General features: G+C 41.8%; 1 long non-coding RNA gene across 1 annotated transcript; it reads right to left on the bottom strand.

Annotated features, from left to right (window-relative positions):
* Positions 1-21,445: 21,445 nt before the first annotated feature.
* LOC116282618 (uncharacterized) lies at positions 21,446-63,828 on the bottom strand. Its single transcript, XR_012078816.1, has 3 exons — positions 63,406-63,828; positions 22,827-22,934; positions 21,446-21,719 (listed from the first exon to the last, which is right to left on the bottom strand). It is a non-coding gene; the product is annotated as an uncharacterized lncRNA (long non-coding RNA).
* Between the last annotated feature and the right edge of the window lie 8,261 nt (positions 63,829-72,089).

Raw genomic sequence — 72,089 nt, 5'->3', positions numbered from 1 at the left:
AAGATTTAGCATGTGATTAAGTGGCCCCAAAGATCAGTTTTTATAAATAGTGCTGGAACAACTTCCTAGACATTTGGAAAAAAATAAGTTGGGATCTTCCCTTATAGAGACAAAAGTTACGAACGAATAAAAGACTTAAATGTTGAAAAACATACCTTAAACTGCTAGATGAATATTTAAGCAAATATTTTAAAAACATTTTTATCTGTTAAAACATGATTTAAAAAAGGCAGAAAACAAAATAGAAGATCCAGAGAGCTGACTGTACAGAAGCTTAATGTGTCAAAACAAAACAAACAAAAAAATCAAAATCCCCACCCAGAAAAGTGACCTTATTTTTTTTTTTTGCAAAACAACACACATCACAGAAACACGGAACTTCCTCATTCTATTTTTTTTCACCCTTCCTGAAGTTAGTGTAAATATTTAATGTGATAATGTTTTTTCCCCTTACTCTTAAGAGCTGTTAAATTGATAATTCATATTCTAATAAACTGCCTATTAGAAAGCAGAAATAAGGTATATAAAGTGTTTTAGAAAGCAAATATATTTTTGCACACTCCAACAGCAAAAGTAAAAAGAATATAAACACTATTCACAAAGAAAGAGAAACATTAAAAAAAAAGTGAAAAGGTATTTAACCTCTTGAGTGATCAAAGAAAGCTAAGCTGAAACATACTGAGATGCAATTTATTACCTGTTGGATTGGTAAGCTTGAAGAGGAGAAATTATGAGAGACGAAGGGGAAACAGCATTCTCATTTACTGCTAATGGGACAGTAAATTTGTTTAGTCTTTCATCAGAACTAAATATGTTCATGCCTTATAAATTTTCTCAGAGTTTTCCCCCAGATGTAACTGAACAAGTGATCAAAGATGTCTGTATGAGAATGTTTATCATGGCATCATTTGCAATCGTAAAACACTGGAAATGACCATGGATGCTTATTAATAGGCAAGTGGTTAAATAAGCTACAGTACATACAGAGTATGGAATACTACGCAGTTATTATTTATATGGAAAGATATCTATAATCAATTGTTAATTAAAAAGACCACAACAGTCATTTTGGAAGGCAATTTGGCAGTCTTACAAAGCCAAACATGGTCTTGCCATATGACCCGGCAATCACACGTCTAAGTATCTATCCAAAGGGGTTGAAACTTATGTCCATATGAAAAACCTACGCATGCCTATTTATAGCTGCTTTATTCCTAGTTGCCAAAAAAATGGAAGCAGCCAAGATGTCCTTCAGTAGATGAACAGATACATTAACTGTACTACATCGAGACAATGGAATACTATTCAGCAACTTAAAAAAAAAAGAGCTATCACATCATAAAAAGACAGAAAAAACACAGACGAAACTTTAACGTGTATAGCTAAGTGAAAGAAGCTAATCTGAAAGGCTACATGCTGTATGATTCCAACTATATGATGTTCTGAAAAAGGCAAAACCGCACAGACAGTAAAAACATCAGTGGTTGCTTGCAGGGGGTTGGTGGGGGGAGGAACGAATAGGTGGAGCATGAGGGACCCTTAGGACAGGGAAGCTATTCTGTATGATACTCTGATGGTGGATGCGTGACATTACGCATTTGGTAAAAACCATAGAAGAGTGAATCCTAATGTGAACTTTAGTTACTAATAATATATCAATACTGTTTCATCAGTCATAACAAATATACAACATCAATGCAAGATGTTAATTGCAGGCGGGATGGGTGTGCGTGGCAAGGAGGAATGAGGATAATGAACGCTCCGTACTTTCCATTCATTGTTTCCATAAGCCTAAAGTTGCTTGAAGAAATAGTCTATTCGTTTAAAAGAAAACAGACTATGAAGAACATGTATGCTTGATTCTCTTTTTGTGGTGTTGTGTGTGTGTCTGTGTATTTGTGCATAACTGTGTGTGTAGAGGGATGTGTGTAGAAATAAATTCGGAGGATTTATATCAGATTTATTACAGTGGTGTCTGCCAGTGGTGAATCTGTGAGTGATTTTTGCTTTTTGATTGGTGTCTTTCTATACTATCTAAATATGTTATTCAAATAAATGACAAACAAGGTGACTAAGTTTTTAAGATGGGAAGGGATATAAAGAAACCACTTCATCTCATCTCTGTTTGGGCCAAGTTTTAGGGCCAAGTTTTCCTTCTAACCTTAAGTTTTTCCAAACATGCATGATGCCTTTATGAAAAAAGCCCCCCAAAGTGGAAATCTGAACTTATAAACATATACATTAGATGTGGATATTTGATTTACAAAAAATGTGATCACAGTTCAATCAAGATGCCAAATTATTTTATAATGATGATATTTAACTTTTTAAGAGGGTGTGGAAGAAGAGAGGAACCAAAGATCCTTTGGAGAATCTCCTGAAAACTATGGCCCCTCCACTCAAAAAATTTTTCATGTGCAGATATAGTCATAATCTTGCATACTGCATACAGTGTTGGCAGTGATGACAGTCCTTCAGTAAATCTTAGGTTAAGACCCTCACTGTGTTAGTGCAGCCAGTATGAGAACACTATAGAAGTTCCTTAAAAAACTAAAAATAATTACCATATGATCCAGCAATACCACTCTTGGGCATGTATCCAGAAAAGACAAAAACTCTAATTCGAAAAGATACATGCACCACAATATTCATAGCAGCACTACTCACAATAGCCAAGACATGGAAGCAACCTAAATGTCCATCAAAAGATGAAAGGATAAAAACTGACAACATAACGCCATTTGCAGCAACATGGATGCTCCTGGAGAATGTCATTCTAAGTGAAGTAAGCCAGAAAAGAGAAAGAAAAATACCATATGAGATCACTCATATGTGGAATCTAAAGACTCATGGACAGAGAATACAGACTTGTGGTTACCAGGGGGGTAGAGGGTGGGAAGGGATAGACTGGGATTTCAAAATTGTAGAATAGATAAACAAGATTACACTGTATAGCACAGGGAAACATACACAAAATGTTATGATAAATCACAGAGAAAAAAATGTGACAATGAGTGTGCATATGTCCATGAATGACTGAAAAATTGTGCTGAACACTGGAATTTGACACAACATTGTAAAATGATTATAAATCAATAAAAAATGTTCGAAAAAAAAGCTGAAAGGATAAAGAAATTGTGAGACGTGCGCGCGCGCGCGCGCGCACACACACACACACACACACACACACACACACACGGAATACTACTCACTCAGCCATGAAAAAGAAATGAAACGATGCCATTTGCAGCAACATGAATGAACCAGAGATTATCATGTTAAGTGAAGTAAGTCAGACAGAGAAGACAGATATCATATGATATCACTTACATGTGGAATCTAAACAAATAATACAAATGAATTTATTTACAAAATAGAAATAGACTCACAGACATAGCAAACAAACTTATGGTTACCAAAGGAGAAAAGAAGGGGAGGGATAAGTTAGGAGTTTGGGATTAACATATACATAGTACTATATATAAAATAGACAAACAACAAGGACCTACTGTATAGCACAGGGAATTATATTCAATATCTTGTAATAACCTATAATGAACAAAGTCTGAAAAAAATACATATATGTGCATAACTGAATCACTGCAGTACACCTGAAACATTGTAAATCAACTATAATGAAAAAATAAGACCCTGTTCTGTAGCATTTGAACATGACTCGGGATTTCAGTTCACTCAAGCGTCACTTGTGTTTTATATAATATTTTACAGAATCCTCTCCCATTTGAGGTTTCATTCAAGCATCTCAACTGTCTGAAATAAATAAGGAATATAATGTTTATTCTAATGGTAATAGCTGAGAAGTTTAAGGGCTCAGTGCGAGGATAATGATTTGTTGGAGTCTTTCCTGTCACAGAGGGTTTGCACCAGGACTCAGTTCTGTTCTTTTGACGTTAAATCTGATTCTCTTTTTACCCCATTCCAATGGAGCGCTCTACTCTACAGGCTTGGGACTCTCTTGAGTTTAGTAAAATAGTATTTAGTTGGGTCGTGGTAGTGTTCGATTTGCTACTCTGTAGCACAATATTTTCATCTGCACAGAATAGGTACTTGCTCACTAGTTGTTGATAATATTTAAGGTTCATTTAGCAGCAAATTCTGGTGCTGCTGAATACCGTCATTATTTACCTACCCAACTCTATGCAGAGTCAAGATTTTGGTAACAATCCAGTTCTTTTGATCAAGACCTGGTAATTCGTGATTGATGCTTTCAATCATCACTTTTTCTCCCTGAATTATTCAACAGTGAAATCGTGGGAAATTTAACAACAGCAAACATACGATGTATATATTTGAAGATAGTTAGATTTTTAAAAATAGTTTTACCATTGAGGTTCTTTTATTTCCTTGTCAAATATTATTTATGAAGAACCATAAGGGTAACTGGAAAGACAAATATCACAGAGAACAATTCCCTTGGGGTGAGTCTAGGAGGTTCATGGTGTGTATATAAGGTACCTCTTATCAGAAGGCCATCAGTGACGCCATTTCTTCTTTCAGTAAAGCAAAGCAAGATTTCTTTTTATACATTTGCCCTATTTGAGTTACTTAGTCATTGATATCAGAGAAGGCATCCCTCATGTATGTTTGTACACGCCTTTTCAAAGTACACAATACAAAGTTCGAAGCACAACGTTCTTTTGTTGCTGAAGGAATTGTCCAAGGCTTGAGGGTAGTTCTCTCTAAAGATGTTTTGTTGACCATGGTGGATTGGGGGATTAACTGAGTCCATGCCTGGAGACTAACTTCGAGGGGAGCACCAAGGGAGCAGAGTGTAGTGTGAATGGGGCAGAGGTGGAGGAGGGAGTGCTGGGCTGGGGGAATCGGGGCATGAGTGCCTCTGGCAGGTGTGACCACTGCTCCGGGGGTCTCCCGTGCTCTCTGGCTCTCTGCTAAGTGCTCTGCAGGGATCTTCTCATTATTCTCTTTAATGAGACTAGGAGGGGGCAGATATTATCATCTGTACCTAAAAAATGAGGAAACTAGCTCAGAGAGATTCAAGTAAATAACCCAAGTTGTCACAGCAGGTCACCAGCCGAGCGGGGATTCCGGCTCAGGAATGTTTGGACGCCAAGCCCACGTGCCTTACCGTGATGCATATGCCCATCTCAGCAACGCTGACATTACAATAATTTCTCCCAGTTTGGTTAACGGCCCAGGATTTTTTTTTTTCAACACAAGTAGCACATGCTCCAGTTTATTTTTATTCAGAGATAAGAGTCTATAAGAGATGTAGGTCTTTTGTGGCTTGTTGAAATGTATTGTCATTAGTCCTTGTTTGTGCATCAGAACGAACTTGTTAGTTGAAAACAGACTCCTTCACTCCTGTGTAGGACTGGGATAATGTACTCTGTAAATCTGCAATTTCTCTTTCTCCTGGAGTGTGGAAATTCGCATTTGTCTCTATCCCTGTGTTTCTGGCAATAGCCAGAGACTTCAAGTATTAAACATCAGTGAACTACATACGGCGTACAGTTTTCTGTATTGTATGGGAGGAAAACTGTGATCTGGGGGAACGATTCCAGCTGGAGTCTCGTGTCCCTCTGGGGAAAGTTGCAGCCGTCTGAAGGTGTGTAAGACGGAGCTCTGCTGTACCAGTTTACTTGGCAAACACTATAGCAGGAGTGAGTGATTTCTTTCTGTGGGAGGAAAATTTTTCATAAAGTTGGAAACTTTATGAGACTAACCCATGTCTGATATTCATTTATATATCAAATATTTGTTGAGTAGTAGATGCTGGAAGTACCATGATGAACTAATCATTGTTCCTGCTTTCAAGGAACCCACAGACCAGAAGAGGTAGACAATATATTATTAAATTCCAGGACAAGGTATCAAGGGTCCTAACCACAGGGCCTTAGGGAAGCACCCGGGAAAGGCGCTGGCCTTACTAGGGGGCGAGGTCGGAGAAATTGTGCCAGGGGAGGGAACATCGATTCTGAGCAGGACTGGCTACATAATTTGTGGAGTTTAGTGCAAAATGAGAACATTGACCGCTTATTCAAAACTATTAAGAATTTCAACATGGCGACGGTGGAGCGTTAAATCAGGCACAGGCACTTCTAATCGAATTTCCTTCCACTTAGACTGTAACAACCACAGCGGGAAAATTCCAAGCCAATATTTAACAAAAGGAACCCAGTCTGGGCACTTATGCCATTTGTTTGTTTTGAAATATTATTTTACAACTGACATCTGTGGACCTAAGAGAATATATTTAAATCAATTTGGTGTGGGTCTTAACAGTTTTTGGAAGAACCAGAGGATATTAGAATGGGTCATGAATATTATTTAATGTATTCCCACCTTCCCGAAAGGGCAGGGAAGTGGCTGCGAACTTCAGGGACTATTTAAGTACATTTACCAACAGCCTAAAAGCCTCTGAAAGAAATAATTTGGGTAAATGTTAAAAAGCAAGTGTTATTATGTTTGTTGGATACCAGTATAGAAACCCTACCTCCCTACCTGTTGATTACAAAAAGCAGAAAACATGATGTCTGTGAAATATTGTATTATTGGTCTCGACCATTTTCTGCACCCTTTAATAGTTTGATACCTGCCTATTGGTCTGCCTGTCAGTGGCCAGATGATTTACCATGCCTCTCGGTGGGAGGAGTCAGCCTCCTGGTCCCACTGGGATCAGGCTCGGCCATGTGATTTGCTTTGGCCAACCCAGTGAGAGGAAGCAATGTGTGCACGTCTGAACAGAAGTGTCAGGCAAACACTAAGGGCCGTTGCAGTTTGCCGCTTCCCTGCCTTGCAGCCCATGTGGCCACTGGAGAAACTGTCCCTTCGACTTGGATCCTGAATGGAGGAACCACATGGAGCAGAGCCACAGACCACCTCTGAAATGTGAATGCGAAATAAACCTTTGTTGTTGGAAAATTGCTGACATTTGGGAGGTAATTAATGACCATAATCTAGTGAAAGCTAACACAGCATCTTATTTATAATAGGGCAACGAGTCACACATGCGGTGTTTGTCTGAAGGCCATTCGGTGATACCACTCCTCTGGGGAGTGACATTGCTCTGATAACGATGATCATATAGGTTCGTCCAGGAGCAGGTACACTGGGAATTCTGCTGATGGTGATCTGATCCGCTGGAAAATCAAGCTGCATCCATGTGGAGGAGGGGGAGGAGGGGGAGGAGGAGGATAAATTCTAATAAATTCTGGCCTCACTGCCTCACCTGGCCCGGCTGCTTGCTGCCAGCTTGTCCTTGAATAAACTGCTGGGCCTCAGTTCCCCATCTGTAAACTTGAAATAGAACTGTTCACGTCACAAGGTTGTTAGGGCAGAGTCAGTTTCTGCCTGTTTGTTTCACGTCAGTGTCTCTTTCTCATGCAGTTTTACCCTCTATAATACAATCAACTTTTGACTTTGTCTATCATTTTAATTTTTGAACTTTTTGAATTTTGAGTTTTTATTTTTTTTTAGGTGTACAACAAAGTGATTCAGTTACATATACATATATACGTTTATACCCCTTTTCAGATTCTTGTCCATTACAGGTTATTACAAGATGTTGAATGTAGTTCCCTGTGCTATCCAGCAGGTCCTTGTTGTTTGTCAGTTTTATATATAGTGTATATATTTTTTTCCCCTTTGGTAACGATAAATTTGTTTTCTATGTCAGTGGGTCTACTTTGTTTTGTAAGTAAGTTCATTTGTATCATTTGTTTAGATTCCACATCTAAGTGATATCATATGGTATTTGTCTTTCTCTGTCTGACTTACTTTACTTAGCGTGATAATCTCTAGGTCCATCCATGTCACTGCAAATGGCATCATTTCATTCTTTTTTATGGCTGAATAGTGTCCCATCATATATCTACCCCACATCTTTATCCATCCATTTGTCAATGGACACTTAGGTTGCTTCCATGCCTTGTCTATTGTAAACAGTGCTATGAACATTGAATTGCATGTATGTCTATCATTTTTAATATAAAAGAAATAAGACATTTGCAGATTAATGTTGAACTTCTCTTTGTTTTTCTCCAAGTGCCTATTCCTTTACCTCACCCTCCAAAGGCAACCATCATTTTATATTTGGCATATCCTTTATTCTGATATCTAAATATAGTTTATTACATATATAACATGTCTACATGAATATTATATTACTATATAATATATAATAATTATACCATTATGATATATAACTTAGTATACTATATTATAGCTATATTAGTCTACACTGTATTGGATATATATGTATATATAATTGAAATATACATATAATGATATTCTTTACATAGGACAAAATTAGGATAAAAGAGTTAGTAAAAATATTACCTTTTCTTTAAAAAAATGGCGAGGAAAAGCAGTTTCACTTCCCCCTATGACATTTTTAATTCTTTTCTGTCACTTGCTAATTCTTTCTAACTGTTACAATGAGTCAGGCGCCTGTACCAGGAACTTGGAACAAAAAGGGGAACAGGACAGAGGTGGACTTGTCCTCTTTGAGCTGACCTCCTGGGGGGAGGAGGCAAAAAATAAATAGTTAAGCAAATAAATAAACATAATAACAGGCCAAAAACCCATTATGTAAAGGTCCTTGGGAGGCTCTTTTTTTCACCTTCTCCCCAAGAAGGGCTTTTTAATGAATGGGTAAGAATGATGGTCAACTTTTATCTGTTTCAAGAAAGGGAAGTAACATTTATTGAGCACCTAAGTTTCAGCTAGTTTATCTGCATTATTTCATTTAAGTCTTATAATAACCCTGGGAGTAGGTTCATTTTATAGATGAAAAAATCTGAAGCTCATGGCAGTCAACTAACTTTCCCAAGATTATCCAGCTGGTAAATTGAAGAGTGGACTTTTAATTCTACAGCAGGTTTCTACAATTCCTATTTCTTCTTCATTCCTAATGATCTCTTTTTAAGTGGAAAAAAACGTGTATCTTTCTGTCTACCCTTATCTCTACACATCTTCTGTTACGTAATTTTTTAGATGATAAATTATTTTATCTTAGAATAAAGTTAAGTTTCAGCTTTTCCTTCCCCTTAAAGGCAGTACTTTTTAAATAAACAGAACACTGAACTTAAATTCTGGAGAATGACCTTCAAACCACAGTTCTGCTGCTTGATGGCTGTGTCATTTCTGGCAAGTCTCTTAACCTTGCTGAGCCTCTATTTCCTCATCTGTCAATGGAGAGCATGATGTTGTATGAGCTCAAAGTTTGAATGAGTTGGGTCTGGCTGAATGAACTTCGCCACACTTTGCACACTGATATTGCACACTGATATGGATTCTCTTCCTGGTGGTGTGCACAAGAGTTTGTATTACTCGGTCACTCCCTCGGGGTGGTGGCTCAGAGCCCTTGGAGAACTAAATACTTGAATCCCTGGGTCTGTGGAAGGATCTCCCTATTCTCTGATTCTTACCCTCGATACGTTTTCCAGGCTGGGGAAAAGTTTGCCTGTGGTTCACTCTGCCCTTGAAGGTAAAGGGGGCTCAGAGAGACTTCAAAGGCTTCTCAGTGAAGATGGGGGCACCAGGAGTGACCATTTTCCTTTCCTTTAGCTGCCTGGATGAGTGTAGCTGTAAGAGAGTAGAGTTCAGGAGGGCAAGCACTTTGGAAGAAGCCTGGAAAGTGATTTAACTTCAAGTCACAGGATCAATTACGCAACGTTCTAGAACGATACTGAGTGTTGCAGCAGATTCATGGCACAGGCACAGAAGGTGATTCAGGATGTCTCTTTCCTTGGACATTAAAGCTCATTACCTGAAAATTACTCAGCCTTGGCCCTTAGGGAGATCTTGAGTGCCCAGCCCAAATGGCATGATCCTATTTGAAATACCAAGATCTCACGATAATAAACAATGTTGAAAGGGAAAGGGCACCTCTCTGCGTTAGAGCTTGGCAGTTCAATCTTTTCCAGCTGAGAGCACCCATCTCCAGATAACTATGTGTCTGTCGTGTAAGGGAATCTGCGGACTTTTAGTTCCGTGCTTGGAGTAAATTATCTCAGGAAAACTAGACAGCAGTTTTAAAAAAAGGGAGTAAATTCTCACTTCTTAATGTTCTTGCCTATAAATAGCCTCTGACAGAATGGACTCCATTTAATGATGATTTCTCTTCTTGCCTGCAAATTGGGAATCTTAAATCCTACCTGACAGAGGGGTGAGACAGGTAGCGTGAGATAATGTAATGACCTCACATGGGCACAGAGCAGGTGTGGAGCGGGTGTCACGTCTCACCTCATGCTCTGTTCATCACACATTTATCTGTAAGGCTCCAGGCTCTGTGCCTTACAAACCCCACGGGAGATGTGCCAGGTCGCCCTCAACAAGCATGCGGTCTAAGAAGGAAGATAAGATCCATAGACAACAACTTGTGGGGTTTAAGGAAACCCAAGAAATAGCACCCCTTTTCCAGGCCGTGTTGGGAACTAGCAGACTGAGAGAGTGACCCAGGTGGGTCCTGGAGAATGTGGCGTGGATCTGTTAGCCCAGGGCATCTGCTGGTCCTTCAGTCTGGCTCGGGGCAACCCAAAGAACCACAGCCTCCTGTGGGAGAGCGGGGTGTACAGGAGGCTGTTTCTCAGAGGACGGGCAGAGGGGCTGCATGAAGCTGGTTCAGAGAGAGGGGTGTGTATTCCTGCCATGGAGCCTTCTTCACATGGAACCATGAAGGGAAAAGGTTTAAGAAAAAAACCCGAATGAAGTTTGTTCTCAATTTACATGGAAGGGTGAAGAGTAACTTGGCACTAATATTAATACTTCCTTACTGGCTGATTAATTTGGTTTCCAAACCCTGGCTCTGTGTTAGACTCACCTAGAGAGATCTAAAAAGTTACAGATACTGGGCTCCATCTATGGGGATTCTAAATGGGAGGACTGGGGGTGGGACCCAGACATCTGCATTTATAAAACCTTCCACAGGTCATTCTGACAAGCATCCAGGGGTCTGACTCACAATGTTGAGCAATGGTCAGCTTGGTTAATCTCTTAAAAAAAAAAATACTCTTAGAAAAGGACCAACCCTAATGGGGTTACACTTCTGTGAGAATAACCCCTTCAGATTTATTTGATTTTTGGCCACAACAGATCAGAGAAGCTTAAGGGAGTCAGCAAGTAAAAAAAGGTAAGTCCTCCTTTTCCTGTATAGTTTTGTGTAGAAAGGACCCCACGGATATATTTTTGCTTATCTTTGTTCTGTACTTGGTGTGATCAAAGCCCACATTTCAAAAGGTGGTCTTCCCTAGAGACATACATGGGAACACGGCAGATTCCATTGCAGACTGACCTACCTTCCGGAGCCTATTCCGTGTTATGTACTGTGCTGGGTAATCTCTTAGGTGTTTCCACCGGCGAGAGTCAGGCTATAAATGTAGTAGGATTAATGAAGACGTTGTGAACTGATGAGAATGTTCAGGCACCATGACTTAATGGAATTTTATCTGCCCATGAAACTCAGCATCACATGGCGATGCTGTGGCGTGTGTACCCTGCTGCTGGAGACACTGAAAATTGTTTCGGCTTTTTGAATATACATCTGGTTATGTATCTTCAGAACTAGATCTGTGTAAATGTTCTTACCATTTTCATTCATTAACACAATTTCTGGGAATTATCTTAAGTCTTTTTTTTTTTAAGTGAATATGCTATAAGTAAGAAGAGAATAATGACTGTATTTTCAAATTACAGCAACAGCTGGAAATTTCAGAAATATTAGTCATCAAGGAAATGATAAGGAAATTATTGCATCATCACGAATGATTTCATTAAATGTTCTATAGACCCTTAAAGCTGATCATTATAAAGTCTATGTAGCATCAGGTAAAATGCTCATGACAAAACATCAAATGAAAAAATAGATGCCAGGATACTAGGTCAAAGTTATCCACGAGCACTGCCAGGGAGTGTGAAGATGGTGAGTGGCTGGTGTGCTGGAGCGGGAGAATTTGGAGTGGCTTTTCCTTTGCGGATGTGGTGGTTGGATGTTGTTCGAGTTACTCAGCATCCCTTCCCTCCCTACACGGACCCAGGAGGAAAATGGAACTTCCCACCTCTGGCTAATGAACTGGGGTGATGTATGCCTGGGACTGTTGGTGGCTTTGCCCATTTTTTCTCTGCTAAATGAAGAAAACTTGCCTGCCGTAAGAGATGATCTAGCTAGAAGGCTAGATCAGGAGTCAGAGAGTTGGACGTATGGATGTACAGACAAAGGAGTAAACAGACTGATGGACGCATGCAATGACAGTTTCTACGTCCCCGAGACAAACCTCTACACTTGTCCTTTATGCGAAACCACAAAATTCCTTTCTTATACCAGTTAACCTTGTGTTAGTCACTTGCAACTGAAAGAATTCTGACAGAAGATTTGGTTTAACTTTGAGAAGTTTTTATTCTGTGTTAGAATTTGTCAGGGCTGTTGTATGTTTTTAAATAAACCATTTTTGCTTTCTGAAGTCTCTGGAACATTTTGTACTTGCATGTACATACTGCATGTGTGAATCATTTCCCAGTACATTACCCATAGTCTGTTGGACCCTATTGAACTATAATTTCCTCCCATGTCTCTTCCTCAGCCTTTCCTGCAACATCAACCCCATTAACTGTTTCCTCACATCCTGCTTCTGACAATAGCCACCCTGAGAAGGCTTTCGAAAGGATGATCTGCATGCCAGTGAGAATGTAAATCTGTCCAAGGCAGGAATGTAGGGGGAGGGGTTTGAAATAAATCAACAAGCATTAATTGAGCACCTACGTATGCCAGGGGCTGGGGTTACAATGATAGAAATTAAAGTAGAGCCAGCTCTGCCCTTAAGATGCTTCTCTCTGTGGGTGCACGTGTGTGTTCACAGGAAGTCCTGGGGGGGGGCCATTCTGGGAGTTTATTTAGCACTTATTACTGATTTGCTTAATATCTCTGCACAAGGGCAACAGGCTAATAATTAACACTTACTAAACTTTTATTCTGTGACGCACACCTATGTGTTACCATTTTCTCCTCTTACCAGAGGAGGAAACTGAGGTGCACTGAGGGTATTTAAGATGCCCAAGTGCAGAAGTGGATTTAACCACAGTCTGGCAAACAATGCTGCTTGCACAGTGTTATGAGTAATCTGCTCAAAAATGCTGCATCTGGTCCTTAAATCAACTTTTTTTGGAAAAAAAATTTATTTAAAATATTTATGAAATTAAAATCTTGGGTTGAGGTGTCCAGATATCTGACCAGGAAGAGACGAAGGGAGAGTCTCTTTCTCAACCGGTTATTCTTCGAGTCATGGAGAAAAGTGAGCTGAAGAAATGAGTTCATCTGTCCATTCATCATTGCAGCAGATGTTTACTGACCATCTGCTTCTGAGTACGTTTCATAGGGAAGCCCTCAGTTTGGTAAGGGCGGATGAAAAATCAACACATCCTTAAGATGCTCCACAGTGTGGTAAATCCTATAATGGAGGAATCATAAAGGTACTGTGAGAGCCTTGGAAGGAGGAGAGAGAGGCAGGAGTGGAAGAAATGCCATGAAATGGGTGACAAGTAAGCTGAGCATTGAAATAGGCGCAGGAATTCTTCAGTGTGGACACGGCAGCCGGGTCGGGGTGGTGCTGGAGGCAAGGCCAGAGGAGGAGGGAGGAGCCGCTTCTAAGCTCACTCAAGAGGGTCTTGAGAGTTTGCAAGTGGCTCTAAGTGCAGGACTAGAAAGATAGGTGGGAGCTGTGCAAACTCAGGGAAAACATCTGGACTTATCTTTGAGGTCAGGGGTCTAAAAACTATACAATTGCATCTACGCAGTAGTAAAAATAACTTGAACAGGCACTCTTCAAATAGGTAGCTATTGAATAATTCATATGGTGATGTAATTACTTATGTACATGTACTGTCATACTAGTATGTGATATCTTTTACAAAATACACACAAATAAGATTATATAGGCAATATTTAACAGTTTTGCTCCACAAAGATATTATTAAGTATCATCATGAGCAATGCACTTGAAAATGTTAGGTGTTTTTGAAAACTTTGGTGTAATGCTTCATGATAGCGTAATTTAAAGGACTGGTTTTGAATTCAGTTTACTTTGATTTCTAGTTTTAATCAAAACAAGATCCTTCACAAAGAGATGGAGTTTCAGTTGAAGAGTCTGTTGGCAGGATTAACCAAATCATAATGCCGTGTTTTTTTTTCCCAATCTTAAGCACAATGCTCAGGTTTTTCTTGAAATTTAATGAATAACTTTCCATCTTCCCTGATGTCGATCATTCTTGCAAGCTCTTTGGAAGGTGTTGCATTTTTGTATTTTTAGCAATTAGTTCAAACTCATTGATAATCTTTATCTGGGATATTTAAAAATAGGCTAGGAAATTCTATTTCTAATTTTTTTCAATGTTCAGATGAGAGTCTTTTTTTTTTTTTTTAATGGAGGTGCTGGGGATTGAACCCAGGACCTCATGCATGCTAAGCATGTGCTCTACCACTGAGCTATACACTTCCCCTCTCCTTTATATTTCTTTGTATTATTATTATTTTTCCTGGAGAGTCAAGCTGGGAGAGAGGGACAGATTCAGAAAGATGCGTTATTTATATGAAAAAATTCTGGTAATAAAGTAATAGAAGGGCATCTGGAAAGAGGGACTGTAGAATGATATTGGAGTTCCAGATACCCTTGCAGTGGGACAGACATTCTCTGCACTGGAAAATAGAACTGATTTGAATTTCACAGCTATGCCTTCTTTAAGAAGGGCGAGGTGTTTTAAAATTTTCCCCCCCTTTTCTTCTAGATTTCTAATTCCTTTCTATTGTGATCAGCATTACTTTGGCTTTGCCTAGGTTGAGCTGTATCTTATCTGTGGCATGTAATAGCCACATAAAGAAACATGCAGGGTTTCAAGTTTCCTCCAGCCCCTTCGCGGACACTTAACCAGTGTGGCATTGCTGGGAGTGCCCATTTGGGCTGCAAATGTCATCTCCAGGGCATTGTGGTCACCGTAGATTCCCAAGGTGGTGGCTGTTGTCTCCCTGGGTTCAAGTAAGAGGATGAGGTGGCGCAGGAGCAGCGGGCAGCACCCTGGGAGCCACGTGTGTGACTCTTCCAGAACCAGGAGAGGCAGCCCCGTTTCTTGCTCACCCATCCAGAAACAACAACTTGAACACACAGGCCTTTCCCCACTGCTGCCTCCGCAGAGGCCGATGCTGTTCCTGCGGGCGGGCCAGGCACCCTCCCCGAGAACAAGGATACGGAGCCAGTGGCCCTGGGGAGGCCAGGCCAGGCCAGCACGGCATTGAGACTGGTGACTCCTCTCCACCCACAGGCAATTCCCCAGTCAGCGGAGCCCAGCCAGGGTGGGCGGGGAGGTGGTTGGACCAGGATGCATCTTTCTGACTGGCAAGTGTACGCGGGGTATGGTAGATTGGTCCCCAGGAGATTGTCTTGACTAGTGAGATTGATTTTGGCTGCCAGTGGCAATGAAGTGAGACCTCCAACTGCATTATTTTCCACCTCTGGTGTCAGACCTGGACAGCAGAGCTCCCGGCAGGCGGCTGGGGCTGGAGGTGTTTGGGGAAATCTGACCTCCTTTACTGAGGGGGTTGGAGCAAGGCTCTTCATTGCCTTAAGAATCTGGTTCCAGGAATGTGTGATGACAGTTGGGACTTATTTATTGGGTATTCAATTTAATTTTCTATTTGAAAAATTATTTAGAGGTCCACAAAGATAGTTGTTCTCCACTTTTGGGTTTTATTTTTTGTTTTGTATGGTTTTTTTTTCCCCTCCATTTTTTAAGGTGTAGGTTTAAGAGATTTCTTCATGCAATATGTCTGATTCTTTTTTTAATTCTTATTTTTTTTATTGAAGTGTAGTCAATTTATAATGTTAGGTTCATTTGTACAGCAAAGTGATTCAGTTATAAATATACATACATATATATATATTTTAGATTCTTTTTCATTACATCTCATTACAAGAAGTTGAATATAGTTCCCTGTACTATAGAGCAGGTCCTTGTTTATCTATTTATAACAATCTGTCTGATTCTTGGTAAGACCCCTTCCCTCCCCGACTTCTGTGTGGAATTAGGCAGAGCTGGACTGTAGTCTCCTTTCAGTGGCTTATTCATTCTGTAACTTGGGGTCATTGCTTCTCTTCCCTTAGCCTTTGCTTCCTCATCTGGGAGGACATCTGCTTTATTGCAGGATGGGAGTCCTTAATCATCAAGGATTGGAAGTGAAGAGTAAGGCACTAGAATAGTGCTTGGGTCACATTGAATGCGCTCGTTAAAGGAGATACTATTTAACTATATAAATTGTCAGCCATGTGGCCCACGGGGCTTTCGTGGAGGGTCAAATCAAGGTTTCCGGAAAGGGATATATGTGCGTGAGCCTTATGACCTGAGTAAAGATCATGACCAGCTTAGTCAATGAGTATTTATACAAGTCTTCACTGACGACACGGTGCTGCTGGATTAGACATCATGATTCAAAAAGCAGAGGTACAAACCTTCTAGCCATTAAAAACGTGCAATCACAGGGGGCGAGACAAATTAACAAAATCATTTATAGAAAAAATTTTTTAAAAAGTATAGATAGTTCTGTAGTAAAAAAGGAAAAAAAAATGTTCTGCCATTCCTCGTAGCTGTTTCTACTTGGTGATCTCTGGGAGGCTAAGGTTCACTTTTGAAGTTATTCGTTTGACTTTGGGTTTGGGGCATTCACATGCCCACTTGTGATAAATGTAAGTAGAAAGCTGATTCATTACTTGATTAATGCAGATGAACATGCAAGGAGGAAGTGTGCAATGTAACCACATCTGCTTCTCGTCGGATTTATTCAGCTCTCTGGTTCTCTCGGACGAGGTGGGTACCAAGGTATTCTTGAAGAAGTGCGCAGATTCCTTCACTTTTACTCTCTGCTCCCCGGGGGTCACTTTTCCTGCTACCTCCTGCCATCTCCACTTGGCTCCCTCCCGTCAGCTCTGAAGGTCGCCTGTCACCCACTGCCCTTCAGAACTCTCTTCCTTGAAACCTTTCCAAACAGGTGCTGTCTTGCTTCTCTCTTGACCGTCATCCTGCTAAGCCCTGGGTCTCGTCCACCTCCTCCATCCTGAGCTCTGACGCGCCGGACTTTATATAGCCCTGACCGCCTGTGCCTTCCCATGCCCGGCACTCCGTGTCACCAGCACTGACCCTGACTCCTCCGGGAGGGAGGCTCGGGTTGCTTTCCGTGAAGTGCTTCGCATTGTTAGGGATTAAAGGAATTCTAGAGGCAAGGAATAAAGGCTGTGTTGGGGGACGGTCTCAGTATACTTCTTTGTGCTTTTCAGCACAGCCATTCTCATCTTCACCTGGTATCTGACTACTAACTAAAAACTCATTAGGCAAGGTTCTGATTTTTTTTTTTTTTGGCAGGAATGTGTACAAGTTTGGACTGGTGGATGAGTCACAGACTCTAAGGAATTTAAAAGACATGGTTTAGTGAGAAAGCCTTAGAGAGAGAGAGAGTTAGGGAGTCTTACAGACAGAACCCACTAAGTCAGGCCTTGCAAGGCCCCTGGTAACTCACAAGTAGCTCTCCTCAAGGCTCCTGGTAACACACCAAGAACTCTCCGCACTGACGCGGTGCAGATGGCAGGAGGTGAGCATGCTGAGGCCATCTGATGGGAGAATGAAGAAAAAGGGACAGAAGTCCTTCTCCCAGCCCAATTCGGTCAGAAGTAGTCGTAACTGCTACCACTTATTCAACCCCTTGTTGAATAAGTGTCCAGACACTATGTCACTTTCTTTTCTCTCTCTTTTTTTAATTAAAGTATAGTCAGTTTTCAATATTGTGTGAGTTTCTTCTGTACAGCATAATGTTTCAGTCTTACATAGACATGCATATATTCGTTTTAATATCCTTTTTTCAGTATAGGTCACTGCAAGATATTGAATATAGTTCCTGTTCTTGTTCTATAAAGTAAATTCTTCTAGTGAGAGACTAGATTTCAAAGAGAGATGAATATTATTCACATCACTTGTCAAGGACCGGCTTTGCCCACCTCGTAGTCTGTTTCTGGGATTCCAATGATGGAATATACACATTCCAGAAAATGTTAGTGTGAATGACCAGATACAGGAGGAAGAAAGACTGTCTGTTGAGTGCTTGATTCCTTGTTATTTAGAATGCATCAGGAGAAGATACCGACAGGTTTTATGAGGAAGAAAGCAGGCAGAGAGCAGTTGAGTTACTGACCCAAGGCCACACAGAAAGCCAGTGGCGAAAGCAGAAGAAAACCCCAGATCTTCTGAGCTTCTGTTGAAGGGCTTGTTGACTCTGCCACACCCTGACCTTGTTTCCCGTTTCTACGGGAGCTGACTACCATTTCTTGGATTTGCAAGATTAAGATGGAGGAGATAGAGATAGCCAATTTCTCCCCATTTCTTAGATCATTATTAATCAGTCACTTCATCCCCTCAGGACAGGTGGTTGGGAAGGGGTGCTTTTGAGAAGCTGAGTGTAGTGGAACACTGCACTGGGGGAAATCTGTTCCTGGAGTTATACTCGGGAATAAAGCAATTAATGTACAAAACGGGCGATGGTGGGGTTGATGTGGAGGGCAAAGATGAGGGGCTTCGGGGAAGAGGGTTTCAAGATGGCAGAGAAGGATTTTGTGTCTCTTCTCTCAATGCTGCCTCGTTTGGTAGGCGCCTGTTTCCTCGCAGAGAATTCTAGTATTGGGAAGACTCGCGATGGAGCCGGCTTTCAGGCGTCTACTTCAGAGAGCTATGTCATCTGTGCTTTCTCCTCCAGTGTTGGCTCTGCTGTGTTGGGAAGTTCCTTACTATATCTCACCTGCGTTCTTTCTGCTGTAACGTAAGCTCACCCCATCTCCTGCTACTGTTTAAACTGACCCCTGGCCCAACACTGGGTAACCCCAAGAGAGAGCCTTAGACGAAGGAACCGATTGGAGCACCCTCTTTTGGCCTTGACTCCGTAATCACTTTTATAGGGGACAGGTTATCTTGGTTTCTCCCACAATTGGTTTGGAAGCCCGCTCAGCTGCCTGTGTCGCTCAGCCCTCAAGGGTCACTTTTGTCATCCACCAAATATTGAAACAGGTGGGACCTGCCACCCGTAATGTGAGCCACAGTGGAAAGAAAGTGACTCAGTGCTGGCAGCTCAAGTCAGGGTTGAGAGAGGTGACCATGGGAATCCAAGGCCACCTTGTGACTTTTGCAGCACAGAGCCGTTGAATGGCTTCCTTCTTGAAGAACGTGCTGTTCCAGTGTCACAAATGTGACCAGTTCGGTGCAACTGGACATTCCCCTCTGCTGCCTCTTTGCACTAAGCCACCCGCCCAGAGTTGGCTGCTGGAGAAACTGGTCGTCCAGCTCATGTGATAGTAGCTCCAAAAACATACAGGAGAGCTCAGGGTGGGCTGGCAGGAGGCACAAAACTCAGGGACTGAGCAGGGGTTTCAGGTGCAACCAAGGAGGAAAGAAGTTTGTTCAAAAACACTCCAGTTTCTCGCCTTTTCTTATACAACTTCGTCTGCTGATCTGTCAACAGGAGTTGCATGCTCCTGTACATCACAAAACGTGCATGGTTTTCCGAGTCTCACTTCTCTTTCTTCCCAGTCTCAGGGCCACTGCTGGGTCACGTTAACTCCAAAAATCTTCTGGGAATTGACTCAGGTAGCCAGTCTCTCCTGCCCTGCTGTCCAGCCTGACTGCTTATATATGGAAAGGAGAAATAATTGAATAGGAAAACACCCTATTGTATTAAGGAAGATGTGAGTTCTCAGCCAAGTTCCATAATAATAATTATGCCACCTGGTCATTTTGGGGCAAGTCCCTTCATCTCCTGGACCCTTCAATTTTAGTTTTGTAGGATAAAGATAAGTTGCTAGTCACATGCCTATGCCCCAGGGATGTTCTGAAAATAAATAAACCAATGCATGTCAATCCAATAACTGCTCTGAAGTAAATCCTATGTAAAGTTAGAAAATGGAAGCTAAGATTTTGGGGTTTTGGGGGCGCAGGTCACCCATTCTCCTTTCTTGGCTCTGCAATAAACATGTCTCTGCCCCAAAAATAGAAATTAAAAAAAAAAAAAGAAAGAAGAAAAAAGAAAGAAAATGGAGTTACTATTGCAATGATGTAAGTGGATGTAAATACTAAACAAATCTTAACTACATAAACATAAGGAAATGGAAAAAATGTGTTTTTGTGTCAAGGAGAATAAATGGCCAGCACCTCCATCACCCTTTTTTTCTTATTTCCAGGGTGGGTGCGCATTAACATTTAATTGCCCAATTCCTTCTTGGGAAGCTTTTGCTAAAACCAGTAAGTTTAGACTATCTGGTGAAAACCCATATCCTCTTGTTGGTGTTTTGAAACATTGAAGTATTTTGACCTAAATGCTAAAGAACAAAGTCAATTGTTTAACTAAAAGGGCAGAATGTAAACATTTAGCTTAGGTATTTGGAGTACCTATTTTCTCAATCACAACACTTCCTTGCAAATGTTTGAGAGAGTTAGAATATGGCTGTCTGAAAGGCGTGGGAAATTGAAGATGAAATAAAAACCTGACCATAGACTTCCTTCCTCAATTTTGCGTGAGATCTCAATAAGGTTCTCTTATAATTGGATGTGGACTTGATTAGCTTTTTATGTGACTGCATACTACTTATTTTTGGAAAATATGAATTACATTTTAATAGAGACATGGCTTACAGTGAAGTAAGTAAAATGCATTTCTGGGAAAGTAAAAAAAAAAAATGTGGTTTCCATTGTATTTCTCTTTGGAATCATTTATTTCCAGGTTTTGCAGATCAATTTAACCTTCATAATTTTGTTTCTTAGTCGCTCACTTTCTTGTTTGAGCTTTGGATCATTTATTCCTTTATCTGGCCACCCATTCATTAATTTATATGTTTAACGTCAGATATTCAAGGACCTGATAATATGTGCCAATCACCATTCTAGGTACGTCTATATTTTATAAAGAAATGGGTTTTTGCTTAGGCGTATTTCTTTTATATTTGGCAAACCAATTTGTTTCAAAGAACAGCCTGAATACGTATAAATATGCCTCAGTATGATAATAAAGGAACTCCATTTCTTGGCCGTGTTGGGGAAGGTAGGCCATGAGCAAGAGCAATAGTAGTGATAATAATTTGCACCTACAGAACCCTGCCATGGGCACCTGGTGCTCATTTCAACTGTTTTCCGTGAATAAACTAGTTTAATGTTTACAATAACTGTTCATGTTCTCATTTTAGACGGAAGGAAACTAAGGCAGAGGGCCTCAGCCTCAGTCATGTTTTAAAAGTTACAGAGCCTCCCCAGAAGAACAACATTACACATCTCAAAGTGTTTTTGTGAAAATTGGAGCAGAAAAATCATGTAAATGGATTATATCTCAACAAACATTAAAAAAGACTACAAAGTAATTGTTTTCATAATTGCACCAAATGCCAATTTAAAATGTGGCTTCTAAACTTTAATTCAAAAAGATATATGCACCCCAGTGTTCATAGCAGCACTATATACAATAGCCAAGACATGGAAGCAACCTGAATGTCCACTGACAGATGACTGGATAAAGAAGTTGTGCTATATTTACACAAAGGAATACTACTCAGCCATAAAAAAGAATAAAATAATGCCATTGCAGCAACATGGATGGACCTAGAGATCATCATTCTAAGGGAAGTAAGCCAGAAAGAGAAAGAAAAATACCATATGACATCACTCATATGTGGAATCTGAAAAAAAAAAGAAAACAAAGAACACCATGAACTCATCTACAAAACAGAAACAGACTCACAGACGTAGTAAACAATCTTGTTTACTGGGGAAAGGGGGTGGGAAGGGATAAATTTGGGAGTTTGAGATTTGCAAATGTTAGCCACTATATATAAAAATAGATTAAAAAAGGTTTCTTCTGTATAGCACAGGAAACTATGTTCAATATCTTATAATAACCTTTAATGAAAAAGAATTTGAAAACAAATATATGTATGTATATGCATGACTGGGACATTGTGCTGTACACCAGAAATTGACACTTTGTAATTGACTGTACTTCAATAAAAAAATAAATTCAAAAAAGAAAAAGCACAAATGCCCAGCTACCTTCCTGAGAATATGAAGAAAAACTGTAAGTAGAAAAAAACATGAATTGACACCTCAATAGATTAATACTTTTTATGTTAAAAAAATTTGGCCTCTAGTAGTGATTTGACTCAACCTACAAGCTGTGTGAACTTGGGCAAGTTGTTTCACTTCCCTGTGCCTCAGTTTCCACATCTGTAAATTGAGTAGTGATTAAGAGGATTAAATGAAATAGTTAATATAACATAATAGTTAATATAAATACCTTGGCATGTGTCTGGCCCATGGGAAACACTTAATAAACATTAGCTATTATTAACATCATTGTTTTACTATCACTGTATTTCCACTTCTCCCCAGGAGAGAAAGGAAAGCTGGTAAACTAACAAATTTAATTAAGATAAAATCTTTGATTAAAGCAAAGTCAGCAACTTGAACCTCATGCAACCGAAACATCATAGTTTATGAAATCGATAAAGTTCCCACACCATATCATACAGAGTACTGTAGTGCCCAAATTATAGATGCCAAGAAACATTTTATCAAGGAAGAATAAAACTGGTTAGAGAATGACTGATTCTTTGCTATCCAGTTTGTGTTCAGTGAGCATCTTCTGCACGTCGAGCACAGTATCTGGCATTTTGGTGGGTAAGGCAGGTGGCTCACAAAGGGGGACCCACGTGTGCTTCTTCCAACCCAAAGCGTACAGTCTGATGGGTAAGGCAAGTCATATTGAGAAAAAAGATTAAATACAAAACCTGATAGGAAGCAGAAAGTGATGCAATCATCGCTTTAGCCGGAAAGGGAGAGACAATGTGTGCAGAGTCTTCACGAAAGCTCCCTGCAGCTGATGGAACCGCCTTCCGCTGCAGAGAAGAGAGACATGCATCAGAGGAGGTGAATAAAGCAACGGTGACCAAGAGCTGAGGCAATTTGGGAGCTAGGTTTGATGGAGCAGGTCAACGATATTGAAATCATTTCAATTCTTTAACATCTCTGAGCTCAGACTTTTTTTGTTGGGGGGGAAAGCATGATTCAGACAGGGTTCATACCTCAATCCTGCACTATTATCTATGTGACCAGATCAGTATAGCTAACCTTCTTGAGACTCAGTTTCCTCATCTATAAAATGAGCATAATTTTTGCTTTACTTAAGTAGGTAATTATGAGGCTCCATTGAGGCAAGGACGGGACAGTGCCTCAAAGCCTTAAGAATTCTGTGGGTAGAGGGGTTCTGCAGTAGTGTCTGTTTTCAAAGGTCCTACCCTTTGCTAGGACCCCTACTTGAAAAACACGTGTAACCTAAGTGGTATACAGAGCAGGTTTTTCCTCGCACAGTAATTTATTTCCCTTAAACACTTCTGGGTTCTGGCTGACTCTTTTGTAAACCACTTCCTTTTGTTGAAATCTTGAACCAGCCTCTACGTAGAAAGTGGCTGTTGGGGCCATGGTGAATGAGCCAGTTTATGAAAATTTTTTGCCTGGTCTTCAGAGAGTGGTGGTCTCTTCTGACTCTTTGTCACAGATTGCATCTCTCTCCCAATCATAGACACTCATCCTTAAATACTTGGAATTGACTGCATCTTGCTGTCCTGTAATTCTAGCTTGCAAAATAAGCACTCCTAAATACATCTGCTGATGGCTACTCCAGCTGGCTATGCTTTCAATTTCTCACTTCTTGAGTCATTTGGAGAGTTTTATATTTACCTAATCCCCCAAGCAGCCCCCAGGGAAAGCAGGCTGTCCCCGGGCTCCACGCACGCTGTCTGCATGCCTTGGCCAGAAGGGACAAGATTCACTTCCCTTTGTTTTTCTCACAAGTCACTATGGTTTTGACTCAGCCACACAGCTCTTCCTTTGTTATATACTCTTGTTTGAATCATTGCTAATACTGATACCCAAATAACTGGGTTACTTTTGTCTTTATGTTCTTTCTTTTTTCCCCTACTTATTGGAAAGTCTAATGCCTTGCCTCTTTTTGGCCCCCACAAAGCGTGAAACCTAATATAACCTGAACTTTGGGTTCTCTGACTGTGGATTAAATGAGTATAATTGGCATTCTTTCACAGGGCTAGGGGCTTGCAGGAGGGAGGAGTCTCTGTTTAAAAACCAAGTTATCCTTTTCATTTTTTTCTCCTGTTTTTCGAAGCAGTGTATCTTGCACTTCAGGGCTAAAATGTACCTTCCCTCTCCTGAAATCTTGGCTACAAATAGTTCTTTTTTCTTTTCTAGGAAGGCACTCTGCTGCCAAAGCCCAGGTTGGATTGACCAGCAGAGGCTAGGCAACGTTTACTGCTGAAGAGAGATCTGATGGAACGCTCAAAGCTTTGATTGTGCTGTTGTTTCTGATCCATAACCATTCCCATTCCCTACTCCCCCCACCACTTCTTCCTCTTTTCCCCCTTTCTGATTTGCAATGTTCTTCAAACACCTTCTCCCCTGGCCAAGTGGGATCTAGAACTCCAACATGGCGCCCTTCTACCTCACGGCGCCCTCAGAGAGCCCCGGTCCGGCTCAGATGGAGCCTCTGGAGCTAGGGGGCTCTCTAAGCAATCAGGCTGCCGTGAGCACCACGTTTCGGTCTTGTTTGCACCAGCTTCCTGTTGCAGAGTTTAGGAAGTGACTCTGGTAACTGCCTGAACTTAAAACATTTCCGCTTACTCTCTGCATCAAAGAAAAGATACCTGAGATGGATGCCAAATTTTAGGATTGGGGACAAAGCACTGTGCTTAAGAAGGCCACGATGAATAGGGAAAGAGCCTTTGGCTTCACCGGCTGGACCTGGTTACACAGCTTATCTTAGCCTCGGTTTCCTCTTACATCAGATGAGGAGATGCTGTGACCCTTGCGTAGTGGTTATGACAAGGCAGTGAGATGCTTTACATGAAGTAGCCATTTCTCTTAAGCAGAATACATTCTGTTTTGTCTGCATGCTGTGGACTATGCCTCTTCGAAGTTTGTGTTTTGAGTTGCAGTCATGTGATTCATATTTGGGGTAAAGCCCTCGTGCTCTGGGTAAGTGTTTATGTCCACCTGCCCCAGCTCCCGGAGGGACTCGAGGCTTGGTGTGCTCAACATTGTGCCAGCACGGAGGGCCATGGAGGGCAGGGCGTAAGAGCTCAGGCTGGAGCTGGGCCGTCTGGGTTCAATAATTAGCTGTGTGACCTTGGGCCAATTCCTCAGCCTCTCTGTGCTTCAATTTCCTCATCTGTATAATAGCTGTCATGGTGTATCCCATAGTGTGGAAAAAAACTACAGGGAAAAAACAAATAGGCAGGCTCACTGAAATTGTAGGAATTAAAAGAAAAAATTCCCGAATGTATGTAAGACTTAGGACAGCGGCTGGTTCCGGGTGTGCGGCTCCTGTTCACAGCACCCACCAGCCTGCCTGCCTTGTGGTCAGGGCTGCCCAGATGCAAGCTTGCCAGCCAGAGGCAGTGGAGCCTTCCTCTCCCTCTGCCCCGTTCTCGGCAGGGACCCCCAGTAAATGTGCAAACTGCTTAGGCTGATAAGAGATCAAGAGTATTGAGTAGAATTCCGGTTCCTGTTTCTGGGGGAGCGGGGACAGCCGCCTGGAGCTGCACGCAGGGTCTAGCTCAGCACATGAGTCCCAGACCACTTCCTATCGGTATCGTCAGTGGCACAGCAAGGCTGTCACCAGCAGATGGTCACTGCCTGCCTCAGATGCGCATTCGGGGCTGAGGCTCAGGCTGGGCCTCTGTGGTCTCCTCTCCCGGAGATGTCCCGTTTCTCCTCATCTTCTCCCTCCCCGCGTCCCGATCGCCATCCCCACCCTCCTCCTTCACTTGGAGACCCCTACTCGCCTTTCAAGTCCCAGCCTGGCTGGAGCACCTTCCAGAAAGCCCTCGCTGACCTCTGGTGAGTCTCCGTAGGTCCCTCTATTTCCCTCCAATGGGGTGGCCTGGGATTCCTGGCCACATCCATTTTAGCAGTTGGTTCCACGGGGACAGGACTGTGTCCAACTTGCTATATCTGTCACTCCTGGCCTCTGGCAGGGTAGATTCTAAAAATATGTTTCATAAATGATACGTGGAACACTAGAAAGTGCTACAGGACATCAGCAGTATCCAAGAGACGCTACCCGGGCACTCAGCGGGGGCACCGTGGGGTGGGGGGGTCGGGGTGGGGAGATACCCGGGAACACAGCTTTATTGGCAACACCCTGGGGCATTTACCACCACAGACGCAAACAAACAGGCAGGCTCCTAATGCTTGATTTAGAAAAAGTCCTATTATACGTAGTGTTAACCCCAAACCTCAGTGTTCAGTTTCGGGTAGAATTTGGAGCTAAAAACTGAGTGGAGATTCAGCACTGAAAAACCACCCATTAAGGATTGATTAAACATTGTACATTTTTTCTCAAAACTATCTTATAATAAGCTGTTTCTTGTCTGTTAATTGATGGTCTAGCGTCTAAAGGAAATGAACCCTGGAAGGCTCTCCCATCGTATTTTTAGAAGGACTGAAGTGAACTTTAACAACTTGAGGGCTGTGGCCGTGGCCGGGATGTTTTGTGTCTTCGCCGGGCGTGTGATGTATCACTGCCTGCTGGGCCCGGTATCTTTTAAGGAATTCTGCAGATCAAGGGCCAAGGCCTTGACAGGAGGCTTGTTCTAAAACAATCATCAGCTGGGCTGAAACCACATTAAAAATATTTCTGAGTTTGCTAGGAGCCTTGTTCACGGCGAGGCACACCAGCGTTCTTATTCTCTGACCCTTGGAGCTGTTTTCATAAAGGCCACTTCCTCGTATCCACATGACGCCTGACAGAGGCATGGTGGCTGGCTGAGTGGTCAACTGTAAGCTTTTTTGCTTTGGCAGGAAAATCGAAAAAAAAAGAAAAGGAGAGGAAAGAAAATCCTTGTTCGTCTTTGACTCTGGGCTCATAAAGTCTTTCATACCCCAAAGACCTTACCCTGCAGATAAAACGTGAGCTTCAGCACAATGCACGTGTGCCAAGTATGAAGGCGTGCTGGGGCTCTGCAGCCATTGTGAGGCCTTAGACAACAGTGTGCAGTTTTACCATTTTAACAAACGACATGAAATTTTATTCTTACTAATGAAACTCCCAATTCTTGTTTTCCTTTCTCCACTGGAGGAAACGAGAGAAAGAGAGTCTATTTTTGCTTTGGGATGGGATTGATTTTTGGCTCATTTGTTGATTTGGAAGCCTGTTACAATCCCCTGCAGGGAGAGGAGGGACCCAAGTCTGTGGACCGGCCTTTTCATCCTGCCTCTGGGGCTGGCCAGGGCACACGCGGCGGGCACGTCACTTAACCGTGTGACAGGACGGTTCCCTCCTCTGAAAAGCAAGGATGACCTGCCTTCCTTGCGTGGTTGATGTCTATTCCAGCAAGTACTGGGCAACGAGAATTTTTTTTTAAATGAAAGTACAGTCAGTTTACAATGTTGTGTCAATTTCTGGTGTACAGCATAGTGTTTCAGTCATACATATACATGCATGTATTCCTTGTCATAGTCTTTTTCATTATAGGTTACTACAAGATATTGAATACACTTCCCGTGCTATATAGTAGAAACTTGTTGTTTATTTTATGTATCATAGTTAGTATCTGAAATCTGAATCTAGGTTACTTTTTTAGATACATATTTGCAGGAAGAACACCGGGATTGAGCCATAAAACCAGAGTCTGAATTTCTGCTACTTCTTAGCTTTGAACGTGTTAACTCAAACACAGAACCTTTGGGATCTAAGCCCCCTCGTCTTACAAATGACGAATCTGATGTCCAGAAAAATGAAGGACTTTGCCTAAAGCAGTTCAGCAGGCCAGTGATGGGGCATTGACCATAAACTGTGACCAGGAGAGCCTGGTCCCAGAATTTTCCAGTCATACCATCCTGCCTTTGGCAAAGAGCTGTGTAGACTTGTTACAGTATGGTCTTTTTTCCCCCCAGTGTCTGCCTATTTTGAGATTCTGAATGCCCAAGAAGCTGCTTTAGATCGAAAGAGGAAAATGGCTATCATAAGTGCCCAGGAGGGAATTAAGGAACAGAGAGCCTTAGAGCTGAAGTGTAGCTCAGAAAACAGAGGCTCAGAGAGGTGATTATTAGCTTACACTTACACAGGGACACACAGGCCAGGGCTCCTGACTCCCCGTCTTTCCCCTCACATCCCAGCTGCCTCATTTTGATGGGAAATGGAAAGGTGGCACGTGTACTGTGTTGTTGGAAACCTTCACAGTGGCTGGCATGGTGCTTAGCACCCCATACGTCTCCCTAGATGCCTTGTAAATCAATTAAGGAAACTGCTATCAGAATTTTAAATAGAATGTCGAGGGGATATACAAACTGAAGGCACCTGCGGAATCATCACCCTGATCCAGAAAAAGAGCATGATGAGCATTCCAGAAGCATCCTGCAGGCCCCCCTTCCAGGGGGGGCATCCTATCCTCATATCTAATAGCATAGATTAGTTTTCCCCTGTTTTTTTTTTTTTGTACTTTAGATATAAATGGAATAAAATAGTATGTACTCATTTGTGTCTGGCTTCTTTTGGGGAATATTTTGATGTTGACTTAGATCCAAAAGAAGTGATTCCAAACTGGGGGGCCCTCAGTGGAGGAAAGAAAATCTTCTGCATTTTGCAGTTTCATATTCATGATGAAAGCTGGTATCAATATAGCAGTTGATTAGAAAGAGTGTGTAGGTGTAATTGAGCTGAAACTCATCCTTATTACCAAGATTTTTGTACCTTAAGTGATTCATTTTACACTAAATTATAATTTTTAATTAGGCCAATTGATGTAATACAAAATCAGGGAAGGAAAATGGAAAAATAAAAAACTCTTCCTCTTGAGTGTTTGTCCTGACTTTATTCTTCTTAAATAAATTTTTGGTTTTATGATGTGTTCAGAGAAAATGATGAATTTTCTAAGTACATATTCTGAATCAAAAGAAATCCTTGAGTAAAGGTTCCCGACGATTCTGTCTTAGTTATCTTTGTGTTCCTACTATCCAACTAAATGCCTGGCACATAGTAGGTATTCAATTAAGTAATGGCTGCTAGAATAAAAATAATAAGTAGGTTAAAACAAGATGGCAAACAAAGCGTCACGACTTTCTTATTTTGGAGAATATGTACCATCAGAGCAATGAGGAAGAGCAAGAGCCTTAACATTCTTTCTAGATGTTGGGAGTCGGTTTGGGAAGTAGTTTTGCCTCTGGGATCTGGAGTCAGGCAGCTGTCATCCTCTGGTGCTCATGGTGGCGGAGACTGCTAATTATCTCCCACGGTCCCTTTCCCTCTTCTTCCTCTAATGATGGGATTGCTGCGTATTAGCCAGGCACACGGCTACTCAGCTAGAGACGATTTTTCACAGCATCCTTTGTAGCTACCAGACTAAGTTCTTGCCAGTGGGAAGTCACCAGAAGTGATGTGGCACCTTCTGGATATTACTTTTAAAAGACAATTTCTGCTGGCTGGGAAATGATACCATTCGAAGAGCTACGCTAAAGGGATGAAAGTCACATTTTGGTAGCAGAGATTCCCTGCTCACCTCTGCACCGTCAGGTGAAAGAAAAACACGCTTCTGTGTCATGAAGCCGGTATATTTTGGGGTTTCTTTTCTTTTCTGTTTTTCTTTTTTTTTTTTAGCATGTATCCTAATCAGTACAGAAATTGGTACCAGAAGTGGGTGTGACCATGACAAAAACCTAAATTTTGTGGCACTGGACAGCAACAGGCAGAGGGTGACATGGGCACAATATTTCATCTGGGAACATTGGTGACACTTGTTATTCCATGACGTCATTTGCTAAGACAGTCACCTTTTCTAACTGGGAGGATGGGTCATGGGCCCACTGACCTTGAGCTTAAGGAGGACAAGTCAGAATATAGGTATAAACTGGCTAGTCCTCACCGTTGTTAATAATGAATTGTAAGAGGAAAGGGGAAGTCATATAATTATTATTCAGGAAGCAGAGAGAGAAAGGAATATAGCTTTGATAAAGAAGGTTTCTCACTTATGGTTGCAATCGAATATGGCTCAGAGCTTCAAACCTGGGGCCATGCAGAGCCGTTTGTGTCCCCAAACAGCAGCAGGTAAGTTTGATAATGGAGGTCTTCCTCATGAGCCTTCTGTTAAGTAGTCTCCTTGGCCAGACAGCGGAAATCAGCCCAAAGCAAAGACTGGATAAAAGATATTGGCTTCCCAGCTGCTTTCAAATGGCTGCCACTAAAGGCAGCCAATGTTAAATTGAAGAAGAGAGGGAAAGGCTGAGCACAGAGGTCAGTAAATAAAAGAGGCTTGGCTCAAGAGCTGTGACCAGAGAGAGCTCTGCTACTGTTACTTACACGGGGAACCCAGTGGATGAGAACCTTCCTTAGGGTGTGTGATCTGCCTGCAGAAAGAAGGGGAGACATGGATACTGGGCAGAGGGTGAGACATGGTCAGGAGTGATGTTACCCTAATAACCATATTTTCTTTCTTTCTTTTCCCCCCCCTTAACCGAGGCACTGGATTGAACCCAAGACCGTGTGCATCCCGAGCATACACTCTACCACTGAGCTATATTCCCCCATCCCTCTTTCTTTCTTTTTCTAACAAAATGTCCAATCCTCCCCACCCCCGCCCCAAGTATCACATGGTTGCCTAACTGGTGACTATATCCCCTCAGCTTTCTTTGGGATTAGGTCTTGCTATGTGACTCATTTCTAGCCAGTGGCAAGTGAGAGGGAGGTTTGAAGGTGTTTGAAAATCATTGAGTATTTACTGTCTCTCCACATCCTCCCCCTCTTTTTGGCTGAGAGATAGCCCCAAACTGGAGCTTCCCGGGGCCAAAGAGAAAAGCTGTATGTTGATGGCAATAGAACCTGTGTGATATCACCCACTTCTGGGCGGTTACATGGAAACAAAACAAACCTTGGTCTTATTTAAACCACACTATTTTTGGAGTGACTTTATTTCAACTTAACCTGTAGTTGAATGAACACATAGGCTTTTGCACACTCTCAGGCTCAATACCAGAAGAGAAAGCACTTTAAGTATTTTAAACAGAAAATGATTTAATATAGGTGATCAGACACTTAATTACAAAAGCATTAGAGGGGTTGAAGAAGAAGGAGTTTCTGGGTTGTTCCAAATGGAGCAACCACAAAACTTTGCAAAACTGACCCACGTTGGTTACTACATCTGAGGTCAGCAACAAAGCTCTGCCAGGATCAAGAACTTGTTGCTGCTGCTCTGGACACCAAGGTATCTGTGGATGGATCCTAGAACACGGTGCCAAGGAGCCTTAACTTGCTTGCCAGAAGATAGAGTCAGTTGTGTGTATCCACCTTTTGGGACCCAATTTGCTTCCAGAACCCTGGCTGCAAGGGAATCTGGGAAATGTAGTTTTTGTCTTTGCAACCTGTTCAGTGAGAATGAATGGAAATGAAGGGACCAAATGTGGTCCCAGCACCCAGTCATCTCAACTCTAGAATGGAAATGATACATTACCAACTTCAAAGGGCTAATGGAAGAATTAGATGAGGTTTAATATGTGCCAAGCATATATATATGCTTGGCACATATTAAAAACTCAAAACTTGTAGCCGTTATATTATAAAATCATCTAGTAACTTAAAATACGTGCCAGTTTGCCATAGTCACGTCCCTTTCACCAAAATGATTGAGTGGTTAGGAATTGATAAGTTTGGTAAAGATGGCTTTTTCTCTATAATAACATAAAAGTAGCCATCTCCTATTATTAAAAAAGCTGGCTGCTACCAGAAAATTATGAAAACATAACTTTTCTTTAGTGAATGACCCAGAAAGTGAGAATAGTCACTCCTTGGTTTGGATGAGGCATAAGGCTAGAGAAAGCAGGAAGTGTCCAGTCATTTTTAGACCCTCTTTGGGAGCCAACATTGTATTTTAGAGCAGTGGGAATCTATTAGAGGATTTTAAGTTGTGGAGAGGCATTGGTTATCAGACTTGCCTTGTAGGTCGCTCTCTCTGTTGGGATGAAGACTACATTAGGGGAGGAAGAGTTAGTGGGCAGAGCAGTAACTAGGGTGGTGATGGTAGCTTGGACCACTAGAGTGGTGGGATTGAGAAGGGTGTGCTTGGTAGGGCTTACTGATCACTAACCCCTTATCCTGTCAGGGGAATTTTCAGGTAATGGAATACATTTATGCCTTCAATTAGTCTATACAGAAAATGTCTGTAGGTGCCTTTGGATGCTTATTATAAGGTCTGAATTAAAAGCCTGATTCTGATTCATGCAATTAAATGAGAGGAAAGAAAGATGAAATCATCTTCTGCTGGTTTATAACTATGAAGGAAGCAGGTATTATATAAGACTTTCTATGAACTGGGTCCAAAGTTATCCAATAGTTATTTAATGGCTGAGTGTGGAAGATTTTCAAAGTGTAATTATGCTGCACTGTTACGTATTAGTGACCAGAATGTTGGTAAATTGCTTTATGTCACGTGACTAGACATTGGCATGATTTAGACATTTTACTCAGACTCTCTGAATAAGGCACCTCAAACAGGGAAGCCTCGAATCAATGCACAGAGAGTGGTCCAGCTGCGTATGCTGAGGATAATCTCGCTGGACTGCCATTTCATTAATCTGGATCTTCAGTCAAGGATAACTCAACTATGATCATCCTCATGGTTTCTTTTAAAAGGAGTAGATAATAGTTATAAATGTGGTGTGCCCTGTTTTAAAATCAATATTTGCAGTTATTATAGAACATTGCAAAACCACAGGGAAAGATATCAGGTCTAATGAAAAGGAGCCGTTCAGTCGTTGAGCAGAGAGTGCCTGTCAACCCAATTCCACGCCACCGGTGGCAAATGCCAGTGTTGCCGGTATCATTACAGGTAAAAGGTCAGCCGCATTCCAGCTTCCTTAGTCTTGCGTGTTTCCTGTGCCGTCTGAAAATACACTGGGCGAAAGTATGCTGAGTTCACAGGGTGGGAGCAATCTGTTTCATTCCGAGGACCAGCCAGACTTTGTTCATTCAGTATCTAACTGCGGAATATTAAAAGGAATCAAGCCATTGAAACAACCCCAGACTGTACGATTCAATTTAAAAAGTATTGGAGGTGATGCCTCTTAAGATGTTCCTGGTTCTTTTTCATCCACTCTGATAATCTAAGAGTTAGTTTCCATCCTCTGAATCCTTCTTGAATCCAGTGAAAAAAGTGCCATTCAGAATAAGTGTGACTTTGAAATAGTATTTTTGAACTGTTAAGGTTTTGAGAAGTTTAACTCTGAAAGATGTCATTTATCTATGAGTTTGGTCAGTAATTTTACCAATTTAATTTACTTATTGGATATTCATTGATTGCCTACTATGTGCTGGGCTTTCTTGAGCAAAGTTTTCCAAGTACATACTCTACTAAGGACACATTTTTCTGAATCTTCGCAGTCTTCATATTACAAACAAGGGAACTGGCTGCTACCAGTCAGGAAAAATGAGTTACCCTGTGGTGACAGAGAGGGTCACTTGACTGGAGATCCATGGATGAGCCACACACATTGTTTGCCAACCTACCCCTTCTTTATTAGTCATTTTTATGTCATGCTTACATGACCTGGAATAACGTAAACTAGCTACAAGATCTAAAATATTATTTTAAATAGGTATTCTTAGAAAGCACGGCAGGAGTCACGTTTCACACAGTCTCTAAAAAGTTGCAAGTTTCAATTGGATTCTTAAGAAGAATACACAAAGGAACAGGAGATACAATGAAAAATAGAAGGCAAGCTTACTGCTAACATTTTCAACTTCTTGTTTATTAATAATTAATAGTTTATTAAAATCCTTAAGAAATTATTTCCAGCTTTAAAATCATACAAAGATGGTAAAAGAGGAAAATAAGCAGGAAAATTTGGAGTCTGACTCAGACACGCTTAAACACCATGCTGGAAAGCAGGTAATTTTTCCCTCTGGCAGCCTTGAAATTCACAACAAATATCAAATACCAGCTTTCTAGTTCATTTCCCCACATTTGTCCTTTATTTTTCTTTTCAATTGTAAAGGAATACATAGCCGCTCTCATAATATATACTCATAAAATATATAAGCTAGGGAACACCAGATATACTCCCTTCCCCTCCTACACAACTCCTTCCAGCAATTACATCTGGGAGGGAATCACTGCTCATAGTTTGCTGGGTATCTCTTTCTGAATTTGGAAAAGTAATTCTATTTCTAAAACACTACTGGATTTTGAGAAGAGAATACTGCATACTCCCATCCTTTTTTCAGTGAAAAAGACCCTGCTGATGGAAGAGAGAATAGAAAGCAAAAGCAAATTCATATTGGATTGAATAAAATCTCGAAACATTTGTTTTTGAGGCTAGCTTTAGAGTTTTCTCATAGTTTGTTATGGACAGAATTGTGTCCTCCCCACATTCACATGTTAAAGCCCAGAGAGATTCACACCAAAGGTATCATAATTAAAATAGCAAAAGTTAAAGATAAAGGGAGAATTTTAAAAGTAGCATGAGAAAAACAAAGAGTCACATCTAAGTTCAACACAGTACTGGAAGTCTGAGCCAGCACAATCAGACAAGGAAAAGAAATAAAAAGTGTACAAAATGGAATGCAAGAAATAAACCTGTCATTATTTGCAGATTACGTGATACTATATGTAGAAAATCCTAAAGACTCCACCAAAAAACTATTAGAACTCATAAATGAATTTAGTAACACTGCAGGATACAAAGTTAATATACAAAAATTGGCTGCATTTCTATACACTAATAATGAACTATCAGAGAAATCAAGAAGACAACCTCATTTACAATCTTATGAAGAAGAATAAAATACCTAGGAATAAATTTAGCCCAAGAGGTGAAAACTCTATACTCTGAAAACTATAAGATATTGATGAAGGAATCTGAAGATGATATAAATAAATGGAAAGTTAGACTGTGCTCAGGGATTGGAAGAATTCATACTGTTAAAATGTCTATACCACCCTACAGTCTACAGATTCAATACAATCCCTATCAAAATACTCATGGCATTTTTCACAGAACTAGAGCAAATAATCCTAAAATTTGTGGAACTCCAAAGGATCTCAATTACCCAAAACACTCTTGAGAAAGAAGAAAGCTGAGTTATCATGTTCCCTGATTTCAAACTATACAAAAAACTATAGTAATCAAAAGAGTATTGTACTGGCACAAAAACAGACACATAGATCAATGGAACAGAATAAAGAGTCCAGAAATAAACCCATACTTACATGGCCAATTAATCTATGACAAAGGAGGCAAGCCCATATAATGGGGAAAAGACAGCCTCTTTAATAAGTGGTGCTTGGAAAACTGGACAGTTAGATGTAAAAGAGTGAAACTAGGGCATGTTCTCATACCATATACAAGAATAAACTCGGAATGGCTGAAAGACTTAAATGTAAGATCTGCAATCATAGAACTCCTAGAAGAAAACATGGACAGTATGCTCTTTGATATTGGTCTTAGCAATATTTTTTTGGATTTGTCACCTCAGGAAAGGGAAACAAAAGCAAAAATAAACAAATGGGACCTAATTAAACATAAAAGCTTTTGCACAGCAAAGGGAACCATTGACAAAAAAAAAGACAACCTACAGAATGGGAGAAAATATTTGCAAATGATGTGACCGACAAGGAGTTAATATCCAATATATATAAACAGCTCATACAGCTCAATATAAAAAAAACAATCAAAAAATGGGCAAAAGACTTGAACAGACATTTTTATAAAGAAGACAAACAGATGGCTATCAGGCACATGAAGAAATGTTCAACATTGCTCATTATTAGAGGAACGTAAATCAACACCACAATGAGATATCAGCCTGTCAGAATGGCCGTCATCCAAAGGGAAACGAATAACAAGTGTTGATGAGGATGTGGAGAAAAGGTAACCCTAGGACACTGTTGGTGGGACTGCAAACTGGTATAGTCACTATGGAAAACAATATCGAGGTTCCTGAAAAAATTAAAAATTGAACTACCACATGATCCAGCAATTCCACTCCCGGGTATTTATCCAGAAAAAACAGAAACATTAATTTGAAAAGATACATGCACCTCAGTGCTCATGGCAGCATTATTTACAATAGCCAAGATATGGGAGCAAAAACTAGGTGTTTATCAACAGATGGGAGCATAAAGAATATATGTATGTGTGTAGATACACATGAGACTGGAGCTCAAAGGAGAGGTCAGGGCAGAAACAGAAATGTAGGAGCTGTTGGCATGTGGACACTGAGTGCCTCCAACTGGATGAGAACACCTTTAGATCAAAAAAAAAAATTCGTTATAATTTTGATCATTATTCCCAAAGTAGACTACCTGTATTATTATTATAGTATTTTAATTTTATGAGATACATTTTGTCACTAATTAGCTACTCTACCTTAAACAAGTCATCTACCTGTTGGCCTCTTGGTTTCTTCATCTGACACGTGGAGATAAATGATAACTATAAACTCCAACTTCAGTGGTTAGTCCGAGGATCAGATGAGAGGACAGAGAGGAAGGCGCTTAGAAGAGTTAAAATTTATCCTTATGAGACATTCTATTTCCGTTAGGTTTTTTTTTTTTTTTTTAGAACGATAGTTTCTTTGTTATTAGGAATGAAAATAAGACAAGAATTAAATTAAACAGCCATTGAATTTCATGTGGGGGAAATAAATAAATCCAAGGGAAAATAAAAGTAAGTAAGTGAGTCAACAAAATAAAATTAAGCATAATGGAAAACATTAAAATTCTAGAATAGATGAAACTCAAATTTTCAATGAACTAAAAAAATGCAAAAACACTCGGCCAATTATGCAAAACAAAGGATGAATTTACACATTAAATGACAATTGAATAAAATAGAAAAGAGTTTTGAATATAAATGAAAAGTAAAGATGTTAATTTACATATAAGCTTCCTTAAAGTGATCATTTTTCTTAGAAAGAAACAGAGAAACACATGTTTCTCCTGGAAGTTAATTGGAGTTCTTACATACCTAAACAAGATACTATTATGTGTTGTCATCTTTGATCCATACCACTACTTTTTAAACTAGGAAATACAATTTGAACTGTCTACGAGAGTATCTTTTTAAAGATATTCTTAATGAGAAAATCTGAAAAGAGCAACTTAAAATAAAAGGCAGTCCCATTCTTCTGATGCCCCATTTCAGTTAAGCCGTCCAGATGCACTGCATCCTTGCTAGGGATGGGGGCTCCATAGAAACTTTAAAAAAATTGAAGTATAGTTGACTTCCAATATTGTATTAGTTTCAGATGTACAACATATGATTCAATATTTTTATAGATTTCACACCATACAAAGTTATTATAAAATAATGCCTGTATTCCCTGTGTGGCACGTTACATTCCTGTGACTTATTTAATTTACAGCTGGCAGTTTATACCTCTTAATCCCTCTTCACCTGTTTCATTCCTCCCACTGACTAATCACTAGTTTGTTCTCTGTATCTGGAAGTCCGTTTTGGTTTTGTTCTATTTGTAGTTTTGTTTTGTTTTTTAGATTCCAGATATAAGTGAAAACATGCAGTGTAGGTCTTTCTCTGTCTAATTATTTCACCAAGCATAATACCCTCCAGGTCTATCTGTGTTGTTGCAAAAAGCACGACTTCATTATTTTTTATGGCTGAGTAATAATGCTCGTGTGCTTGCTTGAAGCTCCTCTTGGGTGCCTTAGAGGCATCTTGATGGGAACAGAACCAAACAGTGAGTCTCATCCTCACCCTCAACGTGTTCTTCCTGCAGAGTTACACGTGACAGTAAATGGCACCTTAGTTTTTCCAGTTGCTTAAGATACAAATCTTGGTATTATCATCGCCTCTCTTTTTTCTCACCCACCCACCCATCCTTCAGCCAATTTTGTTGGTTCTACCTTCAAGACATATCCAGAATATGACCAATTCTGTTATGGGTTGGGATCCTGGGAAGTCAACTCAGGAAACAATCAGCATGTAGGAAATTATTAGGAAGTGCTCTTGGGATGTCCCATCTGTGGATGGGAGGGGGTGGAAGGATTGGGCGGGAGGGAAGTCAGACTGCAACCTAGCCAGCTCGGTACGGAGATCTGAAGCTGGGATGACTTGTCAGAGACGCCCTCATCGTGGAGAATGGGCTCTCCGTACTGTCGCGTGGACCAGTCAGTGGATACAGACTGACTGCAGGAAGAGGGTGTAGCCCTGGGTGAGGCAGCTCTCTCTAGCTAAGGACAGGGGAATGATTACTGTTTTGGGGGAATTATCAGGGTGATGTCATCAACAATCTAGGATTAGGAGGCTGCTTCAGACAGAGTGGTTCAGAAATGCTTTTTGGGGGGTGCTGATATGGAGATCAGACCTAGAAAAATGAATGATGGGCGGGATCCAGCCCCTCCAAGAGCAGGAGAAAGAGAGTGGGGTGGGCTTGGTGGATGGAAGGGACAAAGTGAAACCCAAAGCGGCTGGAGAGTCCTGAGGGAGGGGAGGGCGATCGGGGATGGCGTGAGAGATGCAGACATGGACTTGATTGTGAAAGGCCACGTGGGTTTTATCCTGAGTGCAAAGGAAAGCCATGGAAAGTTTGACTCACATAACGATCTCTCTGGCTGCTATTGGAGCACGGCTTTGAGAGGGCAGGAAAGGAAGCGGAGAAGCCAATTTCGGCAGCTATGGTAGTGGTCAAGGAGAGGGATGATTTTGGCTCAGACAAGCACAGTGGCCAGGAAACTGGGGAAAGATGGGAAAATATAGGATATATATACATATATATTTTTCAAGCTGATGGTGAATTGAGTGTAGAACTGAGGGCAAGTAAGGAACAAAGGAGACTCTTAATAATAGTTTTGGGTTTGAACAACAGAGTGAAGGGTGATTTGATGGAAGGATTAGAGACCATGTATGTAAATGTATGTTAATAGTATATGATAGCTAATATTTCTTTCAATAAAAATAATCAGAATATATTCTTTGTAGTTCCAGATATTGATGTCTATATAGAACTTCAAAAAAATCAGTGGACATTAGTTTTCATTAGATTTATTTCTCCAGATGTGGAGACCAGTGACAAAGGAATCTAGCTGTTTCTGTTTCTCTCTCCTGTGCAGTAACCGCTTGACTTCCTTGCTTTGTCTCGGATCAAGTTCACGCCTCTACATCAGCTGAACTACGCTCTGGAAAATGTGTCTAAACAATATGGATTAGCCACATTAAACATTTCCGACGTATTTACATTCCAGGATTTGAACTTCTCACAAAGCCCTCCTAAAGGAGGGGGAGTCAATACACACACATTTACACTAGGTTCTGAGCACACTGTGGTTCACTGTGCATCTGGGAAAAAAAGAGGCAACCCTCTTTGCTGTTTTCTATGAAGAATCTCAGGAGCAGGAGGAGAACTTGGCATGAGCCACCAGAGGACCTCGGACAGGGCTGAGGAAGAGTCCCCTCCCCACGGTGCTTCCACTGAGTCTTCTCACCCCACCCCTGGACGTGGTCACCAGGGCTCACAGATGTGGGCAGGACACCGTATGGAAATGTGATTCTGAAGGACTCCGGATTACAACCCAAGCTTATTCACAGACTTGGCTTAACAGCGCCATGATGACTGACCTTGACTGCAATGCCCGTGTCAGGAGGCTCACCTGACGGCCCTGAAGACCGAAGTCTCCTCTGTGCAGCCCTTCCGGGTGCGTGACAACATCAGAAGTGGCCGCGAGGACAGGTCAATGTGTGGGCTCCATATTGATTGTTTCAGGGATTTGCGGGCGGGCCATCAGCCAGGTTCTTTTGATCTTTGGCTCTTCTGCTGAATCCTTATTTACATTTGTGATATACATTAACAGCACCGGAAGGGTGACCTGATTAAGAGGGCTGTTATACACAGGTTTGTGTCGCCAAGCAGGCAGCACCGTCCATTTTCTTGATGGCTCTTTGGCACAGTCCTTCCTGGCACCTCAGAGATGAGCAATGCAATGTTATGTCTGGTTATAAACCAGGGTGATTTGGGTGGACACAGAGTAAAACACGGAGAGGGAACACTAATGCATCATGGGGGGCGTGGGGTGGCAAATCGTATCTCACTTCCCGTTCACAGTGATTCGCCAAAGGAGATGTTTTGGTCCTATAAGCAAATAATCAAATTTCAGCCTCATGAAGATTTCCATCTATCAGTAAAATGTTGACTAATTTCTTGCCAAATGTAAAAATTTAACAACATATAATCAAATGAAACTGAAGGTAAAAAACTTAAATGAGACTCCATATAGTGTTTATTTCCACTTGGGTGTGATGCTTTGTAGGGCTCTATCTAGTTTCAGGGGAGCTGTTAGTTTTTCTTCTTATTTTTGTTTACACAATGTCCAGTTTCAGAGTCTCTTTTACTTGTGAATTAAGACAGATGGAATCACGGGAGACTCTGAGTTCTGGCCCTGCCTCTCCTCTGCAGCTTTCATTCATCTCTGACAGTCCTAACTTTTATCTATTCCATAAAGGCAGTGACTCACGAAGAGCCACAAAAACCATCAGGGGCAAAGATTGAAATTTCTCTTTTTCAAAAGCTAGTTCGTCAGTCAACAAACAATACCACATGCAAGCTAAGCACTGAGCTGGGCTCAGGAGATGCAGAGGCAAGGACGATGGTGATGGAGAAGGAGAAACTGCTTTTACATGAGGTTGCCTGGATGATGGCGAGGGAGGCAGAATGAGAGGAGACAGATTTGCACGTAATGGGTATTTTCAGTTAGATTAAAAAACACATCTGAGGCTTGGGATGCAGCATCCTAAATCTAGAGTAAGGGACCAGGCAGGCCTCTGCCTGATTTATTAAGCTCATTGATAGAGTGTTCACATGAGGTCCTGTGGGAGGAGGGTGGCCACACAAAAAGGGCAAACAGAAACACTGTCCTCAAAGCATGTATATGTTTGCAATTTTTGCATTTTTATCAAATTGTCTATATACACAGAGCAAGTATGATGTAAAAAAGAAGTTTTTTTAATGGAGATACTGGGAATTGAACCCAGGGCCTCGTGCATGCTAAGCACGTGCTCTACCACTGAGCTATACCCTTCTTCTACAAAGCAAGTATATTTGAAAAAAAGATTCATACTTGTTTGAGCCAGAAATGACTTTAGAGATCATTGGATTGAAAGATTCTCTAATTTGGTGTGCATCAGACTCACTTGGGGAGTTCATAAAAAAAACAAACAAAAAAAAAAACAGTTGCGTAGACCCTACGCCAGTGGCCAAGACACCTGCTCCCCAGGTGACTCCAGAATACACCATGGTATCAGAAGAACTTGTTTGTCCAGTTTTCCTATTTTACAGAAAAGGAAACTCGCATCCTGGAGGGTTAATGTGCCTGTCCAAGGTCATATCAATTCCCTCCCCAGTTTAATCTTTATTGGCTGTACGCCCAGGCAAGAAAAAAAATGCATTCTCTTTGGGAAGTATCCAGAGATAATTTTTGTCCTGTTTTATGGTAGAAAAGAATGGAAATGTGCAAGCAAATTAGGAAAAAAAAATGACTGCATATGTATTTGTGAATATAGTTGAACAGTTTTTTTTTAGCTATAAAGTTTTGTGATAGATGAAAGTATATATATATTCTACTTTCCATTTTGCTAAAATAAAATATATTTATTTTAAGAGCCACTCCCACTAGTTTCTATGGTGTTAGGCACAGTAAACTGAATTGCACCACAACGTTAATATAGGTAGACCATGCTTAATTTTTTAAGATGAGAAAATGAAGAGGAGAGAGATCATATCTAGCACAGTAAGATAAATGATTAGAATTATAATGGAAAGGGAAATTTGTTGACATGTGCATGCTGGGTAACGGGCCCATAGCCTCCTTGTTCACACAACATCTAGAGTCCAAGGTACAGAATTTAATCAAAATAAGTTTGGACTTAAGTTTGTCAACCTACCTGCCTTCTCCTCTCACCTTTCTGGCAGTGATGGATCCTAGTGCTTAGTGCATGGTCCAAAGTGTGTTCTCCCAACTCTCTTACCAAACAGAATTTCCTCTTTTGTGAGGAGCCAGCTCTCTAAATGTTTGTAGCACAGGGAATTGCTTTTCTGGGGGTGGAGATAACGGAGCTCAGCCACCAGGGGAAACAGCCACTTCCTAATGTATCTACTTAGAAATGCTGGGGGAGGAAAGGCAAGAAAAGCCATCACTTCCCTGTCTTATAAACAGTCAACTGTGTTTGACAACAGTGTACCAGTGCTCCAAACCAGCCATCAACTCGAACTGTGGTTAAGTGTCACTGTTAGGTTTACTTGGGAATCACATTAATCCTTGTCTCGAACATAATGTGCCAGATTTCTGTGATGACAAGCAGTCCCCAAGGGAGCCCACGCACGGTCTTGGGCGTAAGGTTTTAATCAGACTCGAAAACAACTCAGAGGCCATAGAGGCCATTTTGGCATCTCCTTGAGTGGGGCCGGAGGAGCTGCCCCGATGGGGTGGACTCAGAATAACTTGGGGATTTTTCCTTTGATTGTTTTAATTTTGTGATTTTATTTGTTCACGTTATTAAAAAGTGAGTTTTCAGTTAAGATTGGAACTAAGCCAGAGTCACATAATAGTGGCCAGCAAGGAAGCGCCCTTAGCTCGTACATCAGCCACACGACTTGTTCTGTTCCGATCAGCAGGAGCGGTGGGACTGTTGGCCACCGCACGTGTGTTTTCTGCACCCGCAGGAATGGTAAGCTGTAATGTTCAGCCAGAATTCATATTTAGAGAAGAACTTCAGGACTCCATATTTTGGGCTCTAATCTTTCAGAGGTGATTCCAACTGATCACTGATCAGACTTCCTATAGTTTTATATGGTGCTAAGTGAGATTTATGTTCATAGGAGTTGGTGGCATCCTTGTTTGGTTTGCTGGACATTGCTATTTTTATTTGGTTCACATCTGTAAAAATTTGAAACATACACATAGAGTATGGTGAATAGCAAATCTTTCTCTTGTCTTCTAGTCATCTAATTTCTCTCCCAATCACTGTTACTAATTTCTATGTATGTAATTCTAGAGGTCTGCTACATATTTACTAACCTATACATATATATGTATATATATTTTTTCATACAGATGACAAATAAATATATATATATATTTTTTTTTCTTTTCATACAGATGATAGCATACTCTTTACACTGTTCTGAAGCATACTATTCCCCCTTAACTATACTTTGGAGGTCAACCCATCTCCATACATGATAACATTGTCTCAGTCTTCCGCAGAAAGGCATTTAAGTTGTCTCCAATCTTTTGATATTACAAACAAAGGCCCATTTTCACCTGTGGGAATACAGTTGTGAGATAAATTTCCATAAGTCAATTTCTGGTTCGAATAACATAAGAACTTCCAATTTTAGTGAGTATTGTCAAATTGCCTTCCAAGAGATTATGCTAATTTATTTTCCCGACACCAATGCAGGAAGGAGGGAGGATATAGCTCAAGTGGTAGAGCACGTGCTTAGCATACATGAGGTCCTGGTTTCAAACCCCCATACCTCCATTGAAAAACCAATTAAATAAATAAACCTAACTACCTCCCCGCTGCAAAACAAACAAAACACACAAAAAAACAAAAAACCCAACGACAATGAAAGAATATGCCTGTTTCTATAAATACTTGCCAACATAGTATTGTCAAATATTTAGATCTTTGCCAATCTGATTGCTGATTGGTCTCTCATTGTAGCTCAAATTTACATCGCTTTTATTATGAATGATATAATGCATATTTTCATACATCTAAATCATTTGTTTTCCATTTCTATGGACTATCTGTTCCTATACTTTGTCCTTAAAATTTTTTTCTTCAAGTTGATTTGTAAGATCTCTTTATACATAGGAGAAATTAGCTCTAAATCTGTGATGCAAAGTAAAATTCCGTTGATCTTGCCCATAGTAGTTTGAGATATACAGAATTTTTTAAATTTTATATAGTTGAATCCATCAATCATTACTTTTGTGGCTTCTGGGTTTTATGGCAAAATTTAGATAAGTTCTCTACTTTGAGGTGATTAAAATAGTATCCCATTTTTTCTCTCTTAGTGCTTTTATGATTTCATTTTTCTCATTTAAATCTTGCTCTCTCTGGAATTTTTTGTAGGTATGCAGTGTGAGGCAGGGATCCACCTTTCCCCCTGGATAGTTGTGAGGGCCTTTTGTAGATGTGTTGAGCTCTCTGCTTTGGGCAGCCCTGGGCAAGGCAGGGCATGGCTGCAGCATGGGAGAAGATGTGACCTTTCCTTGTAGAGCTACACAGGGCTCTGGAGTGCACAAGGTAGAGTGCTGATCGATTCTGCCAGTGTGTTGGGCTCTGCAGGGAAATGTTGAGTCTTATGGGATGAGGAGAGTATTGACTTACTGGAAGAGAAGGGGCTGAGTGAGAGGCTATGAGAAGGATGGCATAAAGGGAACAAACATTTTAGATAAAGAGAAAAAGCAAGGACTGCTTTTGATCATTGGGAACAAAATTCATTTCAATATTTTATATTCTTAGTACATCACTACACAGCGATGGAGGAAATTTTAAAACTTTGATTTAGGAGAAGACTAAATCAGTTTTTTGAGGGTGTGAGATAATCGAAAATGTATATATTGTTCTCCGCCTCTAGTTCCTGGCACAGAGCTCCTAAAACTCTTGTAATTTTCTAAGTGATAAGACAACTAGGAGCATCTTTTGTTCTAATGTTTGGGCTTTGACTATATCCCTGAGACAGGGCTCCTAAAATCCTTGTATATTCCCGAGTGATAGAATGAGGGCTGGTCACCAGAAAGACCAAGCCATGATTAGAAACTTGGAATTTTCAGCTTTATCCTCCCCTTCCCCCTCCAGAGGGGGGAGAGGGGCTGGAAGTAGATTTAACAATTGATCATTCCTGTATGAGGAGGCCTCCGTAAAATCCTGCTAGTAGGGGATTCAGAGAGCTTGGTGAACAGGTGGAGGCGTGGGGCGAATGATGCACCCACATGCCTTGTCTTATGCATCTCTTCCACTGCACGTTCATCTGTATCCTTTATCATATCCCTTTTTAATAAACCATAGACCTCAGTAAACTATTTTTCTGAGTTCTGTGAGCCATTCTAGCAAATTAATCAGACCCCAAGAGGGGGTTGTGGGTGCCTTTGATTTATAGCCCACTGGTCAGAAGCCCAGGTGGCCATCTGGACTTACTCTGGGCCTCTAAAGTAAGGGACAGCCTGGTAAGATTGAGCTCTTAGCCTGTGGGATCTGATGCTATCTCCATGTAGATAGAGTCAGAATTGAATTAATTTTTAGGGCACCCAGCTGGTGCCATGGAGAACCGCTTGGTGTGGGTAAACCCCACCCCCCACCCTCGACATTTGGTGACCGGAAGTGAAGTGCGCTGTGGCAGAAGCAAAGGAGACAGACAGGAAAGAAACCCGCAGTCGGGAAGAACTGGGTTTCCCCTACTCAGGATGCAGACTGAGCTGCGTTTTTATAATACAGAGAGTTTTCGTTTACTTAACTTGAAACAAACCTTGTAATACTAACATCGTCTTATGCACCAGTAAGTGCAAGATTGGAAACTTCCAATAAACACATAAGGCACAAAGGAGTGTGCAAAAGGGTACAACTTTAGACTTTTATGTACTTGAGGGTCCGATAAGTCCTACAAAAAGAGCTACATTCGTTAGATTTTTCTTCTGCTCTGGGCTGGATGTTTGTTCCTTTCAGCTTTTAGTTTTCGCAGGAGGAATAAGGTCAGGTTCTTACTGCTAAGGGTCTGATGTGTTAAACAGCTCAGTCGGAGTAAGAGATTGTCCAGGCATTTCTGGGAAGTTTGCTGACCGGTGTCACTGGAAGTTCACAGGCTGCAGCTTCCACGGGGTCCCTCCGAGCCGCCCCCAATCCTGCTTTCTGGGTCAGTCTTGCCTTCCATTTTCACCTGATGGGAGTATCCTCGTCTCAACATTTTGTATTTCCACGCTTTCAGGGCCCATGATGGGGCAGGGGGAATTTTGGCTTTCTGACTTAGAACTGTGGACAAATTTTTGAGGGTTTATGCACTTGTGAATGTAGACAGAGACTTGTTGATTTTTTTTTTTAAATATCCTTTGCACACTTTTCCCCCTGCTCTCCATTTGTAGCACAAGCTCTCTCCTGTTTCCCAGTGAAAAGAGACCACTGGAGAGAGGCTGTGGCAACACCCAGCGTCTACTTTGTCTCTGACCAGTTTCTCATCCCTCCCTTTCCTCCTTGTTAAGCCAGAGGGGGCGGTCCCCCCTTTATCTACAGCCGCCTCCCCATCCCTTACCTGGACTTCATCCCCTCCTGTCTGCTCAGGAACTCTGTTCCCTTAAGAGCCCTCTCTCTTTATATCAACCTCTCCCTTCACATCAATATTTAATCGTGCTCAGAAGGTCCTATTTTGACAATAAATAAATAAGCAGTAACTGCCTGGACTGCAGCTCATTCCCTCCCTCACAGCGGAAGTGTGACGCCTCCCTCTCCCCCTTCCGCCTTCAGGGGTCGATTCTGAACCCATGGCTTCGCTGAAATCACTCTTGCCAAAGTCTTTAACGACCTTCAGGATGCTAACTTTACTTAAAGTTTCAGGCTTTAGTTTCCTTGATGGTTGACCCCTTTTGTAGCTTCGGCCACTCTCTCCTCCCCGACAGGCTCCGCCTCCTCCTTGAGGCTCCTTTCTGTCTTCCAGACTCTTCGTCCTGCTCCTCTCCCAGTGCCAGATTCCTCCTCAGTTCTCTCCAAGCTCCTTATCCCTTGTCACATTAGGTGAGCCAGCCACGTCCACGGCTGAGAGTTAGCCAGGTCCAGATTTGACACTTAATTGCAACCCTTTTAGGTTTTGTCTTCTGGATAAGTCACTTAACTCTCATGACTTCAGTTTTCTGAGTTTTAAGATCAGCATAATTATTCCCACATCACAGAGGTGTAGTTGAGAGTCAATCAGATAAACTCTTTAAAACATTTTATTTATTATTTTTAACAATTTTTAAAAATTGAAGTGTAGTTGATTTACAGTGTTAGTTTCAGGTGTATAGCAAATTGATTCAATTATATACATACATACATATATATTTTTTCTTTTCGGATTCTTTTTCATTGTATGTTATTACAAGAAATTGAATATAGTTCTCTGTGCTATACAGTAGGTCTTTGTTCTATCTATTTTATATATAGTAGTGTGTATCTGCAAATCCTGAACTCCCAATTTATCCCTCCACTCCCCCGTTTCCCCTTGATAACCATAAATTTGTCTTCTATGTCTGTGAGTCTGTTTCTGTTTTGTAAATAAGTTCATTTGTGTCATTTTTTTAAGGTCCCACATAGAAGCAATATCACATGGTATTTTTCTTTCTCTTTCTGGCTTACTTCACTTAGTATGACAACCTCCAGATTCATCCAGGTTGCTACAAATGGCGTTATTTTATTCCTCTTTATGGCTGAGTAGCATTCCATTGTATAAATACAGTTCCCATGCTACACAGTAGGCCCTTGTTGTTTATCTATTTTATATATAGTAATGTGTCTGTTAGCCCTCAGTCCTTAATTTATTATTTATTGATTGATTCAACAAAAATTTTGAGCCCATACTATATCACAGTTACTAGGTACATGCCTTTTTTGACTGTGACAAACAGTAAGAAGAAAAATTTAGGACACACATATATAGAAACAGATTTTCCTTCAGAAAAACTTACTCTATATTTAATGCGATCTGCTTTTCTATTTTCTATTCTATTTCGCTGAAACTTATACTTGTCACAATCTACTAAATTTCCCAATTCCCAAATGAAACATGGCCTACAGTTTAGAAAACATTCTTCTAGGCTCTGGGGACACAGTCTCATTGGCCCCAAGGACCTTTCTTTCCAGAGCTCAGCTGTTCATTAGAATTTTTTTCAGCAATGGAAAAGTTCTATATTTGTGCTGCCCAGTATGGTAGCCACTAGCCAGCCACATGTGACCCTTTAGCCTTTGAATTGTGGTGGGTGTCAGTGAGGGAATGAATTTTCAAATCTTCTTTCATTTTAATTTATTTAAGTTTACAAAGTCACATGTAGCTGGGAGTCAACCTAATCAGACAAACTCTATAAAATGTTTCATCCACTGATCGATTCAACAAAAATTGTGGCTATGGCAGTGGACAGCAGTTCCAGAGCATGAGCGACAAGCCAGGAAAAAAATAAATGAATACAAGGACAAGGTAATTTCTGATGGTTATCACTCATCAGAGCAGCGACGGTGCTATTTAGGGTGGAGTGACTGAGAGTGACTTTGGGAAGAATTTAGGTTGGGTGGTCAGATAAGACCCTTCTGTGGAGGTAACAGCTGAGTTAACATCTGAATGACAAGGAGCTAGACATTTGGCCCTCGGAGGGAGGAGGATCCCCGCTGGAGAGAAGAGCAGGTGCATAGACCTGGAAGTGAAAATGACCTTGGTGTATCTGAGGAAGAGAAATCCTATGAGGCTGGATCATAGTGGCAGTAGGTACTAAAGGAAGTTAGCTGTGATGATAACGGTGATGACAAGAAAAGATTGAGACCTCATTACTCAATTTATCGATGGATATTTCCCCTCTAGGAATCCTGCAGGCATTTCAAATTCACTTATTCTGTACGAAACATCCAAAAATTGTTCCTCCTCTGTGATTCCTGTCTCAGTGAGTGGTATCACCATTTAACCTGGGATTCACCTTCCTTCCCTTCCTCTCCCTCACTCCATCAATTGCCAGGTCCCGTCATTGTCCTCCTAAATATCTCTGGAGTAGGTCCACTTCTCCACATCCTTGTGGGACAGTTTCTTGATTCGTAGGCTTGTGATAATTTCTTTGCCTAAATCTATTCTTTGCTCGGCAGCCAGAGTGGTCATTCCGAAATACAAATGCAACCATGCCACCCTTTGGCTTAGCATCTTACCTCGTACCCCAAGGCGCTCAGATTAAAGCAGGAGCTCTTAAACGAGGACTTACTAGGACTCTTCTTACTGGCCTAATGTGCCTTGTTCAACCTGTTTTCAGTAACTTGGAAGTGCCTTGCTCTCTATTCTATGAGCATCTATGAATAGTGTTTCTTCCACCTACCGTTTCCTTTGCTATCCTCCCCAACCTTTGAATGATGCCCTCCGGATCTGGCTTAAGCATCACTTCCTCCAAGAAGCCTTCCATTGACTCCCTGGCCTATGTTCGGTGTCCCTTCCAGGTGCTCTCAGTGTGCTCTGAACCTTCCCCACTGTGGCACTCACTTCGCCACACTGTAATTGCCTATTTACAAACCTGTGGGCTGCCCGAGGACAGAGGTCAGTCTCCCACATTTGTTGATGCGTCCCTAGCATCTAGCACAGTGCTGGGCATCAAGTAGATGCTCAGTAAATATTTAATGGATGAATCAAAAAGGAAGAACTTGAACTCAGAGATTTTCATTGACAATTAATGATTACCTATTGACTAATAATAACAGCTAGCATTCACTGAGCATGCTTAGCATTTCACTCTCCTTTAGCTCCTCTACCACAACCCACTAAGATAGGCATGCTTTTCCTCATTTTACCAATTGAAAACTGAAGCCCCCCAAGGATTTAGAATCATTTGCCTGAAGTTACACAACTGGTAAGTGACAAAGAAAAACCTGGGGCCACCCAAGCTAAAAAAAAAAAAATCAATTTTCTTAATCCTTCCACCAGGTGTGATGAGCTTTCCGGATCCCCTTGTTGTAAGTGAGACGTCACAGACTGCAGTGGGTTTGTAACTGGAGAAGGACACTGCTTGAGTCAGAGCCGTCCTGAGCTGAGTCATTATTCTATACTTACAAAGCCAGCGCCCATTTGCTGGGCTTGAACTGAAGCTCAAGACTAGTCTGTTTGCTTCAGTTTGGCGGGAATCATCTTGAAAAGGTTTTCTGTTCTTTTCTTTTTTTTAAATTGAAGCGTAGTTGGTTTACAATGCTGACTTCTGGGGTACAGATAGTGACTCAGTTATACGTATGTATATGCCTTTTCATATTCTTTTTCATTATAGGCTATTACAGGGTATTGAATATAGTTCCCTGTGCTGTACAGTAGGACCTTACTGTTTATCTATTTTATAGACAGTAGTTTGTATCTGCAAATGTCGAGCTCCCAATTTGAAAGGTTTTCTGAGAGTATGCTCCCCAGCGGGTGAGCTCTGGCAGTGGGCTCCTGTGCACCGGCGTGGCTGTGATGCGTGGTGTCCACTGAGAGAGGGAAGCTAGGAGCCTGGGAACTAGAGTGTGGACCACGCTGTGGCAGAAGGCATTTTTGCATTTTCTTGGTGATCCCTAATCCATCTGGGGAGTGGCCTTGCTTTTTATAATATTCTAGGAACTGCCACACTGAATTGTGATCTTTGGGTTGACGGTATTACTGTAGCTTGGTGGAAATGCTGACAGACGGTTCTGTCAGGGCCATTTGATGTGACTTTGGGAATTTTGATTCTGCCCTTTGGACCTGTGCCTTCCATCTTTCTGGTGGGTTGAGCAGTGAAGTAGACTGTTTTCCTCTTAGAAAGCCCCAGGCACTGGCTAGATTTCACCTTGCTTATTCTTCACTACATTTGTCTCTGGCAGGAGCGTGGCAATTGTTGGCTCTTTTACAAGGAGAAGGACAGTGGGGCCAGCGGGGTTAACTGGCTTCCCTCAGTGAAACCTCCAGGTTAGACTAACTCCATGTCATAAGATTATGTTTCTAAGTTAGATTGTTCAATCTTACCAGGGAAGAAACGCATGCTTTATATTTAAAGATCCATGTACTTTGGTGTATTTTCGTTCATTCATTCATTCATTCATTCAATAATTATTTGTGGAGATCCTACTATGTGCCAGGCACTGGGGATCCAGTGGGAAGGAAGACAGCCATGTTGTCAAGAAACTGACATTCCAATTGAAGAGAGAACAGACAGAAAATGTAAACATATACATGAAGTTTTCATTTCAAATGCCAATTGTCCAAAGACCAAAACAACAACAACAAAGTAACAATATGGAGAGTGCTTGGGGTGGATGAAGAAGGGGTCATGAGAAGGCTTCCCTGAGATGGTATTGTGTGGGCTAATAGTGGAAGGATGCAAAAGAGCCAACTTTGAGAAATCTGGGGAAGAGCATTCCGGGCAGAGGGAACAGCAAGTGCAAAGGCCCTGAGGCTAGAACAAGAGTGTCATGTTCAAGGAGAGGGATGCTGAGTCCTTAGAGGTTTTTAGGCAGAAGGGGGATGGGATTCTCATCTTTGTGACAATAAGATCTCTCTGATTGATGCAGAGGTGAACTGAGGGAGGGAAAGGATGAAACAGAGAGAATAGGAAGAGATTACTGCAGGGGTTCCAGGGTAGACACTTTTTTTTTGAGTTCCTACTATGTTTCAGACACTATTAAGCACTGTCCCTACATGATTCATCTTTAATATCCACGACCGTCCTATCAGGGAATTAATATCTTCATTTTTCAGATAAAGAAATGAGAGGCTCAGGAGTTTATAAGCATCTTATCCAAGACCACTCAACCTAAGTGGCAGAAGCAGGGTTTAACCAAAGTCTATACTGTTGAGTACTTTTCTAGCCCTGGCAGACCTTCATGGCCTGCTAGAATATTCCCCACAGAGGTCCCCCAGGCTCTTTAAAACTGCCATACCTAAAACTGAACTCACTATCTTGTCCATCCCCCAAACCTTTCCATTAGGTTCCTTGGTTATATTAATGGCATCACCTCCAACTCAATCCAGGCTAGAAACTTTAATGTCTTCTTAACTGTCTTTACGTGGTCGTTTTCCTCATTAATCTGCTTCAGATCTGTTGCGTCATTTGGTCCATTTTCACTCCGTCATCTGTTTGATTTCCTTGCCCGTCGTCATTGCCTTGGCTTGTGCCGAGTCAGCTATTCCAGTAACTTCCTCTTCGTCTCCTGATTCCAGCCCGCCTCCGTCCTCTCCAGTGTGTTTCCATCCAGCCTCCAGGTTGAGTTCTCATCTTAAACCCGGGTTCCATTATCCCTGACCTCAAAAATCATCCCATGGACCCCCTCTGCCCCCAGAACCAAGTTTGTTATCTTGAGTCTGGCAATCGACTTACCAGCAGCGAGTAGTTGGTTTTTGGTCAGCAGACTGCTTGTTATTGTAGCATTGGACGTATTTGTTTTTGCAGCTGATAACTCTTACCACATATAACCAGTCACGTGAAGAGGAAGGTTAGGAACACGCAGTCCAGCCGATTCCTGGCGGCACTGTTTAGATGTCCAGCATGAACCGTGATAACTAACTGGTGGGTGAGACTAAGCGTTCACGGGCCAGGAGGTGTTTCCACAGCCTCCTGGTACAGTCTGTTGACGCAGCAGCTCTGGGAAGCCGCTCAGCTGGATACATTTTTGTTGGATTGACTTGCGTGGACCCTTCAGGCACAAGGAGAGGCCTGAGCTCTAAGACAGATCAAGTCTAAACTAGCCACAGGCTTCTTAACCTCTTCATGGCATTCCAGAGGGCAAAGGCGGCCAATTCTTATGAATAGGAATTATTTAGTTTAAAAAATAACAAACGAATGTATGGCTACCAGTGGGGAAGCGGGGGTGGGAAGGGATAAACTGGGAGTTCAAGATTTGCAGATACTAAGTGCCATATATAAAACAGGTAAACAGCAAGTTTCTTCTGTACAGCACAGGGAACCATATTCAATATCTTGCAGTAACCTATAATGAAACAGAATAGGAAACAGAATATATGTACGTATATGTATGACTGAAACATTATGCTGTACGCCAGAAATTGACATAACATTGTAAACTGATCGTATGTCAATAAAGAAAGGAAATTTCTGGACAGAAGGAAACACTCATTTAGTGTGAGAGTTATCCTAACCCTACACTGGCTGTTTATAGGCAGTAGGTCCCTGTGAATGAGGCACTGAATAAACAGAAGGTTAAGAAACAGGGGACTGTGTGGTTATTTCCTAAGTTGAATTTGCAGACCTGTAATCCAGGGATTCAACCCTGGCTGTCAGCACCCAGCCAGCTTTCTGTCTTGAAGCATTTATCAACACGAGGCAAATATATATATGCTGAAGCACTTTTTGACCTCGCCCTGCTAAGGACTCCTCAAATGTACGGTAGTTTTTCTAGAGAGGTTCTCTGGTCTCCTAGATAATCAGAAAGAACATTTAATAAAAAATGGTTTTCTTCTATCTTTTCTCATTGAAGAAAATACAATTTTTTGAGGCTGTTGCCTGTGATGCCAAAGGAGATAAATGAAATTCATTTCTGCCAATTTTAAGAACTATGCTGGAAGTTGTTCTCTGTTTTGTTTTGCAGAATAAGTGATAGCTTGAAAAGATAAGATAGAATTGCTCCATATTTTCCATATTCAATTTTAAGGTGGAGGATAATGTTTTATGTCTATACTACAAGTGAATTATGATTTTCCACAATATTTGAAGCATAATATAGATGTTTAGCTGACAACCGTGTCTCGTAGGAACAGTGCTGAAACAACAGAAATCAAGCAAGAGAAGAAAGGAAAGAAAACATATCTCTAGTCTTGCCATTCTAAAACCCAGCTGCTTTAGTGTTTCCTCCCAGTTACTGTCAATTTGTTACTAATTGTCATACAGTTACAATCATAGTGTAGATATGACTTTACAATCAGTTTTTTGCTTCTACTGTTACATAAGCCTTTTTTCCCAGCCACTTTGCATTTTGAAACCCTAATGTGCTTTTATAATAGAATTCCTGGACAGTAATGGATTTCTTCAAACAGGTTCACTTAGTTCTGGAAGTGAAAGATTTTCATTGCTGTTCTCAGCATTAGTGTATTGTGGTTAATCGTACTTTTACTGTTTTCACGAAGACAAATTCTGCCAGGGGCCAAACAGAGCTGCTAAGATAAACAGTCCTGGCAGACCGAGGGACAGGTCACAATCTGTGAGTGCTCAGAAGACTTCAGTTTTCCTTTCCTGTTCTATAAAGAGTACAAAGCTCTTAGACGTTACGCTCAAGGCATTGAAACTACTGCTCAATTTAATAACAAGCACAGAGAATGCACGTAGGACCTTGTGGCTTGCTACCTTTACCAGGGACTCACTAAAAGAAAGGCCATTGATGAGAGCATAGATTCTGGCTATGACCAAACCTATTGTTCACTCAGTCATTCCAAGTCTCCCCGGCTGTTCCACCAAGGGGGAGAGCATGGCGGTATTAGAAGCAAAGGGAGACACTCATCAGAGGGTTTCCGTGATGTAGCAAAGGTGATCGATGGGGAGCTAGAGGGATCTTTCGTCTCCTTTTCCTCGTGTTTGTCCAGCATCTTGTAGGATTTCCCATGGGTTTCGTGCGTGTCCTTTAGCAGACACATCAAGAGAATTATTCAGAAAACATACCCTGGAATAAAATGTGAGCTGACTCAGTGGTTTTCCTCAGAAGAGACCTGGAGGGAAGGTGACATGGTAGGGAGGGAGGATGTGGAAACGTGTGACCTGCCTCACCAGCCCGTAAGTCACAGCTCACAGTGGGAAGGCTGCACAAGGTCACGTGTCGGTGACCAGTCCAGTTCGACATCTGTGTGTGTCCACCACACAGAAAATGAACATGGGCTAAAGGCAGCCAGGGACATGGCTCTCCCTCCGTGCTCCTCACTTGGCGCACGAGATGACCTTCAGGAGCGCCTGTTCTGTACTTTCCACTCACCAGCTCGCTATGTTCTGGGACTTAATGAGCTAATATTCATAAGCCTTGCTTATTACGAGATGATCATCATTGTCGTCATCACCTTCATCTGCCTCAGCCATGGATTACCAAATGTCCTTGGTCAGTGAGGCCTGAACAAATACGAATTCTCTCCTGGCTTCTAAAAAATAAATATTGCTGATAACGATTTACCGGTATTCAGGAGATGAGACGACACACTGATAATCTGGCCCTCTCGAAAGCAAGGATGAAATGCTAAACGACAAAATACTGGGTTGTTGCCTGTAGGACGAGCTGGATGTGCTAGCCCTTCCACACTCTAACCGTGGCTGGGCCATGTCTGTTTCCTGGTTTGTTCATTCATTCATTGGCCAAGGATTGGTTGAGTGTCTACTTTGTGCCAGGCATCCTGCTAGGGTCTGAGCTATATGCACGAGCACAGGAGGCAGAGTCTCAAAGAGACTTCAGCCTGGTGGAGAACACAGACATATTCTAAAAATCTTGTAAAAAATGCAACATTAAATCTGTCATGGATACAAGGAGGAGGGTGCAAGGGGGCTGAGAGTGAAGATGGAGGCGGAGACCTAGTCCGGGGAGGATGACTGACCCAAGGTTGGAAAGAAGATTAATAAAACTGGCTGACATTTACCAAGTTGTTACTAGGAGTCAGGCTCAGATTTTAATGCTTCATATGGATTTTTTTGAGACTTATGGACTCTTGGCAATATATAGGGGAGAAAACTTAGGCTTGGAGACAGTAAGTAACTTGTTAAGGATCATTCAGCTGTGAGTAGGAGAGTGGAGACTGGGACTCAATTTAACTACAAAGCCTGGAGTCTTACCCACTCTGCATACTGCCTTCGGTCTTTTTTTTTTTTTAAATATATTAAGATGTATGAATTCTTTATAATTTTCGATATTAACCCCTTATCATTTGCAGATACGTCCTCTCATTCAATAGACTGCCTTTTCATTTTGTTGATGGCTTCCTTGGCTGTGCAAAACCTTCTTAGTTTGATGTGGTCTTACTGCTTTCCTTTGCTTTTGTTGACTGTGCTTTTGGGGTCACATCCAAAAACTCATTGCCAAGACCAATGTCAAGGAGCTTCTTTCCTATGTTTTCTTCTAGGAGTTTTAGAGTTTTAGGTCTTGTGTTTAAGTCTTTAATCCATTTTGAGTTCCTTCTTGTGTGTGGTGTAAGATAGGGGTTCAATTTCATTCTTCTGCATGTGATTACCCAGTTTTCACACCATTTGTTGAAGAGACTATCCTTCCACCATGGAGTATTTCTGGCTCCTTTATCAAATACTAGTGAGTGTTTATTTTTGGGCTCTTTATTCTGTTACATTGGTCTAAGTGTTTAAAAAAAAATTTGATTTTTTTGAATCTTAAATTTTTAATACAATTTTAAAGGTTATTCTCTATTTTTGAATCTTAAATTTTTAATACAATTTTTAAAGGTTATTTTCACAGTTATTACAAAATTTTGGCTATATTCTCCATGTGTTGCATGTGTTGCTTGAAATAAAATTAAGCAAGTGGAGAGAATGGTGGGAAGGGATACCAGGCAGGTGGAAGAGCAGGTATGGGGCACAGAGGTGGAAGAGAACTGAGCACGTGTGGGGAAGTGAAGGGAAGGCAGGGTGGCGGGGGGATGCAGGCTAGGGGAGCGCGAGGTGAGGCCAGGAGGTGGGCAGCGCCAGGCGGTGCGGGGTCTGGGGAGTTGTGTCAGATTCTGGCCCTGCCAAAGAGGAAGCCACTGGAGGACTCTAAGCAGGGGTAGACACGGTCAGAATTGAATTTTAAAAAGGTGACCCTAGCTGTCGACTAGAGCTAGAAAAGGGCAAAGGCAGATTTGGGGAGACAAACTGAAACCCTTTGGTGGTGGTGAGGGGTTTATTGAGAGCAATTGAGGCGCTGAGACAAGTTCTAACTTTCCGACTTTGGCAAGTCGGTGGAGAAAGAGCCCATGTGTTGAGAAGGGACCGTGGGAATGACATGGTTGGGAGGGAAAGGTCGTGTGTTTGATGTGGGCTGGTTGAGTCTGAGACGCCTTTCTGAACCCGGGAGGAGATGCCAAGTTGATCATATTATATAAAGGTCAGGAGCCCAGGGAGAAGTTAGGGCAGAAGACAGAAGTGTGTCAGTCATCCCAGGAAGAGGTGTCATTGTGCCCGTGGGCGTGGATGCGACAGCCTAGGGAGAGAGCCTCTGTGTTTTCACCGCCCCCTCCCCGCTTTCTTCTTCCCAACTTGCCTCTGAGGAGTGTGGCTGCTTCACCCCTCATTCTGCCGACCTGACTCCTTTGTCCCCTTCCTCCTCAGGCACGTCTTCATTCTCCATCCCTCCTTCAAACCTCTGAAGTCTCCTTCCTTACTGTCTACTTTCTCAGGTTTACTGTTGAGGGCGGGCTCTTGAGTTCTCAGCCTCACTGATGGCTCTTTTTCAAGGGCAGCCAGTGACCCCCTCAATCCTAGATCCAATGTTTCAACCCAACTCAGTCTGCACCTTTCGCTTCTCCTTGGCATCTGACCGTTGATGCCTCCCGCTTTAAACAGTCTCCCGCCCTGCCTTCTCTTGCATCATCTTGACTCTCAAGTCTTTTCTAATTTCTCCTGTCTTCTTCATGTGCTTCTCCTTCCGCTTCTACCCCATAAATGTACACAGTCCCCAGGAGTGTTTTCTTCCTCCTCCTTCTATGCTTGCCAACTTAGCTAACTGGTTCAACCCTGTGGCCTTAACAGCCCCTCCCTTGTGGGAAAGCACTAAAACCTATCTTTCCAGCCAGCACCCCAGTACCCCAGACCCGGCCATCCAACGGTGGGCTCAACACCTCCCCTCTGCATCCTGCTAACATCCCAAACTCAGCGTGACCCATATCAAACACCTCCTCTTTGAAAAATTCAATATATTGCACTGTTTATTTTAGTTGAGTCCCTCTTTTTTTTTTTTTTCATTCTCTTTACTCCTCATTAGTGCTACCATATTCAGAGCCTGATTCTCTTTTGCCTGGGACCTTTGTTTTTGTCTCCTAATCAGTTTTTGTTCCTCATTTCTTCTTGTTCTGAATGAATTCTATGCATTTGCTCTGAATAAATCACGTATTCAACCCATGTCATATCTGCTCAGCTCCAGATTTTTACTAATCCTCTGATGCCACTGAAATCAGCACCGCCCATTAGCCTAGTTTTAAAGACCCTCTTAATGTGGTCCTGATGGACCTCCTGCCTTTATCGCCTGCTTCCCCTGATACCGAAGTACCCAACCCGCTATGCTGGCTTCTCCTCCAGGCTGCCTGACACTTGGGGGCAGACATCTGTGTCTCAGAATTCTTGTGTCACCTACGCTTCACACCCAGAACATAGTAGGTGCTCACTCAAGTTTTGGCGCATGCATGCAAAAGCCTTCGCTATTTCCTACAGACGTCTGGTGCTGCCCTGTCCTCGCCTTCGCTCCTGGTGAGCTTCCTGCGTGGAGGAACCTCCTCTTCTTGTCTTAAGAAGTAAGCGGACATGTGTAACAGTGCCATTTAAAATTGTGCATTGTATACATTTGCTATTATTTTATTTTATCCATTTATTAAAAATCTACTCAACTTTCAGAACTCATTTCTAGTGCCAGTTTCTTCATGAAACTGTCATGTATCCCTTTAAGAACCATCCACTTTCTGAACCCACAAAAAAATAGCTCTCTTTCCTTTCCTTTAAAAAAATTGTGGGGTGCAGGGATATTTCAAAGGAGATACATCACTAGTCTGATATCTATGTTCTGGTTGCTCATTAGGTGCACACTTGCTATAAAATCTTTGATGCTAGAACAGTAATTTGGAGACCTGTCATCTTCTGCACTCCCAGTCCCCCACCATTGCTTACTAGCAATCAACTGAGCTCAGATTTAAGTCCCCTGAGGCACCTGACACGGTGCCTTGCCCACAGTAGGTTTTTATTATTTGTGGACCTGAATTCGGTGAAGTGATGTGTATGGCTCCCAGTATCTTCCATCACAGGAAAAACGAGTTAGCAATTGGGAGCTGAGTTTATCCTGCTTCAGGAACCAGAGGGAAAGCAACAATGGCCCTCTCACAGGACCAGCAGAAGGAGAGATGGATCCATATGTTCCACATTGAGTAGCTGTCTATCTCTGCCACTTAGCTTGAGGGATAGAGGAAATCAAGCCATTATGAAGGGGGAAACATGAGTATTATGCAAACACAGGCATGTTTCTTGTGGAGCTAATCTCTGTGTGATATTTTTGTTCCCAGCCCGCTGGCTCTGCTGGAGTCCATTTGCCAACCAAGTCCAGGGCAGGCACTTCAAACATATCACAATCTTGTTTCTACCTAAGGGCTGGGAAGTAAGTTACATAAAATTATGCTGTGTTTTCAAAATCCTGTATTTGTGATTTGAAGTTGGTCCACTCAGTCAGTTAAGGGAGAGCTCTATAATTCAATCTTCCTAATTATCCCCATGGATATTAAATGTTTAGGACTTTGTAGGATCTTCTTCTCTAGGTGATGATCCATCACTCCGCCTTTTTAAAAATAAACTGAGAGATGGCCAGAATCTTAGGATGAAAAAATAACTCCGATGAAAGTGTTCTGGACCACTCTCCCAAAGCAGCCACGGAATTACAGGAAAAACATTTATGGGGAGAAACCACAGGGCATGGGAGGCAGGGTCTAATTCGGTCACCAATAAGTCCATTGTTTCTGTCTTGGGAGTTTTATTTTTCCATGGAAGTCCTTTAAAAGGGCTAAAGCATTTAGAGGACCACTTCAGTTCTATATGGGGTCCCAGAGAGTGACTTGGGCAGTAGCTGGGAGGAGAGCTGAGGCTGGCACTTTGAGGGGCAGGCAGGTGAACTCTGGTGAGGCAAGGAGGTTACTCCCAGACTGGGTTGGATTTCATGTGAGAGTCAGGAGGTCCAAGAACGAGAACCATCAACACTAAGTGAGAAACAAGTTATTTTATTTCTTTGTCTCTGGGATATCCATCTGTAAAATGGGTACAATAGTTCCTGGACCCAGCCTAGTCCCAGATAGATCGCAGATGTTCCCAGATTCCTAGTTCCCAAAGTTGTTCCCAGATTCCTAGTTCCCAAAGTTGTTCTATTGATCAAATCAGAAATGAAGGGAAAAAGGAAAAACTAAAACGGTCATCAAAGCATTTTGAGATGCTGATAAATGTTATGGAAATAAAACACACTCTTAGACTTTCATTTCATTTTGAAAGAGATAATATCATTGTCTGCTTATTAAGCACCCTCCCCCAATTAATGAGAGATGTTCAAATGCTCTGAGCCCTTAGGGCAGAGCAAGCGTGACCATGGGAACTGACAGCCAGCCTTCTGTGGACTGCGAGTGGAGGTAAGAAGAGGCTCTTGGGTTGGAAGTCTTTGCCTAAACATGATTACACAATATTTGGGGAATCAGTTCCAAGATCTCTTGAGTTGCTCATGAGATATTTTGTTTATTAAATAATTTTCTGAAATGTACCAGGTTTTAGTGACTCATGGAGTCAGGCAAACATATGTATGACATTTAGAATTATGGACTTAGAGAGGGGGTGTTCATCTAATTCACCCCGTGTTTTACAGGAAAGGAAACTGGATGCCAGAAAGTCTAAACGACTTGCCTGGAACTGTGTGCTCTGTCTGTGGGAAAACTGGGGCTGAAACCCAAAGCTCCAAGCTTCCCAGCTCAGTGTTCTCTCTTTCGAACACATTTTCCATGAATATTCTGACTATATATTTTATTTTCATGGTCAAGGCTGAATCCTTGGAAGAAAGCAAGAAGGATTCCCCCCACCCCCATAATTTCAAAAGGAGAAACTCTTTTGTAATTGTTACACATTGTGTTTTTAAGAATGTACAATTCTCTGTAAAATTTATAAGCCATAAAGTACTTTTAAACCCATTTAATCTTAATCATGATTCAAGTGAAGATTGTTATTAACACCGAATATGGACGTGGCTTGGTCCAGGTTTCCAAAAATCAAAACAGAAACTCAAGAAAGACTGGGGCTTTCGGTTCCATTCTTGGAGGTTTTTTTTTTTCTTATGCTACATGAAAGTTGCTACCTAAGTGCTTTTAAATATGAGTGAGCATCAGTAATGGAGATGAGACTTTTCCAGAACTGCCCCCAACTTCGTCTGACTCCAAGCTGAAGCTGGACTCTGCCACTCAGGGTGACAGGCCAGTGGATGGAGTTTTCCAGTTCATCAACCAACAGATCCTCACTTCCTTAAGAAAGGCCTGACTGAATTCACAATAGTACTGGTAATAATAATAATAATAATAATAATAATAATAATAATAATAATAAAAACAGGTGACGTTTATCCAATACTTATTGTTTCCTGATGCTTTACAAGTATTAACTGATTTGATTTTCCCAGCAGGCCTACAAACGAGGCACCATCCTATTACAATTTTTCAGATGAAGAAGCCGAGCCACAGAGAGGTGAAGTAACCTGCTCTAGGCAACACAGTTAGTAGATGGCTGGTAAGTAAAATTTGGATTTTTTGCTTTTTTTTTTATTAAACACATGTGATGTTTTCATAAAATAACCCCAGCTCCTCAATTCTTTGTCTTTGGGCACAGATCCTCCCCTCACTGAAGCTCTGAAATGATTGGGTTGAATTCGCGGGTTTTGAGAATTCCTTCTAGTCCCACCTGCTACCTTACGCTCTGTGAACCTAGGCTGCCTGACCACATCCTATTTTTATTCTCCCTTGTTCTGCTCCACCTAACCCTATTTCCAGGGATAAACAAAAGTCACTTTATCATTATCATTTTTATTTATGTATAAGCATGAAGTGTCCAAACCTTCCAAAACATTTTAACTTAGGAAAAACAGGGAAGCAACAGGCACTCCTGCTCTCCTCCCTCCCATTTTCCTTCTTAAAATAGTCATTTTAGCAAGCCCTTTCCTCAAAGGTAATACAAAGTTCTCCACAAAGGAATATAAAGTCCAAAATCCCACAGTTCTTTCCTTTGCGCCAACAAGTTCACAGAGATAAAACCACGCTGAAATGAACACGAGGGCAACCTGAAATGGGGAAACAGAAGATGAAGGCACCAAGTCAACATCGAGGCTTGTGCGCAGCTCCTGCAGAACAGATAAGGATCGCCACTTGCGTGATGCTGTTGGAGTGTGTTCCGGGCGCCCTGTATGTTTTGAATTTAAAGTCTTTTCAATATCGCCTGTTGCAAAGCCACCCTCCTTGCTGCCCATGAAGGACGAGGTCCCAGAATTTCTCTCCATCTCTCCTTTGAGGGGCCCAGCTGTGAATGCAGTGGTATACTTTGACGTTAACTCAGAACTGAATCATCACAAATTATAACTTTCTGCACTTACAATCAATGAGTTTTTAAAAACAATTAAAGATGTTGAAATCTGCACCTTTTTATACGTGCAAGAGTTTTATGAGGTGTCTTTACCAAGCCGTGAAATACATCCAAGTATTGAGGCAAAAGAAAAGTTCAAACCATGTCGAGCGGATTGATGCTGAAAACAATCGAAATAATTGTTCACACGTATGTTTGACATTTCACTCAGAAAGGGGTTAAAATCCCGCTTGCATTGCATTTTCGTCCTTATGAATTAAGCACTAAAATATGCCCACTTCATCGTTTTCCTCACACGCCTAGCTCCTCCTTCATTCTGCCTTGTCTCCACTTGCCTGCAGACAGAGCACCCCATATTTTGCTTCTGACTCTGAATAACTGTGATCGCTCATGATGAGAGAGCTGGTTAATGAGATGGCTGTGAGATGTTGGGAAAGTTCTGTTTTGCTTATAAAGCCATGACTGTCTCTCTTAAAATGTAACTTTTATCTTCTGACAGAGAGCTTTGGAGCTCACATCTTTTTTTTTTTTTTTTTTTTTGCTCAGTATTTTCATTAGTGGTTGATGGTTTCTATTCAAGGATTTAATTCTTCAGGCGTGGAGAGCTGGATCGAGGATGAGGATACAGGTGGACGATTCTCCCTGCTGCTTTATCTGTGTCCACAGTGCCTTTACCGAGCAGCATGGTGAACTGGCTCACGGAGGAGAGGAAGGTTTATCCTTACATCGTCTAATGAACCCGTCCCTGTGGCAAATGCTCAAGGCGGATACACACCTCACCACCAAGGCTAACGTCACTTTCTTCCTTCATTTCAGAGGGGATGCTGGTGACTCAGAACTGGCTCGTCAAATAGGAAGGCATGTGCATGCTGAGTTTGGCACAGATCACTTCCTCTAGCAAGAAGAACTGGCTAAATGAGGGTCATTGTGACCTTCACCTGGCTTCTAGTTCAGTGAATAACCCAGAAGCCATAATAATCACTTGATGTATAGTCACCACTTGAATTTTCTGCTTCATTGTATGTACAGTCAGAGGAGAACACATCCCGCAATGCCCGACGTGGATCTTTCTAGCAAGGATGTAGCGCGAATGTAAGCAAAGTGTCCTTTTAAGTCAATATTTGCTGGGAAAAGCACAGGGTGTTCTTGGTAGCTCTATGATCCATAAGGCCGCACACTCTCATAAAAACATTCAACTCGCTACATATTTATAGACAAGTACAATGAAACAACAGGAAAAAAAAAGCAGGCCTACATTTTAATAAAATCAAATTCATCCCTGCTCTGATAGGCAAAACGACTTTGTACTTACATAGATCATGCAGGGAGTCTTCGGCCCGGTGTCTCCTGGGGAAAAAGCAGCTTTAAATATGTCGTCGGAAAAGAAAATTGTGTCTTTGCTGGATTTCCTTCAGATGAAACTGAATGGATGAATAATGTGTAAGTCTTACGCCAGTTAAAAAAAAAAATCCTGTGATTTGTACAGCTGTGACTGAGAGGAGTCAATTGACACTTGAAGGCAAAGAAGATGAAAAAGGAAAGAATAAATGAGTGGAAAATTCCACAACGCAGACTCCCAGGGCTCTCTCAAGGACAAGATTGTTACTTGAGAAGGCTCTGTGGAATTTTTGGCATTCTTGCATTATCTCACTTTGAAGATGGAATAAACTAGACTTTTCAGCCAGTCTCACGGTTCTCGAAAGTGGGCTCAGTTAGATTTGCTGGGACTCTTGGGTAACGCCAATTTCTCAACATTTAACTGGATAATTAAGGTTTCAAAAGGTTTGGGCAATCGTGATCTCTCTTAGTGGAAAAAGCAGTTTCATCTTTGGGAAGTCTATGGTAAATTCCCTTCCCATGGGACGCCTACTGTTAACCCAGAAAGAGACCCACTTTGAGGAGAATTTTGGCTACTTGTGCAGTCCACTGCTAATCGTAAAAAGTATTGTTCAAACTCATTTACTATGGAAGTCAGGAGAACTGTCAACAAGTGGGCTTGGAAAAAGTCAGGCAAGGGCTGGGTGCTGGTGATAAAGATATGGTCCTCTGCTCTGCCACTGTGGCAGACCATCTAACAAAACTTAACCTGATCTTACTTGTGCTTTGCTGTACACCTGAAACAGACACAACATTGTCAATCAACTACACTTCAATAATAATTAATTGAGACTTATTACTCCTTCAGGATTTAGAAATATTTCTTATTGGCTTCTCACTGAGATTTTTCAATGCTTGCTTTAAATGATAAATTTGAGTTTGCTTTCATGTTTTCCAGGATAGAAGGGATTCTGAAAAAAAAAAAAGGTCGGTATTCAGGACATACTTGGTCATTGCCAGAAGAACCTGGTGAGTTATATCAGGCTTTTCATATAGACTAGATTACATGCTAAGGATGCCCTCTAAAGGGTCACTCCACTGGCATGGGGGGTCCTGCAGGCTTTTCAGGACAAGTTCATCTTTTAGGGTTGCACTGGACATCACTGCATAGGCCCTGAGTAGCGCATTATAGTGAGGCTTCAGGGTGTAAGGTATTTTCCTATAAGAATGGTTGGGAAAGGTTTTCTGATCAAGTTGCCTCTTTTTGAAATTTAGACTTCGAACAAGATGCAATGCCATCATTTCCCTTTTATCTCATAAGGCAGTCTGTAACTTGTGGAATGAAATGTCCTTAATGACAGAGAATGTAGCCTTTGAGAAATTTGAACCAATAAGGAAAATACACTACTCACGGTTTTCAGTAACACTGCTGCTGCATTAGTTGGGGAGGTTCTCTTGGTGAGCAGTCACGGAGAATGATGTAAAAAGTAGAGAATTTTTTATTTTATTTTATTTTATTTTATTTTATTTTATTTTATTATTTTTTTTTATTGTAGTATAGTCAGTTTACAATATTGTGTCATTCTCTGGTGTACAGTATAATGTTTCAGTCATACATACACATACATATATTCCTTTTCATATTCTTTTTCATTATAGGTTACTGTAAAAAATTCAAAATAGTTCCCTGTGCTGCACAGTGTAAACTTGTTGTTTACCTGGTTTTGTGAGGATTCCCCTTGTATTTCCAAAGAGCTAGGCTGCCAAAGTTCAGTAGGTATTTTGTGCAAACTGTTCCATCTGTAGATGCAGTTTTTGTTGTATTCGCGGGAGAGGATGATCACTGCATCCTTCTACTCTGCCATCTTGGCAAGCCCCCCAGATAGAGAATTTATTAAAATGATTCCGAAGACTCTCATAGGCTCTAAGGAAGAGTTGAATGGGTGGATAGGCCTTGGGAAAATGATGCATTGTGGAAATTTAGAGACAATGTCAATAACTCAGTTCTAGGGACACCAGATTAGCACCAGATTCCCAATTCTTGGGAGAAAGAGCCTTACTGGGCCAGTGTGGGTCAGTGTCCACCTCGAATCCAAGAGCTGGGGTGAGAGGGGCAAGATCACACAGCATAGACCTGGCTTCTAGGGGCCTGTCACCACCGTGGGCAGGGCCCCAGAGAGACAATGCATGTGACTTACTGTCGCTGGGCAGCCACAAGGAGAGGTGCTGAACTCAAAATCATAGCTTTTGAGTTCTACATGGAATGTTTTGAGTGTATATATATATATATATATACACACACACACACAAAAACCCCAGGTGTTTCCTTACACACCTCAGAGCTATAGTTAGCATAGTCATAGGGAGAAATTACTACAGTACTGGGTAATGAGTTGTGAGGAACATCACCTTCACTAGCATGGCCCAGCTCTCTTGTCAGATGCGTACCACAAGATCATTGGAGTAGAAGTGTGATAAATGGGAAATAGCACATAGCACACACACTAAAACACCCCGGGACATCAAAATCTAGATCTGTGTATGTCCTTTGCTTCACCTGTGGGTACGTAAGAGCCCCTGTGAATTCATTCACTGATCTGACTCAGCTTTCTGGATGTCTTGTTTGTGTCAGTCTCTGTATTCGCCATCAGGAACTCAGCAATATCCTTGGTGGCTGCCGAAGAGTTTACAGTCTAGAAGGCAATTCAGTTCAGTGGGTTTGAGCCCCAGTTGAGGATAAGTTAAGCACCCTATGGGAGTACATTTCAGAGACATCAACACAGATGTAGGGGTCTGGATGTCGGGGAAGACTTCCTGGAGGAGTAAGCAGGAAGAAAGAGGGAAACTGAAGGAACATGGAGATGGGAGATAAAAGAGAAGGCATGAAAGAACAGTTCAGCCAGAAATATTCAATATCCAAGAGGCAATATCAGGCATTTTTCATATGGAGAACTGCAAAGAGAAGAATAATGTGGGGAGATCTTGTAACTCGAGAGAGATAAGCAAAGGTCAGGTGATGAACGGTGTGATGAGCTACACTAAGGACATCATTTGGAGGACAATGAGGTCTTATCAAAGTGTTTTAAAGGTGGGATACATCATAATGCTTTTTTTCATGATAGCACTCTTGAATTACAAAAATTGCTGTGGAGGTGGGACTAGAGCAGGTAAGACTGGAGGAGAGGAATGCTAGTTAGAATGACAGGAACGCAAGAGAGAGAGCAGTGGCCTGAACCGAAGTGGTGCTAGAGGCGATGGAAAGAAGCTGATGAACATGAGAGATTATTGATCTATTGATCCTATTGGATGTGTTGTTTGATGAGAAATGGAGAGTGGTGAGCAAAGAGTCAGGGTGAGGACGGAGCCAGGGTCCCAGCTTAGACAATCCAGTGGACAACAAGGAAGTCACTGAGATGGGGAAGAGCAGGGTGGGGTCAGAATAGCGAGTTCTGCTGCTGGCACGGTGTGCTTGGAATGCTCACGTTATAGCAAGTAGGGGTGTCCAGTGGTCGGTACTGGTCTGGTGACCAGGAAAAGGATGTGGGATGGAGAAATACATTAGGGAGTCAAGGAGTGTAGATAGACGTATACTGAGAGAAGGGTTCAAGAGAGCTGTTACTTCTCTCAGTCTTGATGAGGCCCCTATGTGGCAATGCTATAAAGATATAGGGTCTTCATTGTCTCTTTAGGGGAAGGGGGCTGGAAGATTTGGTTACCGGCACCTTTGAGAACAATCACGGGTGAGACTGAAGCAAACCTAAACCGGCCAGGGAACCCTCCCTTTGGCAAGGCCGATTTCTGGTGATGGGAAGGCAAAGAAGAGATTTCTCTTGCCTTACAGAGTACTGTGTGTGCTCAAATGAGTTACTAAGAGTGACAAAACATCTCTAGTGCACGCTCTCCATTCGTATGCATGGAACCTCATTGGTGATCTGGACACGCTGCTTCTCCCGTGAGGGCTGGAGCAGGCAAGGTGGAATGCTGATCAGGTGGCTCGTGTGGGTTGTGGTCCTGTCTACCTGGGAGGCTCGCTGATGAGATTACGTTTATCTCCATTTCTGTAGACTCAGAGCCTTGACCTGGGTCTTGCAAGTGGAAGGCACTCAGTAAATAATCATTGATTGTATCGAGCTTCTTCGACAGAAGGACACCGCCATATCCTAGGGACTCTTCTTGTGTTGTCCAGCCACTTCTTATTTCTCAGTGTGGGGTGAGGATGTCCGGGAGGGTGGACTAGAGACAGGCTCAGATTTTTTTGAAGCTCATGTTTTCCTAGTATGGAGTACTCGGAAGTTCTCTGACATTTAGGATCCTCCAATTGTGGAAAAGGCCCCCTAAAATTCTATAAACAAATCTTCACCCTCAATTTTTGTTTGGTGTCTTCTGTAGAGTACTCTCATTTTAAAACATATGAGTTAAAACTTATAGCCAGGAGAGGACAACCATTAATGGCTATGTCATTAGGATTCTTCTGGTTGCAAGTAACAGAATAACCAAAATTAGCTTAAGCAAAGCGAAAATGCGACTTCAGGCATGGCTTTAAATAGGGCTCAATGATGTGGCCATGGAGAGTTACTCTTGTCACTTTTGGTTCCACTTTCTCTGGGTTGATTTCATTCCCAGGCAGAATCTTCTTTCATGGTTGCAATATAAGAACTATAAAATCCTTCCAAGCTGAAATCCTGCAGAAAAAAGTGAGAGTCATTGTTGTAGCATCCTCTAGTGAAGTGTCATTGGCTCTGATGGGGTCATTTGACTACCATAAACCTGTCATTAAGATTCAGAGGATGGGAAGTACTGACTAGCTTAGACCTGGTCTTAGGCTCTACTCTGAGGCCAACGCATATGGGCTGGTTTGGAAAGACAAGTTGTTTCCCGGGGGAAATCTGGGTTCAGCTACCAGGAGAAGAGTGAATGAATGCCAAGTGGCAAGAACAATCGATGGCATGTGATCCACTGCTTCCCCTTCTGCATCCATGGCAGACATGAATAATCAATCGTGGTTCTTTTTCTCACTGTAACTGCACATGGCTTTGACAACCTTGTCAAGGCAGTGCTGTAGTCAGCCACTAACAATCCAGCAGAACTGGAGAGCGAGATGAACACTGCTCTGGATGCAGAAAATACCTGAAAGTTCCTAGAGAAAGCTGTTCTTTTCCTCCCCAGTAAATCAAGGCAGAAGTGGGCTAAAATAATTCTATAGTAAGGGTAAAATTAATCACTGATGAGCATTTTTAGTTGCCTCCTTTTTTTGTTTATTTCTCTATGTGATAGCTTGTTAATAAGAAATACTTTGTTTATAGGTTCTAAGAAACTCTCTGGAGTTGTGGGATAGTAATAAATTTGTTCTTTTCAGAGTGGACATTAAAAGTGTTGGAAAACATTCTGTGATTTCAGTGGGCACAGTGTGGCCAAAATAACTAAGTATTTTCCTACAAGAAAAATGCAAAACATAAACAAATGAAATCAGACTCAAACAGATGGGTTTCCTTCTGGGGCTCAGTGGTCAGGATTTCAGGAATTCTGAGTCTGAACCCGGACTCTACACCACTGTCACCCATAAGTAGCCTCTAGGTGACCACTGGTATGACCACAGGGGTCCCAAGAGGCCCCTTGGGCCAGAAATTCCAGAATGAAACATTTATTTTTGTGATTTTTAAAGCTTTGTTTCCTTTGTCTCCTTTTAAAATGCCCTTAGGAGGGCCCTGCGAGGAACAGGCTGTTAAGTTCTACTGGCCTTTTACAACTGGATAGCAGGCATGTTGGATTGTCCTTTGAAAGCAGGTTTTATGATAGAGGAAGTGGGAAAACCAGTGGGGGCAGGGCGGATGCCAAAAAGGGATGAAAGTGTCCTTGAAGAGGAGGCTGGGAAAGCCACAGACAAATGTTCCTTCTCCCTTTCTTAAGGGATCTTAGCTGGAGCCTTGGTTCTGCAATTTGCGAGCCTCCAAATTTTAAACGTGTTTATTCTGTCCATCTAGCCCACGCGGAGACACTTATTGAGCATCCAATGTGTCCAAGGCACCGAGGGGAATACAAAGATGTAATTTCTGACTGAGGAATCTTAATTATATGAGGTAGAAAAATAGTACTGTTGTTCTGGTTTGCATAATGTGTCAAAAGCTTTCCAGGTCATGATCTTAAAATTCCTCGATGATTATCTGTACCCTCTAGTCTAGAAAAGTATGTTCTTTCCTCCATCACAAAATGTTGTATTTTCTCAAAATTCTTCTGGGGGTTTAGCAAGGAAACCCACAGGAGATGCTGAGGCATTTCACTCTGTCTCTGGTGTATTTACACACTTGTCCTCAGTAACCTCTACCTCTCTTTCCCCTCCCTCCTCTGTCTTCTCCTCTCTCTCTCCAATCCTTTCTCCTCTTTTTATTCCCTATTTTGTATATTCTTCCTCTAACACCTCCATTTTTTTGTTTCTTGGCACAAAGACCAGTCCTGTGTCCACTGTTTTCTTCACAAGAAGGCTACCTGGTGGTAGGGCATCAGGGGGAGGAGGAAGAGCTGTGGTTTATAATCTGATCAACTCAGGCAATAGTGATTTTAGCTTTATTTCAGGTCCTAGGTTGAGCTTTACGCACTTTGTAAGACGTGGCCCCACGTCACTTTTCTTCAGAATTCCAGATTGCCACGTTGGGTTAATAGCCACTGGGTTTATCCCTTTGCCCTCACACAAGCCCAGTAACTGGTGGTCCTCAGAGGTGAAATGGGCAAGTGAAATGAATACCTCTGCTGCCAACGTTTTAGGAAAAGAAATTCTAACAATTTTGTAACTAAAAGCAGCCTGCGATGTTGAATGTGGGGGTCAGCTTTATTTTACACTTTGATTCTTAGCATTTATCAGTCAGCTTCCACATTAATGAAAGTTGATCATAGTTGTTCCCGAATAAAAAACCAACTCTTACCAAGAAAAACAAAACAAAACAAAAACCCTCCCTCTGCCTCTTTCTGTTTCTCTCTATAACCTCTTCTTTCTTCCTCATTCTCTCCCTCTTTAATCTTCCTTCCATCCTCCTTCTATTCCCCACCTCCTCCATCCCCTCCTTCTCCTCCATCCCCTCCTTCTCCTCCATCCCCTCCTCCTCCCCTTCTCCTGCCCGCTCCTCCCCTTCTCTCTCTCTCTCTCTCCTCCTCTCCCTTTCCCCTTCTTCTTGTCTCTCTCTTGGACTTTCTTCTCCTCTCTTCCTCCCTTAGCCTTGCTTCTTTTGGAATTTGAGCTTATTTCTCCCGCCTCACACAGACCTCCACATGGTGAGGAAAAGGAGGAGTTTGACCTTAGATGGTTTCAAGTTTCTGCTAGCCCAAACTTGACCCCCAACAAAGTGGGGTGAGGACTTCTGGTATCCACCCACCCATCACGTCAACTAGCCCAGCTTGGGTTGTGTCTGTAGTCCTGGGTCGGTTGCCCAGGCCAGGGGGACGAGTACCACGAGGTAGCCCACCTGGGTTGTGAGCCCACCCCGAGGCCAGGCTCATAGCTACTGTGATGGGCAGCTCCACCAAGGCTAAGGGGAGGTAGGGAGCGCGCTTCCCCGCCAAAGTGGGAGCGTTATTATCAGAAGAAACTGGAGGAAGGGATACTGAACGGGGAGCGGGGGGGGGGGCAGCAAGACAAAACAAAGACAAAATGAAAGGCAGTATCTACCCGCCCTACATCTAGAAGACAATTATTTTTAAGACTATACAGCATAAGACATAGCTTAGTGTCTTAAGTAATTTTTTCAGGATGAAAGTCGCTAAAGATAAGCTAAAGTCTGTGAATATTTATTTTATGCAGCCTCGATAAATTGACATTGAATTCAAGTCATTATCGCCTAGTGAAGGCAGTAGCTAACGTGTTATGTAACAACTAGTGACTAAAATCATTCACTCTGACATCAAGAACAGGATGTTACAGTATCATAAAAAAAAAATCAGTTTGTAAAAACTACCACAAAGCCTTTATAGACCAAAAGACTAAATAAAAGATCGAAGCATTTGCATTCAACAAATATTTGTTGAGTGTGTATTTTGTACCAGGATCACCAAATTAAACTATCAATACACAAGGAAGAAGACAATAAAATGATTCACTAATATGTATTTGAAAACGTAGGGACCTGCTAACCGTTATCTTCAGCACAAGTCCTCGGACTTGGGGCGGTGCTCCTAGGAGTGGGAAGCAGAGCCCCCCCCGGGGTGCGTGAGCCTCACCCCGCACGTCTGGAGGAGGAGGAGGAGGTGGCGGTGCTCCATGGCTTCCTCCAGCCTTTGAGATGTGGCGCAATAGCACCTTAAGTTCCCGTGGGGCCGTTCAGCCAACAGAACACTTTCACGGGCACTGTTTCCCGGGATTCCACGTAAGTGCTCTGTGAGGTGGGCGGGGTGAAAAGGGAGGTCCATGGAGGTGAAGTGACCTGTCCAGTGTCACACAGCTCATCAAAGAGAGAGCTAGGATACAAGCTGAGCTTTCCTGAGTGCAAAAACTGCAAGGTTTTCCTCAGTGGAGGGCTAGCGGGGGCCAGCTCTTTTCCTCCTGGGGGCCCTGCAACTTTGACCTACACTGGGCCGGTCTGCCCACGTCTCTCCTTCACGGGTTCCTGATCTGCCCCGGCTATCCGAGTGCAGGTATCATTTAAGGCAGTGGAACCCAAAGTTCGTGAATCATCACAATCCCCCGGGGGACTT

Source organism: Vicugna pacos, chromosome 12 (assembly GCF_048564905.1).
Source record: "Vicugna pacos chromosome 12, VicPac4, whole genome shotgun sequence".
NCBI lineage: Eukaryota > Metazoa > Chordata > Mammalia > Artiodactyla > Camelidae > Vicugna > Vicugna pacos.
This window is presented reverse-complemented; position numbering and strand designations above follow the sequence as displayed.